Here is a 72089-nt window from a genome sequence, read left to right on the forward strand (position 1 = left end):
CTGAAAACAGAGTGCAGTTAAGAAAATTCTGAATTAACCTTTTTCTTTACCATTCAGATTATGAAACACAGGTGATATAATAAACATGAAAACTGTAAAACACAAGATATAGGGGACTTATTGATCCGGAGTTTGATTCAAGAATTTTGTTACTAGTCCTCTGCTTCAATTCTTCATCCAGTAGGCCAGACAATAATTGGTTCCAACAACTTTGCATTCAAAATACTCAGTATTACAGCAGAGTCTAGAAAATCTACACATACCCAACCTCCCAAAACTCTAATCAAGGGGGAATATATACAACAAAATATGTACAACCTAAATCTCATAACAGCTGTGATATAATATCTATTTTTAACCTAAAACAGTGTACGAGTAACATAGAAGCGGCTCGAGAAAGATAACTGATGTTGTGCTGGAGGCAGGCTTTTAGGGTTCGACTTGCAGCCGTCTTCTAAAGTAGCTCTGCACCGACTGCCTGTCTTAAATGGGATTTTTAATTCTGATCTGCTACTCCTCAACTCTTATCTGTTGCTTTTAAGTCTGCTCTGACACTCTTCAATGCTCGTCTGATACACTTTAATGCTCTAACTGATACTCTTTGACCTGTTTTGATGCTCTTTAATGCTGAGATGACCCCTGCACGCCGTTGTCTAGCAAAATAGAACTACTAACATGTTTTCTCACCACCTTTCTCTGGCAATTCATGTTTCTGAGGGTCTACTGGCCAAGGTAACAAATATCCCTATTCATTCCTTTATTTCTTTTTCCGCGAGCCTGAATGTCCCTCGGTGTTGGCTCGAACTATATAAAAAGGAAGAAAACTGTAAAATGGAGGGTCGACAGTCGGCAGGGTTTGTGAGCTTGTTGATGGAGCTATTTCGGTTCTGAAAGCGGTCGAAAACTGGAACTATGAACATCAGTCGATCTTATGCTTGGAGTGTGCGTGGCGCTATATGCAGAAAAACATAACAAAATGACCCTTTTTTTCCTTTTTATTGAACAAAAATGAATTTTGGCGGGAATTTATGACTTGAAGGACGGATGACGTCAGCGGTGGTACGGGATAAATGACGTGGCGGTGACATGGAGGGTGATGTGGTGGTGACATCAGCAGAGGGGCAGATGATGTTGGTGAAGGGTGACGTCAGATGATGACATCAGCAGAAGGATGGTGGTAAGCGGTTTGGCCCGCACCGCTTTTGGGGTTGGGCGGTATCGGGCGGAGGGCAAGCAATCAAGCGGGAGCGCGACGCGTGGCAGTGGTACGAGGGCAATACCGGCGGTTCATCGGGCATTAACATGTGGCAATGAAGGGTGGTGCGAAATGATCGTAGGCCGTCAGATGAACAGGGGCAGATCGGACGACGGGCGCTCATTGGATATGGAGGAGGGTTAATGTGCGGGCCCGACACAATAAACAATGTTTTTTAATGGTATCAGGGCTATTTCTATTGGTCTGTGGGGTTAGGTTATTAAATAACCCAGGCAGTTAATTAAATCCTTATGAGCACGCGGGGAGGTTATTAATAAATTCCAAATGAATCTATTAATCCCTTACTTTATACAGTGCTATTGTTATAATTAACCGGGGGCAGGAATATTAAAATATAGGGGTTTTTATTATATATAAGTAATACAGGGTAGGGTAAATGAATTTTATATGGGAGTTATATAATAACATGTTAATTTGTTAATATGAAAAAATAAATATAAAACGACAGCTCTAAGTCATATGGTTAAACAACTTAGGCTAAAAGGGAAAAGTGCTTTTATATGAGAAATATGACTATTCTCTAAGTAAAAACAGATTTCTACTTAGGCAATCACTTTGACACGGAATGAGTGGTTCAAGGACATTAAGCAGATCTTAATACCTTTGGGGGGAGTTAGTGAATGTTTTGGGGAAAAAACCTGAAGGGAAGTTAGTTATGAATCTACCTCTCTTGAGCTGCTCCAAGTGTAATGTCTGCCATAGCACTTTGTGATAGAAGAGTAAGTTAACACATTTTTTAAGAGACAAAACCTATCACAAGTCTCATTCTGCAACAACAATCTACCTACCCTGCCTACTTGGCCTAGCATTTTTTCTTCTTTCAGCTTGGGTGCACTTGGACTAGCAAACCCTCATCAACTTTTCTTTTCTTTTCATGGTAAGCCTAGCTAAGTCTGCACTTATTACTTCCAAGGGCTCAGATTAAACTGTTGAGCTCCTTTGCTTCTCTACCTATCTACTTATCTATCAAGATTAAACAGTTTGGCCAGATTTTATTCTCTATCTCTAAAACAGGAAATTCAAACATGAACTAGCCAAGATTAAGCTGTTTTGCCATTCATCAATTGTGACATGAAATTCAACAAGCTGCACACAATGCTTTATTTGCAAAAATGAAATAGTAGTGGCATTTGGACTTGCACACTTTCTTGGTATTTCTTTATTTGGGGTTCATTTCTTTTCATTTTTTCTTTTTTGACCATTTTATTCTTTTGACCCTTTGATTTTTCTTTTAGGGTATACCCTCTTTACATTTTTTAAATTTTTTTTTATTTTTTGATAATAAGGAAACCTTGCAACAAGGAAAAGGATGAACATATTACAGAGCTCAACCAGTCAACCATGAAATATGACACCTATTACTATAGGAGTATAACAAAAGTGACAATGAAACCCCCGCAGATCGGTGATCGATGGTTGCATAGGTTAAAGCGCCCCTCCACCTCAATCTCCCCGGCTTGTAATTGCGATATGCAGGGGTTATCCTCTCGATGCGATATATTAAGAGGTCTAGCCTATAAGGCTTCTGCATCCAGACAGTCGGCCAAGCGCTGAGAAATAAGGTAACATATCCTCCTCCTCCGGCATTGCAATTTCGTATCTTTGGTGGGCTTGATCCTACTGATCGACGATCACAAGTTAGAAAGGGAGACGCCAAGTAGTAAATCATATCAAGTGTCAGGATGTGGTATTATATGTAACAAAGGGGAAAGGCCCCTCGGACAGGAGCCTAAACGCCTTAGCACCCAAGGACTAAGCACCTAGTTATAGCCCTCGATCATATGAAGGAAATAGCGGAAAGGGCTTAAAACAAAAGGGGGACTAAGGGGCATCTACGCTCATTATTCTGTAATGATTTTAAAAAGAAAAGTCTGGCTACCATAAAGCCTCAGAGTATGATACAGGGCATCCAAGGCGTATGGGTTGGCAGTTGAAGCCATGAATGAAGTATAGCACAACAGAAGATCAATCGGGGGGACTTAGGAAGACTTAAAGGCACGGCATGGTGCTCCACTCTGATACGTAGCAAAGGACTACCAAGACACACTCCATTCTCACTCCACGATAGTCATTCATAGTCAACCCACTCGCTCCTCTAGTGAATGAGCTACTCAAGAAGTTAAGGAAGAATTGACAAAAATCGGCTGAGCAGCAAGGGAAGCACATTACGGCAGGGATGTGGCTTGAGCAGGGGCCTCCACCGGAATAGCAGGGTGACACCTCCTCTTTCATCTTTCATTTTTCCTCCCTCCATTAGTTCTGCAGTTAGCATTTATTTCCAAGAAAGGGAGCAGATCCCCTTTGAAATAGTTTTAGGCAGCAGGATCTATCACAAGCCGAGGCAGCTAGTACATCAGACAGTTGGACTTTGGCTGTGATATTTTGTAATAGTTATTCCAGGCCACCCTCTTCTTATAAATAGGGGGAAGCAATATTATACATAGGTTCTAGAATTTCTCACCCCTACAGTCTGAGGTAAGTGATGCCATTTGGTTCTAATATGTTTATTTATGGGGGTTTCATTGATATCATGCTGAATGCATGGACTGGTTATTTGGACCCTTTGAGATAAATAGTGTTTCCCTATTTATTCCAAGCATGATTAATGTGCAACATGTTCCTCTGGGTAATGTCATTTCATTTGTGCTTTTCTTCCTTTGAAATAGTATAATGGATGTAGTTGGTTCCTCTTCAATCTATGGATTTATCTTTGGTGTTCAGAGAAGGCAGTACCTATGCTTATCCCAGACCTATATGTGTTATTCACTAGCATTGCAGTACCTGCAAAATTACATATTTACTTATGCACTTGATTAACCTATAGGACCTTTATTAGCCCATATCTGCGTTATCTTTGGCAGAGAATGATACCCATGTCGTGTTTGATATGAAACCTTCTTACCCACACCTCTATTTCTATCATTCCACTGGAAATCGGTGGTTTGGGATTCTGTGTTGTTTACAACCCTATCCATTGAATTCCACTTTCTACTGGAACATTGCTACCCAGGATTCTATTTTTTATAGCCCTAAGAATCTTTTTCCCTCCTTCCTTTTCTCCTCTCCATCACTACTAGGACTTCAGTTTTAAGCTGTCTCATTTCTATGTGTTGACCACCATAGGAAGAACCCATTTCTCTTTGAGATTACCCCAATATACCCCCAACATTCCAATCCATGAGTTGGCTTGAATCTACCTCAGTGAATGCTTATTGAACCAAGCCCCTCATATTACCTTTTTACGTGACAATGGGAGTGTTGATAACCCCTCATAGATAATCTCTTAAGCACTCCTCTATTTAAGATGTCCTAGGCATTGGTCTACAATCAACCCAGAGGCTATCTATAGGAGGCTTTCTATCTCCCTTGCAACACTTGTGCTGTTTTTGTGATTTGAAGCAAAAAAATATTTCGAGTGCCACTGTCGGGGAATGTGTTATAGACATTTTTGTGCCTTACAGCATAGGGCATGAAATGTCAATAATCTAAGGGATCCAAAGTCCCTAAACATGTTGTTCTTACCCTTAGAGGAACAAGGTCAGCAAACCACAGCACTGCAAACCAGTTCTCCACTGAAAAACACTCAAAAACAGGTCAATTTTGGATCAAAGCAGCTGCTCCACTAGGCATCTGCGCTGCATAGCAGGTACAACAAAGGCTACCTGCTATGCATAGCAGGTAGAACAAAGGCTACCTACGTTGGGCGTACTTGGACATGTGGAGGAATCTTTTTCTCAAAGTGCCAGTGCCCAGGAAGCTTCTAAAAAGACACTTGATCATAAGATTCGCCTAATGATGAGTTAAGAGCTTCTAAAACTCCAAGTGGAAGGCAGAAACTCTGAGTGAAGGACTGAAGAACAACTGGAGTTGAAGAGGACAACAAGTCACACATCAAGATGACTTACCTTCACTCCAAAACTCTATATAAGGATCTCATCCCATGGGATCAGGGGGGCGGAATTCAGTGCAAAGAATCGTTGTTGGTTTGCAGTTGAGATTATTGGGTGATTTCTTGAGGGAGGTGGAGAAGAGATTTCTCTCCGTCGGGAAGGTGATGCTGGATTGGACCTCGCATGGTTGTATCACCGCCTGAACCTTACTTCCATATATTAATAAAGCATTTGAGGTTCTTCTATTCGCATGTGTTTCAATGATGAATTGTCTTACTTGCGTCTTTGATTTATGCTAATCCTTAGATCGATTATGAATGCATGCTTCTTGTAGTTTCCTTTTCTTGTCTTGTTTGCAGGTTCTCGTGTAGCTGGGCCCGTAAAAAGACTTGGAGCTGGGAGCAAGAGGCAAACAAAGGAGATTGGATCGACCATTTGCGCAAGACATCGGTAAGTGGATCTCTTCCTTTTATCTCTTGCATGTCATAAAGAAGAAACTTTAAATAGATTTGCTTTCAGCTGTTGCTAAGGAACTGTCACCCTTAGAGTGGGTTAGGGTCATTCCGAGTTGGATACTTTCCCCCACAACAGACTGGCGACTCCGCTGGGGATCGTGTCTTGTTTGCAGGATCTCGTGTAACTGGGCCCGTGAAAAGACTTGGAGCTGGGAGCAAGAGGCAAACAAAAGAGATTGGATCGACCATTTGCGCAAGACATCGGTAAGTGGATCCCTCCCTTTTATCTCTTGCATGTCATAAAGAAGAAACTTTAGATAGCTTTGCTTTCAGCTGTTGCTAAGGAACTGTCACCCTTAGAGTGGGTTAGGGTCATTCCAAGTTGGATACTTTCCCCCACAACAGACTGGCGACTCCGCTGGGGAATCGTGTCTTGTTGGTAGCTTGTGTTTCTTGCTATTCATTTCTTAAACAAAAGAGTACCGAATCGAACTGCATTCGAGTCCTTCGAATGCAAAGTAGAGGGGCAGCTACTCTAGCCCAGTGCTGGGCATGTTTATGATTTGAAGAGCTGATCCACAAGGACTCTTTTTTGCTCTTTGTGATAGTGTTCATCTTCCTTTAATCATCCTCTAGAGTATACTTGACTGATAGCCTCTGATTTGGCCAAAAACCGTTCATTTTTTAGCAAACTGTGAGCCGGAATCTGAGAGAGACGAGAGTTGTCTCATCAGTGCAGCTGCAACAAAGGCTACCTGCACTGACAACGCAGGTCCCGAAGGGGCTACTTGCGCTGCATCTCATATTGACAGTGCAGCACCTGCGCTGATCCAGTTTTTCCTTGTGCAGCTGGGATTACCCACTGTCTGTTGCCCAGTTTTCAGTATTGTTTTTGCAGCCTGCTGTCAACCTGTATACCCAGCTGAAACCACTTCTCTTTGCCTTCATTCCCCCTCAGTTGTATGAAGAAACCGTGATTGTTCTTATTGTATTTCTTGCTGTCATTCACTGTTTCCCATAGCGAAAGCGAACTAGTCTTGCTATGACCTCTTGGATCTAGACCTGTGAGAAAGTGTCGTTGTGATTCTAAGAGCTAGTTTATTGTTGTTCATAGCTGCTTGAGCATTTGCTTTCGTTATATGGTTCGAATTTCATTATTTCTTGTGTTGAAACGAGTGAATCTTAAGGTGTTCTTTTGATTATTGGACAAAACTTGTTTGCTTACGCTTGAAATCGAATTCGAAATTATACAACAACTTTCTTTTTGTATACATCAACATTAAGGAAGAAGAAAAGAAATACTTGCATTGTGCATGTGCATTTTGACAGTTTGCATGTCGGTTTAGGAAAAGTGCATCAGTGTGTGCTCTATGATCTGTTTGAAAAGATGATGTCTTTCTTTTCCTTCAGTAGTTAAGGTTTTCATAAGTTGAAAGAATTGAAAAAGCTTGCTTATCATTCTTAGACTGCATTTAGGAGTTGTCTCATACATCACGTGGTGATCCATAAAGGCAAACTGCTAAGCAAGATCAACCTAAAAAGAACTGAATTTATCTAACAACGCTTTGAAACGTAATGAAACATAATAGAGGTCTAGGTAGAGACGTGAACTGGCATCGTTAAACATAGTGACTGTCGATCTCTACGAAGGTGGGTGATTCCTCCTGAGGGACGATAGCACTAATACGGACTTGAGCCCCCGCGTACCGTCGCGTATATTGGGGGACCCCTATAGGAACAAAGCCTTTATCCATAGGAAGCCGTGTCAGCCGCCCTACCGATCGCGATGCAATGAACACAGCATTCACGAAGATCGACCACTCGTACCGTAAAACGTATTCTGTGGTTTCGCGAAAGGTTTGGCACACCCTTGCCTAGAACTCCAGAGTAGTTTCTTTTGGCCTTTTTCAAACTCTATAACTGAAAAAGTCCATCCGAGCATTTGTCACTTCGGGCTCGTTAATACATTGAAGGAGACTAGAGTCATCTTTAGCTTTTTCTCGACTCTTAAAAAGTGAAAAAGCAAGTTGTGTCTAAAGCGTCGTCATATAAAATTCATCTTAAACGGAACATAATTACCCCTGATTCCTACGTTGATCTTAAAGTTGAGAACATGGAGCACACCAACAAAGGGATTCCGCATGATGGGACCCCTAGCCCTTTCTCCTCTTGGGGAGAAGTTGGTGCGCCCCACATGGCCACATTGTCACTTCCAGGGCTGACAATTGGCCTGCCAGTTTGGCTATTCTCAACTGCTGTAGTTCAGACCACCACGGTTCCTGAACAGTCGAGTCAACAATTAGACCAGTCTAGAGCTACCCTCCAGCCTTCCACTTCTTATGAGCCTTCCTCCGATCCTTCTTCTTCGAAAGGTCAAGCCGCCAAAAGCGCGGCTCCCATAGAAAAGAAGAAGGAAAAGAAGAAGAAAGAAAAGAAGCAGAAAGAGCCAAAGGCGCCTGGGGGCAAGCAGAAGGTATCTAACGGAAACCCACACACAGCACGGACCGGGCCCAAAACGCCATGTGTCATATGTAGAGGAGACCGCCTCCACCGTGATTGTCCCAGTATTCCCCGGATACTAAGGGACTGGTCCCCTCGTTTGCACGATTCGGAAGCATCAACCTCTGACAACCAGGTTGAATGCTTACCGTCGACCAACGAAAGTGAAGGTCACAGACGACGAAAGGGGATGAGATTCCCCTGCGAACTGTGTGAAGGCGATCACACCCTTCGCCGTTGTCCCTTTTTAGACGAGGCAAAGAGAGTTTTGGAAGATCAACCGATGGCACCAGTGCTACTTCCTCCTGGATATCAAAAACTCGCGCCAGGTCCTTCGTTGGTCGAAAATACAACTGTCTTGCTCAGAGGGCCAGCTGAAGTGTCAGTCACTGAAAGTGAACCTACTGAATCCGGACTGGACGAAAGTCCAAAGGTCGAAACGGCAGTTGACCCGGTTCTCCCTTCAGAATTTTCATCTTCAAATACCACAGTCACTGAGGATTCATCGTCAGTTGACACCCCTACCGAAGAGAATAAGGATGACACCATCCATATTCTTTTCGTCAACACTGATTCTGATGAGCATCTGGGCAATGCGCCCACTCCTTTATCGCAGGAAGGAGCATCGTCAGGATCATATCCGGCCGTATATTCGGTCCCACCACCAAGCAACCTAGTTGCGTCCTTTGATTGGAACCAACTAGGCAGACCTCGGTTACCAGCCAGTATACCATTTAGAATTATAGTCCAAATATACAAAATGGTGATGGCTGGAACTATCATTGATGAAGGGGCATCTGTGAGTATTCTGTCCTCTATTTCTTGGAAAGCACTGGGTTGCCCGGTGCTTTTGCCTGAGACAAGAAATCTCTCGGGTTTTGACAGAGGAACCAGTCGACCATTAGGGATTCTACCTAATGTGCCTATTACCTTGAAAGGGAAGGCCGTCAAGATGGGCTTGATGGTCGTCCAAGGACCCTTGGATTATAACCTACTCCTTGGACGAGACTACATATATTGCATAGAAGCAATAGTCTCCTCTCTCTTTCGAATAATGTGTTTTCCATATGAAGCAAGAATGGTCAAGCTCGTAGACCAACTTTTATTTCCGGGATCACGCATCGCAAATAGTCACATACCTATCCTGAATGGTCTATTTGATCAAGAAAGGTCTCTACCTCCGGTTCTTCTTCCTGATGAAGGCGAGTGATTCGGGAAAGGAAGGCCGGAACCCAGGGGGCATGCATCCTGGTCTGCTCTGGAGGCAGAAAAAACCTTGGGTGTAAAGTAGAATTTCCGCGGGAGAATATGACTAGTCCGTACCCCATCCCCTCCTTCATCTTTGAGAATCTTCCTCTGAGCCATCTTCGTAGAGAAGAAGGACAAGAAGACAAAGAGAGAGATGGGCTCTCAGAAGGGGTAATTGGGAGTGGGGTTGTTCTAGAATAAGATTCTTTTGTCAAAGTTATGTGTTTGATACAAATGGTCACTCACCTTTGTCTACTTCGGTAGACGCCGCCAAGGAAAGTCCTGTTTAATCTCTAACGGAACAATCCTTGGATAACCAGAAAGAGGTAGGCCTCTCCCGGTAAAACAAATGTTTTACCTGCAAATTGAGGGGTAACCTTGAAATTAGACTTACACCTGGGGGCATGCAAACCTCTTGGAATGCAAGCACGGGCGGCTATTTTGTTTTTTAGTTTTTTAGGTCCTCCCTTTAAACCTGTAGGTCTAACCCGTTAAACTCGTAGGATTAGCCGATACCCAGCTTGCATAAAGAGAGGATATGGAGCATAGCTTCGTGAGATAAAGCTCCATAAAAAATAGCTATCTCACACGAGACCTTCCTACTTTGTGACTGGTAAAAACGAGCAGTTTTGGCAAAGTTCATGCTCGTTAAAAAATAAACGCAAGAACCGAGCAGTTTTAATGTGGAAATTCATGCTCGTTAAAAAAATAAACATAAGCTTGTGAGCAGGCTTCCCCTAGTGTTCAAGCTCATTCAGAAAAAATGAACCGGTAAATAACCATTTGAGACCGTAAATTCATCAGCCATAAAAGCCTTGGTCGTGTTTGTGCACCGTCACCTCCACTTTTCATTTGGCCGATCATTCACATCCACTTGATTGTTTACCTATTTTGAGGAACAGCTACGAAGAGTGATTTCACCTAGCCATCCTTGTGACACTGCCGTGATTGGAAAATTCCAACCTGTACCTGGAATCTGCTGCTATCCCTGTTTATCACTCGTTCCTCAAAAGACGAGTCTTCTTTGAGCTCTTTTCACTGACTCGTAAAAAATGAAAAGTTTGCCGATTTTTGGCCTTCCAGCTTGTTAAAAGGACCGGAAGAGCTATCCCTCCTCTAGATTTTAATCTTTTTGGACCTGAGGGATTATTGTACAAAAAGATCGAGCGCTTGTCTGGTTCGGCTCGATAAAGATATCGAACATTCATCCCTTCTTTATTGTTTTATACTTTTTCGGACTTAAGGGATTAGATGACAAAAAAGGACCCCTGGAGTCCACTTTATGTACCCTTTTCAGACTCTCTAAAAATGAAAAGGACCGAGTTGTCTTTGTCGCTGGGCTCGTTAAAACTATTAGATAGCGACAAACTTGTCTTTAGACGAGAACGAGTTTCCCTATCGCTAAGCTCATTAAAAACATAGCGATGGGCTTGCCCGAAGGGCAGGTTATAGATCAAGCATATGTTATCCTCCTCAAGCTTGACAAAAATAAAGAGGTACTGGTCAGAAATGACTGGGGAAAAATTGGGAAGAACCTCAAAGCTTAATGGTAGCAATTCGCTCTTGAACATGACACTTTTTTCCTCCGTAAATATCGGGTTGGGTTATTATCATTCACCGGTCCCTTCACCATGGTCTCGCCACACCATCCATACATGGGATAATGCTACCGATCCATCACATCAGTGTCGTTATATGTTCAAGAGATGTCATTCAGAAAGTGTCAACCGGGTCCCATCCACTACTGTACATCATCTTTCATCCTTCCATGACCGCCACCCTGAATCATATTTCACAGATCGTTTTCACCATCATCACTAGCTCCGTTCCGTGTCACTGATGTGGGATTCATTAAGGCCCTCCTTTGACGGATCACTTCTTGTCGACATCAGCTCACTATCCAAGAAGTTGATCTAGGAACACCCCCTCAGTACTTTGAAGCTTGCATGCCTCAATGGCAAGTTTCTCACTCCCGGCGATAGGTATACATTAATGACCTTCGACCAGGAGACTTTGCGTGGTGTTCGACGTCAAATCCTATATTCACACCACGTGAATTGTGCTGCAGTACCTTGAGGGTCATCATCATTATCGGTGATTCCTCTCGCGCTTGTTAACAGTTCACATTATTGACTGGTAATCAAGCGATGTCTTTCCATGTTCGACTTCAAGAAATTCTCACATGGATCGACTTGTACTAAAGTGAAGTTCGGACAAGGTTGAAGACCCTGGATCTAGTTTCATCCATCCGGGCTGCGATATATATTCAGGAGGTAAAAACATAGACATGTGCAGCAGATGATTATCCTACTAAAAGGATGATAATTAAAAGCAGAGAATTATCCGTCTATTATCAGACGATCGTATGTTTATGTACAGCAAATGTATTTATAAAGCTGAGCATGGGAAATGCCCGCCTCAGCTAGATCATGAAAAGAAAGTATGAAAAGATAATGTATCGTATTGTATTTTGTTACAGGTCACCTCCCGACGATTGAATGAACTTCGGATCCTCCTAATAAAGCATTTCACCCGATAAACGACCTCATACTTTAGGGGGCAACTGTTATAGATATTTTTGTGCCTTACAGCATAGGGCATGAAATGTCAATAATCTAAGGGATCCAAAGTCCCTAAACATGTTGTTCTTACCCTTAGAGGAACAAGGTCAGCAAACCACAGCACTGCAAACCAGTTCTCCACTGAAAAACACTCAAAAACAGGTCAATTTTGGATCAAAGCAGCTGCTCCACTAGGCATCTGCGCTGCATAGCAGGTACAACAAAGGCTACCTGCTATGCATAGCAGGTAGAACAAAGGCTACCTGCGTTGGGCGTACTTGGACATGTGGAGGAATCTTTTTCTCAAAGTGCCAGTGCCCAGGAAGCTTCTAAAAAGACACTTGATCATAAGATTCGCCTAATGATGAGTTAAGAGCTTCTAAAACTCCAAGTGGAAGGCAGAAACTCTGAGTGAAGGACTGAAGAACAACTGGAGTTGAAGAGGACAACAAGTCACACATCAAGATGACTTACCTTCAATCCAAAACTCTATATAAGGATCTCATCCCATGGGATCAGGGGGGTGGAATTCAGTGCAAAGAATCGCTGTTGGTTTGTAGTTGAGATTATTGGGTGATTGCTTGAGGGAGGTGAAGAAGAGATTTCTCTCCGTCGGGAAGGTGATGCTGGATTGGACCTCGCATGGTTGTATCACCGCCTGAACCTTACTTCCATATATTAATAAAGCATTTGAGGTTCTTCTATTCGCATGTGTTTCAATGATGAATTGTCTTACTTGCATCTTTGATTTATGCTAATCCGTAGATCGATTATGAATGCATGCTTCTTGTAGTTTCCTTTTCTTGTCTTGTTTGCAGGTTCTCATGTAGCTGGGCCCGTAAAAAGACTTGGAGCTGGGAGCAAGAGGCAAACAAAGGAGATTGGATCGACCATTTGCGCAAGACATCGGTAAGTGGATCTCTTCCTTTTATCTCTTGCATGTCATAAAGAAGAAACTTTAAATAGCTTTGCTTTCAGCTGTTGCTAAGGAACTTTCACCCTTAGAGTGGGTTAGGGTCATTCCGAGTTGGATACTTTCCCCCACAACAGAATGTATTCGAATATTTTTCCCTAGGTATGACAAAATATTACATTTCCTCTGTTAGGTGAGAAAGGGAAGTGTGGGTTAAATATCTATCACCTTGGCAACTCCACTATCAATTTTATGGTAAAAATCCTTGCAACTCCATTGTCCATACATCTATTTTATCATCTAGGCTTTCAAACAATCTCATACTGACTTTGATGCTACTGAAACTAATAAATTTCCCTATTTTTGAAGCTGAAATCAATCATATAGGGAGGTTTCCAAGATGGCCATCCCTACATTTCTGGCCAACAAATTTTCCTCACTGGATTTTTCTCCCATTGGTATCCTAACGATGTTCCTTTGTTTCATGAATGGGATACCTACTTGCCTAAATTCAGTGGGAACACAGAGAGAAGTCCTCACAAACACTTTAAAGATTTTCATGAATGCATGGAGCAACAAGGTATTTCTATTGAAGATGTACAAATGAAGTTGTTCATGTATTCTTTAGAGGAAGGTGCTAGAGTCTAGTATAGAACACTACCTCATGGCAACATATCTTCCCTAAGAAGTTTTCATAAAGCTTTCAATCACTATTACAAATAATTATACCCACCGAATGCTTTATTTGAATATTACTCACACCTCTTAATGAGGAAGACATTCTCGAGGTTAATTACTGAAGATGTATGTAAGAGCCCATTCCAAGAAGATATCCACTCACATCAAGACACATCATCCCATGAGAAAGAAAGAAAAGAAGGAAACACCACTGAGCTGCAAATAAACTCTCAAAGGGTTTATTCAGTTGATTCCGATGTTTCCCCTTCTTATGAATATGACTCTGATGGAGATTCAAGTGAGGCAGAGCTACCACATTCTCACTTATGGGAGGTTGAACAAGAAGAAGAGGCCCATTAGGAGGTCAACGGAGAGGCTCGAATCCATGATGTATATCTTTCACATGGAGAGCAGGATCAAGGATCTCCTGCAATTTGTGATTCATATTATTTAGAGGAGGGAGAGATGGTTGTTGGGGTCCAGAAGGAGTTGTTTACCAATAAGGGCGAGCAAGCTCCCAACAACAAGTTTTCCAAGAAGAGCTCAAAGTTGAAGTTGAGGAGCTACAAACATTCCTTATCTATTCCATGACCATGTTACTGAGTACATGAGCATATTCTTAAGTTAGGATGAGAGGTCATTCCAAGAGCATGTATTAGGTTCCTCATTTAAAAAATATTTCATGGTTAATGCTCATTTTAATTTTTTTTTTTTCAGAAATGTAAAGGTATATGGTCCGGTACTTTAATTCTAGCTTGGATCCATTGGAGGGTTGAACACACTTAGCTTAATTAAGTTCTATGCATAAGTAGGAATGTACATAAATAAAATCACTAGCTGATAATTTTCTTTCTAGTTGTTAGAACTTTTATTTCTACATTTTAGATTGAGGAGGAAAGTCCCATGGAGATCTTGTTGATTACAAAGATTCATTTATTACTGACTTCATGCCCAATGGTGAAGGATACTGGTCTATAGGTTCTCAGCACCTTGCCAGCAAGGCACTGTCCCTAGTAGGAGCCATTGTTGTCACTTACTTTCTTATCAGTCTTCAATTGTCTCCAATACACAAAAGGAATGAAGTTTGATGCCAATTTTTCAGGCCACGGAAGTTATCAAGAGCCAAATCAGGCCCTCCCCATTTTGTAGTACTCAGAAAGAGATTTCCAATGCTTATATAGAAGTCCAAAAAAGTACTCCTGGATCATAAGTTATAGCATTTTGAAGATTGCCTTGGAAAAGCCTAGAAAACCAAGAAAAAACACTAAAGGATGAAGGCAAATGACATTTGAGGATCCTGCACACCGCAGTCCTACGTCATCACATTCCACAATATAGGAATATTAGCGAACCAAAGGGATAATAGCCTAAAAGCCTTTCCGGGGGTCGATTATGCGATATAATGTAAATTCATCGGGGAGGCTCATAAAATTTTAATAAAGGAATTCCTTGAAAAACAAAGGTCGGGTTGCCCCCCTTCTCTCTCCTCCACATTGCGGAATATGGTGAATCCCGCGATCCCACAGCGACGCAATCCCACATCTTGCGGGTCTCACATCTCGTATCTCGGTGACCCTACAGTCCCACAGGACCCCGCATCCTACAGGTCCCGCATCCCACATCTCAGCGACCCCGCAATCTCGTAGTCATAGGAAAGTCCAAAACCTTGTGGGGGTTCGATCTTGCGAGATAGTGTGAAATCACCGAGGAGGTCTAAAAATGTTTAACAAAGAAAAGCATAGAAAACCAAGGTCAGATAGCGCCCTTCTCTCTCCTCCATGTGGCAGCATGGTGCGATGGTAAATATTGCATCCCGCAATATCAGTAGATCAACGAGGTTTTCATTCCAAGACAGTGCACGGGCTGCTTTTGCAACATAGTGTAAAAGTTCCAAGAAGGGGCGAAAACCGAATATAAAGGAAACCCATGCAAAAATAGGGTCAGGCAGACCATTTTCTCTCTCTTCTTGGGGGCCACGTGGCACAATATGATTGGTCCTCAGTGTTGAAATGGAAGATGACATCATCAATGACGTGGCAGTACAAGTGACGTGTGGCACATAGATTTGACATTTTTAGGAGTCCTATGGGGGCATTTCCAAGTGACACGTGTCACCAATCACAAGGTGACATGTGGAAATGATGACGTCACCCCCTGCAGATCGGCGGTCGGTGGTCGCACAAGTTAAAATGGTCCTCCACCTCAGTCTACTCAGCTTGCGATTGCGATATGTGGGGGATTTCCTCTCGGAGGTGATATATTATGAGGTATGGCCTATAAGGCTCCCATGTCCAGACATTTGGCCAAGCGCTTAGAAATAAGGTGACAAGTCCTCCTCCTCAAGGGTTGCGGTTGCTATATTTTTGGTGGGCCTGATCCTGCTGATCGGAGCTCGCAAGTTAGAAGGGGATATGCCAAGTGGTAAAGCGGATCAAGTGTCGAGATGTGATATGTTGTGTAACAAAGGAAAAAGGTCCTCAGAACAGGATCTTGAAGGCCTTAGCACCCAAGGACTAAGCCCCTAGTTATAGCCCTCGGTCATATGAAGGAAATAGCGTAAAGCAGCTAAAACCAAAGGGGGGATAAGGGGAATCTACGCTCGTTGTTTTGTAATGTTTTTAAAAAGAAAAGTCCCACTACCATAAAGTCTCGGAGCATGATATAGGGAATTGAAGGCATATGGGTCGGCAACTGAAGCCATGAATGAAGTAGGGTGCGACAGTATATCAGTAAGGGGGGAATTCAGGAAGAATTAATGGCATGACATGGTAGTCCACTTCGTCATGCAACAAAGGACTACTAGGACACACTCCATTCCCACTCCACGATAGGCGTTCACAGTCGAGCCACTCCCTCCTCTAGCGAACGAGCTACTCAGGTAGTTAAGGCAGAATTGGCAGAAACTGATCGAGTACCAGGGGACGCGCATCATAGGAGGGATGTGGCTTGATCAGGGGCCTCCACCAAAATAGCAAGGGACACCTCCTCCTTCATCTTTCCTTTTTCCTCCTTCTTCCATTAGTTCTGCAGTTAGCATTTATTTCCAAGATAGGGAGAAGATCCCCATTGTAATATTTTTCGGTAGCAAGAGTTATCACAGGCCGAGGAAGCTAGTACAGCAGATAGTTGGCCTTTGGTTGAGATATTTTGTAATAGTTATTCCATCTCCCCCTCATCTTATACATAGGGGGAAGCAATATTATACAGAGCTTCTTGAATTTCTCACCTGAAGGGTCTGAGTTTTGTGATGCCATTTGGTTCTAATATGTTTATTCATCAGGCATTCATGGATATCGTACTGAATGTATGGAATGGCTATTTGGACCCTTTGAGATAAATGGTGTTTCCCTATTGATTCCAAGCATGATTAATGTGCACCATGTTCCTCTCAGTAATGTCATTTCATCTATGTTTTTCTTCCTTTGAAATAGTATAATGAATGCAGTTGGTTCCTCTTCAATCTATGGATTTATCTTAGCTTCTCATGGAAGAGAGTACTCTTGCTTATCACAGACCTTTATGTGTTATTCAGTGGCACTGTCGTAAATGTAAAATTACATATTTATTTGTGCATTTAATTAACCTGTAGGACTTGTATTAGCCTAGATCTACGTTTGATTTGGCAAAGAGTGATACCCATGTCACGTTTGATCTGAAACCTTCTTTCACACACCTCTATTTCTATCATTCCACTGGAAAATTGTGGTTTAGGATTTTGTTTTGTTTACAACCCTATCCATCGAATTCCACTTTCTGCTGGAACATTGCTGCCTAGGATTATGTTTTTTACAACTCTATGCATCTTTTTCCCTCCTTCCTTTCTTCATCTTCATCATTACTAGGACTTTAGTTTTAATATGTCTCATTTTCGTGTGTCAGTGACCAGAGGAAGAAGCCATTTCTCTTTGATATTACCCCAATATACCTCGAGCATTTGGATCCATGAGTTGGCTTGAATCTACCTCAGTGAAGGCTTATTGAACCAAGCCCCTACTATTACCTTTTTACATGACAATGGGAGTGGTGATAACCCAAAGGCTCTCTCTAGGAGGCTTTCTATCTTCCTTGCAGCACTTGTGATGCTGGTGTGATTTGAAGCGACAACGCCACACATCAAATTAATGGACTGAAAAGTTACGTAATCCTAGTCAATGAAGTGAATATTTTAAAATGGTCATTTAAATAAGGAAAATACAGGTAAATACTTGCAGCTTATGAGACATCTCATGTTGCTAAAATTAAAGAAATCATAAAAATTAATTAAATGATAAATTTGTTTTAAATTATTATCATTAATTATAAAAATGAATTAATATATGAGTTAAGCATATATACATTTAGAAAAAAATTTAACCAAATTCATGGAGATTTACTCTCATTTATTGTAGATATTCTTAACTTGCAAATATGCTTACATATCACAACTCCCAAAAACTATATTTCACTAATCACATTTTTTAATTAATCACTTTCATTAAAAGGGGAAAAAAGGTATAACTTTTTTTTAGATAAATCTCAACCTTGGACTAAAAATATTTTAAAATGTTCCATGGAGATTAAACCTTTACCATCCACATAATAGTTATGATAATTATGTTAACAATCTCAAAGTCCTCTTCCAAAATAGAAAGATGTTATCATATTCTCATTGCGTCTCTTCCACGTCAATAAATAGAATTTTAAATATTAAATACCTTACATTTTTAAATTTTTAAGTTTATACATTTATTTGATACAATTAATAAATTATCATGCAAAATATCACATAGCAAATGACATCATTTAAATATATGTTTATCTTTTCACATTATTACGTAAATTATCAAATAACCTTGTAAATAAATAATTTTATAAAAACAATAATTTATAAAATAAATGGTTGTATTAGAGATATTAATTTTGAAAAGGATAAAATAAAACCTATCTAATTATGCTAGTTTACCCATAAGGATTATAATATAGGGAGAGAAATCTAGAAGAATGATGTTTTAGGGTTTTGCTCCTGATGTGATATATTAAGAGGTCTGGCCTATAAGGCTTCTGTGTCTAGATAGTTGGCCAAGCATTGAGAAATAAGGTAACATGTCCTCCTCCTCCGGCATTGAAATTCTGATATCTTTGGTGGGCTCAATCTCGCTGGTCAGCAATCGCAAGTTAGAAAGGGAGACACCAAGTGGTAAAGTGTATCAAGCGTCGGGATGTGGTATTCTACATAACAAAGGAAAAACTCCCCCCAGACAGGAGCCTAAAGGCCTTAGCGCCCAAGGACTAAGCCCCTCGTTACAGCCCCCGGTCATATGAAGGAAATAGAGGAAAGGGGTTAAAACAAAAGGGGGGCTAAGGGGCATCTACGCTCGCTATTCAATGATGTTTTTAAAAAGAAAATTCTCGCTATCGAAAAGCCTCAGAGCATGATAAAGGGCATCAAAGGCATATGGATTGGCAGCTGAAGTCGTGAATGAAGTATGGCACAACAGTAGATCAATAAGGGGGGACTCAGGAAGACTTAATGGCACGACATGGTGCTCCACTCTGTTATGCAGCAAAGGACTACCAAGACACACTCCGTTGCCACTCCACGATAGTCGTTCATAGTCGACCCACTCCCTCCTCTAGTGAACGAGCTACTCAGGCAATTAAGGAAGAATTGACAAAAATCAACCGAGCAGCACGGGAAGCGCACCACGGCAGGCACATGGCTTGATCAGATGCCTCCACCGGAATATCAGGGGGACACCTCCTCTTTCATCTTTCCTTTTTCCTCCTTCTTCCATCAGTTCTGCAGTTAGCATTTATTTCCAAGAAAGGGAGCAGATCCCCATTGAAATATTTTTTGGCAGCAGGACCTATCACAAGCCAAGGAAGCTAGTACATCAGACAGCTAGCCTTTGGTTGAGATATTTTGTAACAGTTATTCCAGCTCCCCTTCTCCCTATAAATAGGGGGAAGCAATATTATACAGAGGTTCTAGAATTTCTGACCCGTAGAGTCTGAGTTCTGTGATGCCATTTGGTTCTAATATGTTTATTTATGGGGGCTTCATTGATATCATGCCAAATGTATGGATTGGTTATTTGGACCCTTTGAGATAAACAGTGTTTCCCTATTGATTCCAAGCATGATTAATGTGCAGCATGTTCCTCTCTGTAATGTCATTTAATTTGTGCTTTTCTTCCTTTGAAATAGTATAATGGATGTAGTTTGTTCCTCTTCAATCTATGGATTTATCTTTGCTGCTCATAGAAGTACCTATGCTTATCATAGACCTATATGTGTTATTCAATAGCATTGCAGTACCTACAAAATTATAGATTTACTTGTGCATTTGATTAACCTGTAGGACCTTTATTAGCCCAGATCTACATTAGCTTTGGCAGAGAATGATACCCATGTCATGTTTGATCTGAAACCTTCTTATGCACGCCTCTACTTCTATCATTCCACTAGAAATCCATGGTTTAGGATTCTATGTTGTTTACAACCCTATCCATCGAATTCCACTTTCTGCTGGAACATTGATGCCCAGGATTCTGCCTTTTATAGCCCTATGCATATTTTTCCCTCCTTCCTTTTCTCCTCTCCATCATTACTACAACTTAAGTTTTAAGCTGTCTCACTTCCGTGTGTCGGCCACTAGAGGAAGAAGCCATTTTTCTTTGAGATTACCCCAATATACCCCCACCATTTGTATCCATGAGTTGGCTTGAATCTACCTCAGTGAATGCTTATTGAACCAAGCCCCTCATATTACCTTTTTACGTGACAATGGGAGTGTTGATAACCCCTCATAGATAATCTCTTAAGCACTCCTCTATTTAAGATGTCCTAGGCACTAGTCTACAATCAACCTAGAGGCTGTCTCTAGGAGGCTTTCTATCTCCCTTGCAACACTTGTGCTACTGGTGTGATTTGAAGTGAAAAAATCTTTCTGGTGCCGTTGTCGGGGAACGGATTAGAATATTTCCCTCGGTATGACAAAGTATTACATTTTCTCTGTTAGGTGAGCAAGGGAAGTGTGGGTTGAATATCTGTCACCTTGGCGACTCCACTATCAATTTTATGGTAAACATCCTGGCGACTCCACTGTCCATACGTCTATTTTATCATCTTGGCTTTCAAACAATCTCATACTCACTATGATGCTACTGCAGCTGAAAACTTTCCCTACTTTTGAAGTTGAAATCAGTCATATAGGGAGGTTTCCAAGATGGCCATCCCTACATTTCTAGCCAACAAATTTTCTCCACTGGATTTTTCTTCCATTATTGGTTATCCTAACCATGTTCCTCTGTTTCATGAATGGGATACCTACTTTCCTAAATTCAGTGGGAACACTGAGAGAAGGCCTCACCAACACCTTAAATAATTTCATGAGTGCATGGAGCAACAAGGTATTTCTCTTGAAGATGTACAAATGAAGTTGTTCATGTATTCTTTAGAGGAAGGTGCTAGAGTCTGGTAGAGAACAGTACCTCGTGGCAGCATATCTTCCCTAAGAAATTTTCATAAAGCTTTCAATCACTATTACAAATAATTATACCCACCGGATGCTTTATTTGAAGATTACTGCACACCTCTTAATGACGAAGACATTTCCGAGGTTAATGATCCTGCTGAAGATGTATGTGAGAGCCCATTCCAAGAAGATATCCACTCACATCAAGATGCATCACCTCATGAGCAAGAAAGAAAAGAAGGAAACACCACTGAGCTGCAAATAAACTCTCAAAGGGTTTATTCAGTTGATTTTGATGTTTCCCCTTCTTCTTATGAATATGACTCTGATGGATATTCAAGTGAGGCAAAGCTACCAGATTCTTAGTTATGGGAAGGTAAACAAGAAGAAGAGACCCATCAGGAGGTCAGCAGAGAGGCTGGAATCCATGATGTATATCTTTCACATGGAGAGCAGGATCAAGGATCTCCTGGAATTTGTGATTCATATTATTTAGAGGAGGGAGAGATGGTCATTGGGGTCCAGAAGGAGTTGTTTACCAATAAGGGGGGAGCAAGCTCCCAACAACAAGTTTTTCAAGAAGATCTCAAAGTCGAAGTTGAGGAGTTGAATATTGTTTGTGTTTGCCATGAACAAAAAGACATCGGTCAACAGAGTGTATGTGAAGAAGAGGTTGCTGCAAACATTCCTTGTCTATTCCATGACCCTGTGGCTAAGTACATGAGCATTTTCTTAAGTCAGCACCAGAGGTCATTCCTAGAGCATGTATTAGGTTCCTTATTTGAAAATTTTTCATGGTTAATGCTCATTTTAATTTTTGTTTTTAAGCAGTGTAAAGGTATATGGTCCAGTACTCTAATGCTAGCTTGGATCCATTGGAGGGTTGAACACACTTGGCTTAATTAAGTTCTATGCATAAGTAGGAATGTACATAAATAAGCTCACTAGCTGAGAATTTACTTTCCAGTTGTTAGAATTTTTATTTCTGCATTTTAGATTGAGGAGGAAAGTACCATGGAGAGATTTTGTTGATTACAAAGATTCATTTATTACTGACTCCATGCCCAATGGTGAAGGATACTTGTCTATAGGTTCTCAGCACCTTGCCAGCAAGGCACTGTCCCTAGTAGGAGGCAATGTTGTCATTCACTGCCTTATCAGTCTTCAATTGCCTCCAATACACAAAATAAATGAAGTTTGATGCCAATTTTTCAAGCTGCGGAAGTTATCAAGAGCCAAATCAGGCCCTCTCCATTGCGTAGTACTCATTAAGATATTTCCAATGGTATATAGAAGTCCGAAAAAGGACTCATGGATCATAAGTTAGAGCCTGTTGGAGGTTTCCTTGGGAAAGCCCAGAAAACTAAGAAAAAACACTAAAGGACAAAGGCAAATCACATTTGAGGATCGCGCACCCCGCAGTCCTACGTCATCACATCTCACAATATCAGCATATCGACGGACCAAGGGGATACTAACCTAAAAGCCTTGGGGGGTCCAAGTGTGCGATATAATGTAAAGTCATCGGGGAGGGTCGAAAAAGTTTAATGAAGGAATTCCTTGAAAAACAAAGGTCGGGTTGCCCCCTTCTCTCTACTCCATGTTGCGAAATATGGTGAATCCCACGATCCCGCAGCGACGCAATCCCTCATCCCAGAGGTCTCGCATCTCGCATCTCGATGACCCCGCAGTCCCGCAAGATCCCACATCCCGCAGGTCCCGCATCCCGCATCTCGGCGACCCCGCAGTCTCGCAGTCACAACAAACTCCAAAACCTTGTGGGGGTTCAATCTTGCGAGATAGTGTGAAATCGCCGAGGAGTGATGAAAACGTTTAACAAAGAAAAGCATAGATAAACCAAGGTCAGGTCGCGCCCTTCTCTCTCCTCCATGTGGCGGCACAATGGTACGGTAAATATCGCATCCCGCAATATCAACGGATTAGCGAGGTTTTCATTCCAAGACCGTGCGAGGGCCGCTTCTACGACACAGTGTAAAAGTTCTGGGAAGGGATGAAAACCGAATACAAGGGAAACCCATGCAAAAACAAGGTCACACAAACCATTTTCTCTCTCTTCTTTGGGGCCATGTGACACAATATGATTGGTCCTCAGCATTGAAATGGCAGATGACGTCATCAATGACATGGCAGTACGGGTGACACATGGCACTTAGATTTGACATTTTCAGGGGTCCTATGGGGGCATTTCTAGGTGACACATGTCACCAATCACAAGGTGACACGTGGAAATGATGGCGTCGACCCCCGCAGATCGGAGATTGGTAGTCGCATAGGTTAAAGTGGTCCTCCACCTCAATCTACCCAGCTTGCGATTACGATATGTAGGGGATTTCCTCTCAGAAGTGATATATTATGAGGTCTGGCCTATAAGGCTCCCATGTTGGGACAATCGGCCAAGCTCTTAGAAATAAGGTAACAAGTCGTCCTCCTCAGGGGTTGCGATCGCAATATTTTTGGTGGGCCTGATCCCGCCGATCGGAGATCGCAAGTTAGAAGGGGAGATGCCAAGTGGTAAAGCATATCAAGTGTTCGGATGCGATATGCTATGTAACAAAGGAAAAAGGTCCCCAGGACAGGAGCCTGAAGGGCTTAGCGCCCAAGGACTAAGCTCCTAGTTATAGCCCTTGGTCATATGAAGGAAATAGAAGTAATGAGCTAAAACCAAAGTGGGGATAAGGGGCATCTACGCTCGTTGTTTCATAATGTTTTGAAAAATCTCGCTACCATAAAGCCTTGCTTGAAGGCATATGGGTTGGTAGCTAGAGCCGTGAATGAAGTATGGCACGACAGTAGATCAGTAAGGGGGGGAATTCAGGAAGACTTAATGGCATGACATGGTGCTCCACTCCTTCACGCAACAAAGGACTACCACGACACACTCCAATTCCCACTCCATGACAGACGTTCATAGTCGACCCACTCCCTCCTCTAGTGAACGAGTTACTAAGGTAGTTAAGGCAGAATTGACAAAAACCGATCGAGCAGCAAGGGACGTGCATCACAGTAGGGACGTGGCTTGATCAGGGGCCTCCACCAGAACAACAGGGGGACACCTCCTCCTTCATCTTTCTTTTTTCCTCCTTCTTCCATTAGTTCTGCAGTTAGCATTTATTTCCAAGAAAGGGAGAAGATCCCCATTGTAATATTTTTAGGCAGCAAGAGTTATCACAGGTCGAGGAAGCTAGTACATCAGATAGTTGGCCTTTGGCTAAGATATTTTGTAACAGTTATTCCATCTCCCCCTCTTCTTATAAATAGGGGGAAGCAATATTATACAGAGGTTCTAGAATTTCTCACCTGCAGGGTCTGAGTTCTGTAATGCCATTTGGTTCTAATATGTTTATTCATGGGGTCTTCACTGATATCATGCAGAAATATGGACTGGTTATTTAGACCCTTTGAGATAAATGGTGTTTCCCTATTGATTCCAAGCATGATTAATGTGTAGCATGTTCCTCTCGATAATGTCATTTCATTTGTTTTTTTCTTCCTTTGAAATAGTATAATGAATGCAATTGGTTCCTCTTCAATCTATGGATTTATCTTAGCTTCTCATGGAAGAGAGTACCCATGCTTATCACAGACCTATATGTGTTATTCACTAACATTGTCTTACCTATAAAATTACATATTTACTTGTGCATTTAATTAACCTATAGGACCTATATTAGCCTAGATCTATGTTTGCTTTGGCAAAGAATGATACCCATGTCGCGTTTGATCTGAAACCTTCTTTCACACGCCTCTATTTCTATCATTCCACCAAAAAATCGTGGTTTAGGATTTTGTTTTGTTTACATCCCTATCCATCGAATTCCACTTTCTGTTGGAACATTGTTGCCTAGGATTATGTTTGTTACAACTCTATGCATATTTTTCCCTCCTTCCTTTCTTCCTCTCCATCATTACTACGACTTTAGTTTTAAGTTGTCTCATTTCTGTGTGTAGGCGACCAGAGGAAGAAGCAATTTCTCTTTGAGATTACCCGAATATACCCCGAGCATTTGGATCCATGAGTTGGCTTGAATCTACCTCAGTGAAGGCTTATTCAACCAAGCCCCTGCTATTACCCTTTTATGTGACAATGGGAGTGGTGATAACCCCTCACAGATAATCTCTTAAGCACTCCTCTATTTAAGATGTCCTAGGCACTCGTCTATAATCAACCCAAAGGCTACCGCTAGGAGGCTTTCTATCTCCCTTGCGACACTTGTGATGCTGGTGCGATTTGAAGCGACAACACCACACATCAAATTAATTGACTGAAAAGTTACATAATCCTAGTCAATGAAGTGCAAATTTTAAAATGGTCATTTAAATAAGGAAAATACAGGTAAATACGTGCAGCTTATGAGACATCTCATGTTGCTAAAATTAAAGAAATCATAAAAATTAATTAAATGATAAATTTGTTTTAAATTATTATTAATAATTATAAAAATGAATTAATATATGAGTTAAGCATATATACATTTAGAAAAAAATTTAACTAGATTCATGGAGATTTACTCTCATTTATTGCAGATATTCTTAACTTGCAAATATGCTTACATATCACAACTCCCAAAAACTATAGTTCACTAATCACATTTTTTAATTAATCACTTTCATTAAAAGGGAAAAAGGGGTAGTAACTTTTTTTGAGATAAATCTCAACCTTGGAACTCTAACTACTACTAAAAATATTTTAAAATATTCCATGGAGATTAAATCTTTACCATCCACATAATAATTATGATAATTAAGTTAACAATCTCAAAGCCATCTTCCAAAATAGATATGTTTGTAGACATAATTAATTTATCTTGATGTCATAAATGAAAGATGTTATCATATTTTCATTGTGTCTTCCACATCAATAATGGAATTTTAAATATAAAGTACCTTACATTTTTAAATTTATATATTTATACATTTATGTGATACAATTAAAAAATTATCATCCAAAGTATCACATAGCAAATGACATCATTTAAATATATATTTATTTTTTAACATTATTAAGCAAATTATCAAATAACATCTTGTAAATAAATAGTTTTATAAAAACAATCATTTATAAACGAAATGATTGTATTAGAGATATTAATTTTGAAAAGGAAAAAATAACACCTATCTAATTATGTTAGTTTACCGATAAGGATTATAATATAGGGAGATAAATCTAGAAGAATGATGTTTTAGGTCTTCCCCTGCCGAATAATTAATTTTAAAACCGCAAGTTTTCTTAAGTGGGTAAATTTGTACAAATAAGATAATAGCATAGGGAGAGGAATCTAGACAGATGGTGTTTTTCGGCCATCCCGGAGGTTGGATAAGATTATAGATAGTGAGAGGAATCGAGAAGAATGATGATTTTCTGTATGCCAACTATCCCTGAGGTTGAAATTCTTGGCGCATATGTAGGGGAGTGAAATGAATGGTGGTAGAGACTAAGGGCGGTGAATATGTATTCCCATCTCTATTTTTCCGGAGAAAATAAATACTGGATTTTATTATTTAAAATACCTGTACATATAGCGTGGACATGTATCCGAAATAAATAGTGGATTTTATTATTTAAAATACCAGTACATATAGAGTGGACATGTATCCGAAAGTATGTTAAAAAAGAACTGCATGCTATGTAGCGGCCTCCAACCTTATGTTTCATATGATTACAAATTATTGACCACCAATACATTATGTACTCATAAAATACATCCAACGGCAACGGCAACTGCAACTGCACGGGAGCAAATGAAATCAAATTGAAAATCCAACGGTATCGAATAAAATGAAATACATCTCGACTACTTTCAAGTTCGGTAAGTGCGCGTACTCCTGTTTCCATGAATTCAGTTTTGTTTATTGTTTACGGCTGTAACATGAGATTAGGTTTGTGTGGAATAATCCAAATCCAGTGACGTAAAATCTAAGTACCATGACTATGTGTGTTTTTTTTAAATAAAAGATATTAGGTCAAAATTGAGGGGAGGGTAATTACAATTTTAATAGTCAAATCTCTCACTGGACAAGAAAAGTCAAATCGCTTATCTCCTTTGGACTATCAAATCTCAATTTAATGGTGATTTTAATAGTCAAATCTCTCATCATGAATATTGAAATCGCTCATTTCCTTTGAACTATCAAATCCCGATTTTATTACATTTAAAAAGATAAATCAGCCACAAACTTATTGCTCAGACAAACTGGAAACGAATTGTGATTGACGTGTCAGAATAAGGTGAATGTACGTACCACCTAATGCACATTCCACCTGCTACATCTGCGCGCGGCTGTGAAGAATTCAATTTCGAAAGTCGACTACCAAGTTGGAAAGTGCCGTATGGGCGGGTGTGAAGAATTCAATTTCCGTTTTTCTTTGAATTTTTAATTGAATTGTAAATTTTAGAAATATTCTAATTGGAAATAATTTAGTTTAATCGGTTCTACGAAAATTTTAATTTGGTCCATCCGTACGTTCTATTGCAATGTATTGCAAATTGTCCAGTAATGAGAAAAAATGACCCACATAGACTTGCTCACATACTTGACTTTGAGTTTGACAATTCATTTGTGGCTGACTGGATCTGTAACGTTAGTGAATACAATATATGAATCGTTCTTTCCTGCACGAGGTCACTGACCACGAAAAGAGACTCCGCCACCGTATTTAGTCCCACATTCCCTGAGGTCCAGAGGACGCAGCAGGCCTTTTCTCCTCTTTCTGGGATCGAATTTTTTTGGATGCATCTCTTTTCTCCTCTTTCTGCGATCGAAATTTTTTCGATGCATCTCTTCGAACAGAATTAAGTCACTCAGATACTGCAGGGAATTAGGGGCGGTAAAGAGAAACTCACTCGGCACACGCCTGCTATATTCAACATTCTCCACATGGATCCTCCCTAACTGCTTTCCCATGTTTCAAGACTTGGTGCTATTCTCCTTCACGCGATGTCACAGATTCCGACAGAGTATGTGTTTCAGGGCTTCTGTCTCCAGTTCCACTGTTGACCACCACAGTGAAAGGCAAACTGTTCATCAAACCCTTTAATGGGTTTAAAGGTTAAACCCTTTACAATGGAATTTTGTTAATTGTTTTATATTTTAAAAATATATTATTAATTGTCTGTTCTTTTTATTCTTGCTTCTTCAATGTAAATTTATGAATGATCTATAAAAAGGAAGAAAAATGCATAGAGTTCAGTTACAGAGAAATGAAGTAAAGAAGGATTTCTTATGTCTGTTCTCTGGAACATCCCACTTACTGCCACGTTTCTTAGATTCCTTTTCAGTTGTTTTGATTTTATCGTAACATTGTATTGCAATAGAATCATAAAAGTGAGAGGTGTTTAATTGATTTTAATGGTTTATCCTTTCACTTGTAAAATGGATTCTTATCGAGTATTTTTCTTCCAGTTGGATAATACATTTTTTCTACACAAAAACGTATAATCAACATCCTCAAAAAAAGTCAGTAAAGACGGATTTCGAATTCCAGGCCTGATGGGGGTATCGTCAGCATACCTATGTACTGCACGGGAGGCTTTCCACCGCCCAATGGTCATTGAAGTCCTAAAAAATAACAAATTCCAAGGAAGTCATTCAGCACGCCCTGTGGTGATCTGCCAAAACATTATGCTATTTTACATAGTTGTTGTTATTCCATCTTTCATAGCTCTTCAGGGAAAGACTTGCAACGCGCAGGCAACCATTTGCAACCGCGACTTTAACTATACAAATGGCAGTGTGTTTGGGAGTAATCTGAATACAGTCTTTAACAGTCTTGTTCAACACACCTCCCAAACTGGGTTTAACACTTCTGTGTTTGGCCAAAGTCCTAATCAAATATATGGTCTCCTAAATTGCAGGGGAGACATAACAGCAGATGAATGCCACAATTGCTCGCAAAGAGCAATTGCTACCATACGACGAAGTGAAGGTTGTGGCAATGGGGTTGGGGGTACAATTTGGATGGATGTCTGCTTCTTGCGTTATGAAAACTATACATTCTTCGGACAACTATACTCATATGGATTATATACCTTTATTACGACCAATGTTTCAGAACCTCAAGTCTTTGGTGAGGCTCTTGACAACCTCTTATCCAATTTGTCGAGTGAAGCAGAATCTGGATCTAAGTTATATGCTTCTGGAAATACTACAGACTCCTTGTCTCGAAAGATTTACGGTCTGGTCCAGTGTTGGAGAGATATATCCAGCGATGACTGCACAGCATGTCTCTCAAATACAATCAATTCTATTTTCGCAACTTTTCCTGGAAATCCAGGAGTTCAGGGTTTGAAGGCAAACTGCATAATTCGATATGAAATATATTCCTTCTTTAAATCCACTAAACCTCCTGAGCCAGCTAATAATACACAAACACAACCGAGTAATAGGACTGTGATCTATCCAGTAGCAGACTGCAACAACAACTTTAACTATACAAGGGGCAGTCAGTTTGAGAATAATCTAGTTGCAGTCATGGATAGTTTGGTTCACTCCAAGGAAAATACCGGGTATAGGACTTCTGAGAAGGGGCAAAGTCCGGACAAAATCTATGGCCTCCTCCAATGCATGGGAGACACAACACCTGAGGAATGTAGCAGTTGTTCAACAAACGTATTGTGGATCACTGCACAACGCTGCGGGAATGCCATCGGCGCGAGTATTTGGCTTGAGAGCTGCTTCGTCCGTTATGAAAACTATAGTTTCGTCGGACATCCAAACACTTCTCAGATTGATATTTCCAGTCAACAGAATCAACAGAATGTCACCAACAGTGAACCCTTTAAAATAGCTCTTGCTAGGCTATTCGACAAATTGACAGACGAAGCAGTGAATGGATCTGCAAACTGGAATAGATATGCATCCGGAAATACTACAGATTCTTTATTTCGACATATTTATGCTCTAGTCCAGTGCTGGAGAGATATCTCTATTCACGATTGCAGGGCATGTCTCTCAAATACAATAAAGTATATTTTCGCTGATTATGCCGGAAAGCAAGGAGCTCAGGGTCTGACGAGAAGCTGCATAGTTCGTTATGAACTATATCCTTTCTTTAATTTGACTGCACGTGCACCTCCACCATCCCCAACGGAACCACCAGCTAATGCTTCGCAAATCAGGAAGTCTTCAAACAAAACACCCATAATTTTAAGTGTTGTGGGCGGCGTTCTCCTAGCACTATTTCTATGCCTGTTTGCGACCGGGAGAAGATTGAAGGCTGCCATAAAACGAAGGGGATACGAAGGTATTTCATTTGATGATATAAGCTGGTGAGACGGTAAAGTAGTCTATTTTTGAATTGCATCCTTGCTAGCATATACCCATATAAACCCCGTAGTCTGGCTCTCAAATTATGGAAATTCTGATAAGATTTTGATAAAATTTAGTAGGAAATTTTGTAAATCTAAGTTATAGTTCTAAAATTTTAAGATTTGAAAATTATGAAGATCTTGGTAAAATTTTGATAAAATTTGGTAGGAAATTTTGTAAATCTAAATTATAATTATAAAATTTCAAAATTTTAAATACCTTAGAAATTTTGATGGTAATAAATCTATTTTAACGATTAAAAATTAGATTTAAACATCAATTTTCACCCCTAAAAACTCAATTCAAACATTCCTGAAATAACATTTTTGAAATGTTTTACCTAATTGCAACACATTTTCACTGTCCTGAAAAATTTGAAAGCTGGTAGACAACGCCCACGATCATATTCCCATTAAGCCCAAAGATCCTGGTACGTCTGATCAGACACCGGTTTAAAGGTGTATGTGCTATGCCATCTTGTAGATTTAGTAGTGTTCGATAGATCGGCGTGCACATAGAGTTTTTGGATCTCGGTATCTGGGATAAAAGTACATGCTACAACAAACTGAGAGCACAATTTTCATGCAAGCTAGAAAACGTTTAATTTTTAACCCATTATTTTCTGATGTAACTGTATGTTTTGATGGTTTAGTTCATTCTGAACGTCGTGGGCAAGTCGAGGAAGACACAGTATTTAGTGAGGACGAACAATTAATAGTGTTCAAGATGGAAACATTACTAACAGCTACTCAAAATTTTCATGATGACAAGAAGCTCGGTGAGGGAGGATTTGGCCCTGTATACAAGGTAACATAGGCCGATAGAACTTCTATTTGTTTTTAAAATCTTTTTAATTATAGTAATCAGTGGGCTGTTCTGACAACACCTTTGACCATTGGATATTGATTTCCAGTTTGAAAATAATAAACCCTACAAAAAAATTGCGCTGAAATATTTAACAAAATCTTCATACGGATCTTTTGTCTGAAATGTCTCAGGGAACTACCGATGATGGAACAGAAATAGCAGTGAAGAAGATGTCTTTACATTCTGCGCAAGGAAGGAAAGAATTTCTGAACGAGGTTAAGCTTGTAGCTAAAATTCAACATCGAAATCTCGTGAGGCTACTTGGCTATTGCGCAGAGAGATCAGAAATGGTGCTTGTTTACGAGTACTTAGCCAATAAGAGCCTTGATAAAATCCTATTCTGTGAGTCACTCTCGTTTTATTAACAGTTTCACAGTACTTGGTTTTGTCGTGTTAATGTTAATGAGTTACTACTGTCATGTTTCGACATATAGATCCAAACAATCGCGAACGGCTCGATTGGCAGAAGCGTTACAACATCATTCTAGGAATAGCTCGTGGACTTCTTTATCTTCACCAGGATTCTCTACTGCGAATCATCCATCGAGATATTAAAGCTAGCAATATTTTATTGGACGAGAAACTGAATCCTAAGATTGCAGATTTCGGGCTAGCAAAGCATTTTCCTGACGATCAGAGTCACATCAGCACGAGACTTGCTGGAACTTTGTAAGATTTTAATGCAATCATCACTCTCTCATGCTATGAAGATCTTTTAACAAGTGGGGATACATATGGTTTACTCTATGCTTATTTCATTTCAAGAAGATTGACGGTCTTCTAATAGCACTTATGACATCTTTTTTCCGTCTTTGTTTCGTGGAATTCGCATTATCTATTAACCTATGATCTAGGCCTGCAGTTTCCTTTGCTAGTAACTGATCATTAGGATAAATTTTCCATCACCATATAATGTTTGACATTGTAATTTGGATATGTAGCGGGTATATGGCACCAGAGTACGCTATGCAGGGACAGTTATCTGTAAAAGCTGATGTATATAGCTTCGGTGTGCTTCTCCTGGAACTTATCACAGGAAGAAAGAACACGGATTATAGTTTGTCACCAGACATGCAGATTCTCCTAGGATGGGTAAGATACTGTTTCCGTTGCATTTCGGTGAAAAGAGATCTATTTAAGCTCGACCATGTTATTTAGTTATTCAGTGCTAGTTTATGATTAAATAAATTAAAGCCTATGTTAAGTACCTTTCAATCATGTACATAACGTAACAAAATGACGAGCCGTCGTGATTTTGCAGGCATGGAGATCATACGAACGAGGAGATACTGTGCAGATGGTTGATCCGGCGATAATCGAAACATGCGACAAGGAGCAAGCGTTGAGATGCATTCACGTTGGTCTTCTGTGTACTCAAGCCAACCCCTCACTTCGTCCACTGATGTCTGAAGCGACTCAAATGCTTTCATCTGATTCTGGGACATTACCTAATCCCACAAAGCCTGTATTTGTGAGTTCTATTACCAGTTCTGCTTCTGGATCGTCACACGCGTCTGACCCCGCAACATCGGCCTTAGCTCTCACACCTCTAGCTCCTGCATCTAACACCTATGCCTCTATTACTGTATTGGTACCGAGGTAATGCTAAATCGACAGAATTTCAGTGGTGTACATATAAATGTTAGTTGCCACGCTGCATTGCACATCTGGGATCTCCATTTGTCCACAGGAAAGATACAAATATTTGAACCTTTTAATTATTATTTATAATACTTAAGAATTCGAAAATTCCCACTTAAAGTTGTCATCATTATAAATTGCATTGTGGAGGTTGAGATTGTTTTATTGGAATATTTTTATTTATTTTTTAAATAGGAAGGAAAAAAACCTTACTCTACATTTTCTTTTTTACTGACTATTGGTATTACATATCAATATTATTGATATGGAAGTTATTTAATTATATAAAAAAAAACAGAATCCATTTATATTTTTTCCGATTATCAATTACACGAAATAACGTACTACCCATCGCTTTTCTTTTAAAATCGAATCCCGCCTCACCCTTCCATTATTCTGCGTTGGGTACAAACAACAATCGTACCAAGAACAGATTGTTTGCCTTCCATTTGAGTTGCCAATTTGGTGTTTACCTTGTGCCCTACATAAATTAGACTAAAATTTTAAACTCAAACAATATATATATATATTAAATTTTTTACTCTTCGGATATATTAATTTGAAATTAAAATGAAGTTTTTAATATGCAATATATTAACTTTATTTTAAATATATAAAAATGTACAAGATGTTTTTATATGGAGTAAAATGTTTTAATCACCATAAATTAAGATGGATCAAATTTTTTAAAATGTAAAAGTTTCTTCAAATTTTCATCTTTCCCAAGCCATAGTTGATTAGATATTTAAGACAAATTAAATGTCACGTATCAATAATTTATTTTATTCTTTTTCAAGTTAGTTATATATAGGGGGATAAAATCAAGAATTTTATATTAGAATTAAAAAAACATAAATAGATAGTTATCACTAGTCGTTAGTCTGCCTCTTGGGAAACTAGACTCGTAACATAAGTTTAAAATTTTTCTTCCACGTCAGAGATTACTATGAAGGCTATTTCAAGGATAATTGCTTTGTATTAGGTCAGAGCAATGCAAGCTGCTAACTGTGCTTGAATCTCACCAATAGATGGGGAACCAAGGTTAGGGGAAAATGAGGGGCATGCTTGTTCGCTTTTACCTCCATGGTGAGCATAGGAGAGAAAACATATTTCCATGATGCAGGGACATCATGGAGGGGATGAACAAAGTCTAGGATCTTGGGGAGGGAACGGTAAATCGAAGGAAAAGTTCAGACAAAGAGGAGGGGTGAAAGAGAGATGGTATAAACTTCAAGAGGGGGCAGTGACAGTGAGGAGGAGGTCAGAGAAAGATAACCTAACTTAAAAATGAATAGGGCACTTCTAGCAGAGATAAACATGAGGTGGGCAGGAAAATAGAGCTCGATTAAGTTCAAATCGAAGTCATTAAAAGCACACCTCTAGAATTAGAAGTCCTAGAGATGGGATAAATAGTCATAATGTTATTAGTCCACAACTCCTACAATGCATTGATAACAAAATGTCTACACTTGAAGGGCTGTGTAGAAAAGAAATTACAATTACAGCACAACTAATACTCGTTCACCAATTACACAATGAACTAAAGGTAGTGCGCCCAAGTATTTTCCAACTACAAACTATCATCAGGCCTGCATGTAGTAGTAGGCTCTCCATTCCAGGATTGACATTGGTTTTCCTTCCTTCAAAATTAGTAATTTCTAAAAATAATAGGACTGTAAAATGCTAGGAGTAGAGAAAATTTTAAGAACCACCCTAAATTTATATGTATAACAAATGGGTGAATCCCCATGATACATAGGAAAAATGGGAGGTGATTTTATCAATAATATAATATGTATATATAATTTTTTTGGCGAATCTCTCACCAGATTATATTATCTTGTCAAGTCATGGCGAATCTTTCACTGAATTATAAAATCTTGTAAGATATTGGCAAATTTTTCACTCAATAATAAAACATTGTGAAGTCTTGGCGAATGTTTTGTTAAAGTATGAAACCATATATGATAATAGGAAAACATATTCATTAAATTGTAATATACTAACATACATGTTTAGAGAAAAGAAACATAATTTTCTCTTCCTACAAACAAGGTTGCAAGTTTCAGTGGCCATGTTTGTCAAGGTTCTTACTATACACTCTTTCATATCCTTCTATTAGTTTTGATAATATTCCACAACAAAGTTCTTGTAGGTGTTGATCTTGACCACCATTTCTGTCAAGGTAGGAGAGATTAATATTTTCTCTACCACTTTTGTCAAGCTATCAAATTTGTTTCTTACTCCATAGACTCCAACTGCGAGATCAAAAAAACACATCAAGTTTGTTTAGCCCAACATGCCAACAAGTAGCAAGCCCCAACTAAATTCTCACCTATTTTCATTCATATTTCCTCCATATAGTCTCCATTGGATATAACAACTCAACAAAGTACTTTTCCGATGGACCCTACTGTTTAATGACCTACAACACAACACCTACCCTCTCCCTATCATAATTCAGTTTCCTAAGTTACCCATTGATTGTAGATATGTTAAGTGGCGACAAAAATATGACCCAATAGTCCCCTCCCTTCTATGACAAAGGGGGACCTAGGTTACCAAAAAATGTGTCAAGTGGACGGTTGAGGAGCCTTTCCTTGTTTTGGGAATGGATATAAAACTCTATGACATAACAAATATGGAGCTTTTGACGCTAGATGGTGGATTCATAAGTAAGAGGTGCTCAATAATGACGCTTACGAATTGGAAAAACCAACATTTCCTCCCTATTTTGGGCTACTCTCAGAGGTGCATGATTCTAGCGAAAGGATTACTAGGGTGGATTACTTCCTCAAGTGTAAATGGAGAGAAGATATTGAACACCCATTAGAGTTGGGGAAAATGGGATTTATCTCTCAAAACATGGATAATGGATTTTGATGCTATATCAAATAAACTCTTAGTCATTCCCATATGGGTTTTCCTTTCGAGCCTCCCACCACTACTCTGGTCAAAAAAGGTATTTAAAGAGATAGGGAACATGTTGGAGTTCTATAATGGAGAAAATATGTCTTTTCAACACATTGGCCATATGGTTATGGCAAGGGTACTTGTGGGACTAAATCTTGTGTTCGGTATTCCTGATGTAATGACAATAAAGCTTGGGAATACTTCTCATAGGCATGTTTTGGACTATGAAGGAATCCTCTTCAAATGTGACCAATGTTACGACTATGGACATTTAAGGGAAGAATAAAAACTGACTAAATATAGGCAGTTCTAGACGAAAAAATCCCCTTAGGTCTCTAATAAGCATGACTTATTGTTTCACCCTCTCACGATATTGACTCAAGGCTTCTTCCTCTTCCTTGAAAAACAACCCCACTATAATTTGCTCTAGAGCCACTCCTATTTCAAGAACCTGGTCCTCATGGATCTTATTTTCCTCAGAATCTTACAACAACAATGGGTGCACTTGGATATCCAAAAAAATGTCAGTTCCAAACTTTGGATCGAACACTTCAATAGTTCAAGAGATTCAATGTCTCCCCCCTAATTTAGAGGATCCCCCCTCCTTAGGGACAAGAAATAAAGGGATGATGACCTCTCAAAGAGTGGATTGGAAATGGGCAAAGGCACAATAAAGTTCATTGAGAAAATGGATGGTGATTCTACTAAACATATTCTCAACCGTTGGAAATAAATATAAATGAATGATCACATTTTTTTTCCTTTCTTGTGATTCTACGCTCGTTGTTCCGTAATGTTTTTAAAAAGAAAAATAATGCTACCGTAAAGCCTTAGAGAATGATATAGGTAATTGAATGTGTATGGGTCAGCGGCTGAAGATGGGAATGAAGTATGGTGTGGCAATAGATCAGTAGGGGGGGACTCAGGAAGACTTAATGGAACAGCATGGTGCTCCACTCCATCATGCATAAAATGACTACCAGGACACACTCCATTCCCACTCCACGAAAGGGCGTTCACAATCGACCCACTCCCTCCTCCAGTGAATGATCTACTTAGGCAGTTAAAGCAGAATTAATAGAAACCTGTTGAGTAGCAGGGCAAGCACATCATGGCAGGGAAGTGGCTTGATGAGGGGCCTCCACTGGAATAGTAGGGGGACACCTCCTCCTTCATATTTCCTTTATCCTTCTTCTTTCATTAGTTCTGTAGTTAGCATTTATTTCCAAGAAATGCAGAAGATCCCCATTGTAATATTTTTAGGCAGAAGGAGCTATCACAAGCTGAGGCAGCTAGTACATGAGACAGTTAGCCGTTGGCTGAGATATTTTGTAACAATTATTCCATCTCCCTCTCTTCTTATAAATAGGGGGAAGCAATATTATAAATAGGTTCCAGAATTTCTCACCCGGAGGGTCTAAGTTCTCTGATGCCATTTGGTTCTAATATGTTTATTCATGGGGGCTTCACTAATATCGTGCTGAATGTATGGATTGGTTATCTGGACCCTTTGAGATAAATGGTGTTTCCCTATTGATTCCAAGCATGATTAATGTGCACCATGTTCCTCTTGGTAATGTCATTTCATCTGTGTTTTTCTTCCTTTGAAATAGTATAATGAATGCAGTTGGTTCCTCTTCAATCTATGGATTTATCTTAGCTTCTCATGGAAGAGAGTACTCTTGCTTATCACAAACCTTTATGTGTTATTCACCGGCATTGTCGTACCTGTAAAATTACAGATTTACTTGTGCATTTGATTAACCTGTAGGACCTGTATTAGCCCATATCTACGTTAGCTTTGGTAGAGAATGATACCCATGTCATGTTTGATCTGAAACCTTATTTCACACGCCTTTATTTCTATCATACCACCAGAAAATTGTGGTTTATGATTCTGTGTTGTTTACAACCCTATCCATTGAATTCCACTTTCTATTGGAACATTTTTGCCTAAGATTCTATTTGTTACATCCCTATGCATATTTTTCCCTCCTTCCTTTCCTCCTCTCCATCATTACTATGACTTCAGTTTTTAGCTGTCTCATTTCCATGTGTCGGCCACCAGAGGAAGAATCCATTTCTCTTTGAGATTACCCCAATATAACCCTAGCATTTAGATCCATGAGTTGGCTTGAATCTACCTCAGTGAATGCTTATTGAAACAAGCCCCTCATATTGCCTTTTTACGTGAAAATGGGAGTGATAATAACTCCTCACAGATAATCTCTTAAGCACTCCTCTATTTAAGATGTCCTAGGCACTAGTCTACAATCAACCGAGAGGCTGTCTCTAGGAGGCTTTTTATCTCCCTTGCAACACTTGTGTTGTTGGTGCGATTTGAAGCGACAACATCTTTCTGGCGTAGTTGCCAGGGAACAAAGTAGAATATTTTTCCCTCGGTACAACAAAGTATTACATTTCCTATGTTAGGTGAGAAAGGGAATTATGGGTTGAAGATATCTCATCTTGGCGACTCCACTGTCAATTTTATGGTAAACATCTTGGTGAATCCATTGTCCATACCTATATTTTATCATCCTGGCTTTCAAACAGTCTCATACTCACTCTGATGCTACCTCAGCTAAAAACTCTCCCTACTTTTGAAGATGAAATCAATCATATAGGGAGGTTTTCAAGATGGCCATCCCTACATTTCTGGCCAAAAAATTAATGGCAGAAGTGTCCTCAGACACGTAATTTTATTAATCAGAAAAAAAAACAATTACATAATTGATTTTACAAGAGTTTACACCCGAACAACCAAACACTCTTGTAATGAGCTATTTATAAGCTCCATGTCCTAACTACCTCTAATTATGGATCACTTATTAAATAACAAGTGTCCATTTACATTAAATGTTATTCAAACCAACTAGCTAACTAATCTCCTAAAATAGAGCCTAAGATACGACACATTTGGAGAGTCATATCTTGTTACAACAATATACTAATTTCTAATTGTCTCCATTAAATAATTAATCATTCTAGAATAATAATTATTAATTTAATTTCTTAAATTAATAATTATTTTATTTCAATTTTATAACCTATGATAATAAATTATTTTTGGATCATCTAACATTCCCCCCTATGATCCAAAGATACATTACAACAGATACCAAGTTCATCCCTGAACTTAGTAAATTTTATTCTGCCAAGCGGTTTCGTGAAAATGTCGGAGATCTGATCTTCGGAAGGACAATAAACTGGCTTGAGGACATCTTTGGCAATGAGAGATCTGATATGATGATACTTGGTGTCCACATGCTTTGTCTTTGAATGAAAAACTGGGTTCTTGGCAAGTTTGATGGCTGACTGGCTGTCAATGAATAATGATGTAGCTTCTACCTGAGAAATGCCCAAGTCCTGCAAAATTCGGCGCAACCAAACAATTTCACATGCTGCTTCCCATGCTGAAATGTACTCTGCTTCTGCTGAAGAAGTGGCCACTGTAGCTTGTTTCTTACAACTCCAAGATACTGCTGCTGACCCCATATTCATTAAATAACCTGATGTTGATGCTCGATCATCAATACTCCCAGCAAAGTCGGCATCAGAATATCCACCAAGTACAAAAATTTTAGTCTTTGTGTAAATAAGACCAAAATATTTTGTTCCTTGGATATATCGAAGAACTCTTTTGGCTGCATTCCAGTGGCTGTCTCGTGGTTCCTGCATAAAACGTGAAAGAATAATGACTGCATAAGATAGATCAGGAGGAGTATTTGTCAAATAAATCAAGCTGCCAATCAACTGTCTGTAAGTTGTACTGTCCACCTTTTCCCCCCCTTCAAATTTTGAAAGTTTCAAGTTTTGCTCCATGGGGGTGAGAACGGGCTTGCAATCTTGCATGCCAAATCGCTGAAGAACCTCTGTTGCATACTTACTCTGGGAAATGAAAATATGATGTGGACGTTGGAAGACTTCAACTCCAAGATAGTAGTGAAGTAATCCCAAATCTGTCATCTTAAAACCTGCATGTAACTCCTTTTTTACCTGTGCAATATGATCATCATGATTGCCAGTGATGATCAAATCATCTACATACATAACAAGAATTACCAGATATTTTCCCTGTTGTCGCACATACAAAGTATCATCAGATTCACTTCGTTGAAAACCGACTTTCTTAAGGTATTCGTCCATCTTTGCATACCAAGCTCGGGGAGCTTGTTTTAATCCATATAAAGCCTTGATCAATTTGCAGACTTTATGTTCTTGTCCTTCAACTTCAAAACCTGGTGGTTGGGTCATATACACTTCCTCCTGTAAATCCCCGTTGAGAAAAGCACTTTTCACATCCATTTGATGAACTTTCCATCCTTTTTGAGCGGCCAATGCAAGTGTTAATCGGATGGTGTTCCATTTAGCTGTAGGAGAAAAAGTTTCTTCATAATCAATGCCTTCCTGCTGCGCAAAACCCTTTGCGACAAGTCGTGCTTTATACTTTTCAAGTTCACCCTTCTGATTATACTTAATTTTGTAAACCCATTTACATCCTATGGGTTTAACATTTGCTGGACAATCAACAAGTTTCCAAGTGTTGTTATCAATTACTGCTTGATATTCTTCAACCATAGCCTGTTGCCATTCTTTATATTTTACTGCCTCTTTGTATGTGGAAGGTTCAGTAAAATCATTTGCTATCAAGGCAAAATTGCCTTCACTTCTATGTGCCCTTCTGGTGCCAGTTTTATTCTGTTCATCAGGCTTGACATCTTTCAAAAGTTGAACTGCCCATTTCGGAAGTTGGTGCTCACTTGTTTGCGCTTCTGTAAAGTCCCCATCATTGTAAAGAGGATTAATATAAACTGATGTTCGTCGTTCAGGTGAAGAATGTGGAGAATCACTGTCAGAAGAACTGCTGCTGCTTGGAGATGTGGATGAACTGCTAGAAGATCCAGATGATGTTGTTGATGTAGATGGACTGGATGACTCATCTTCAGAGGAAGGAAAATCAAGTTCATACCAATTTGGTGAAGTTGGTTGACTTTACATTTTTCCATTTCTTTTACTTCCATTAGTTTCTAATTTGTGAAGAAGATTTTCAATTTCTTCAGCACTCTTACTCTCTGTTTCATCAAAAATGACATCCCTGCCCACAATGAATTTTCCATTGGTCAAAAGACGATACCCTTTCTTCTCATCAGAATAGCCAATCATTGTGCATTTTAAACTTCTTGAGTCAAGCTTAGTTCGTTTTTCTTTCGGAACTAAGGCATAACACACTGACCCAAAAACTCTAAGATGTTTAACTCGAGGTTTGAAACCAAACCAAGCTTCATAAGGGGTGATTCCGTCTAAAGAAGCAGTTGGAGATCTGTTTCTTAAGTAGACAGCTGTATGGATTGCTTCTGCCCAATATGTTGGACTTAACCTTTTGAAAGTTAACATGGATCTTGCCATTCCTAACAAAGTGCGATTCATTCTTTCGACTACTCCATTTTGCTGTGGAGTGTAAACATTAGTAAGATGTCGTCTTATGCCATTTTCACTGCAATAAGTTTTGAATTCATTCGAAGTGAATTCTCCCCCATTATCTGTCTTGAGAGTACCTATCTTTTCTCTGACTTCATTTTCAACAAGTTGGCGAAAAATTTTAAACTTATCAAATGCTTCTGACTTGTTCTTCAAGAAGTAAACCCAAGTCATTCTGTTGAAATCATCAATGAATAGTAAGAAATATTTGCAACCACCAAATGAAGTTTGTAGTGGACCACAAACATCACTGTGAACTAGTTGTAGCCGCCTGTTTGCACGCCATGAACTTGTTGGAAAACTTTCTCGATTTTGTTTGCCATAAATGCAAGCTTCACATTTTGCATTTTCCCTTTTGAATGTGGGAAGTCCTTTAACCATTCCTTGTTTCTGCAATTGAGAAAGACTGTCAAAATTCAAATGTCCATATCTTACATGCCATAGTCTCATAGGTGAAATACCTGTAGTCACTGCCCCTGCAAAATCAGAATGCCTTGGAATAACTGTCCCTTTCATCTGTAACAGTTTTCCATCTTCATAACCTGTCATGACTGTTTTCAAGTTCTGTTTCACTGAATTAATCTTCACTAAACCATCTTCCATAATCACCTGATGTCCTGCTTGTCGAATCGTGACTAAAGAGAGCAAATTTTTCTTGAAACTGGGTACATACCATACATTGAAATTCATTTTTTCTCCAATGTCAGGGAGAAAAACTTTTACTACTCCTTTTCCATAAGGAGTATGTTTTGTATCATCAGCAAGAAAAATGGAATTAAGTTGGCATTCTTGAAAATTCCAGAAAAAATCACGTCGACAAGTCATGTGCTGAGTTGCCCCGGAATCCAAGATCCAGGCATCTTCATAGTCACTTCTAAGATGGGATGAAATTTGTGATGCTGGTGAGGAAGTAAAAACATATTCTGAGTTATCTTCATCTTGATCATTTGCAAATTGTGTTGAATGCTGCTGAAATTTGGGAATTTTATTAAGTGATGTTCGACAATCTTTAGCATAATGGCCAACTTTGTTACATCTTCGACACACAATTTGACTTAAGTCACTTCCTCTTCCTGAAGATTGTCCTCTGCCTCTGCTTTGACCTCTATTTTGAGATTATCCTCTACCTTGATTATTATATCCTTGTCCTTGAAAATTGCCTCTTCCTTGGTTGTTTCCTCTACCTTGAAAATTATTTCTTCTTCCTCTGTTAAAATTGTTTCCTCTGCTTTGGCTTCGACCTCGATTATATGCTGTTTGATTCTGATTCCATCTGCCTCTTCCTCGAGAACTATCTGCTGATGACTTACTAGTGCTGGCCTCTGTGAGAAAAACATCTTCACCAACTTTCTTCTTCTTCCCAAAAGTTTGATCATGTTGACTCAACATTTCACAAAGCTCATCAAACTTTAGTTTCTCTAATTTCCCAGTTACTTGTAGAGTCTCTAAAAAATGCGTATAGGAAGAAGGAAGCCCAGCAATTACAATTGTGACCATAAAGCTATCATCAATTGCGGGAAAACCAGCATTAATAATTTCTTGCCTGATATTCTTAAGTCTTGAGAGATATTCAAGAACATCACCGCCTTCAGTTAATTTTTGTTGCAACAATTTTAATTGTAGATCGACTTTCTTTGTTTCAGGCTGAGTATCAAAGAGGTCTTTAAAAGTTTTCAAAGCAGTCCATGCATCTATAGCATGGACATACATTTCATCATTCACAGAAGATTTAATAAGAGCTAAGGCTTTAGCATTCTTGATTTCCCATTTTGCTAGTGCAGCTGCATCTCTGGGTTTATTTGGCTTAACATCTCCATCACATACTCCCTGCCATAATTCATTGTAAATGAGTGTGCTTTCGATGATTCGATGCCATGTTTTATAAGATTTGGTGCCTTCTAGTTTGTCGGAATCAGAAAACAAATTAATCAACTTAGACATTTGAGCGTTGTAGCGTCGCACCAAGAATCAGAACAGAAATGACAAGATAGTCAACACAACACGCAAAAAACACGATCTATCGGGGCTTGGCCTTGACCCTCGAATAGTCGTCAAAACAGGAGACAATTGATTGAGCTTTGCACTTGGCTCTAGTCAATTTCTCAAATTTTACAAGGCAACTTTCAAAATTTGACTTTTTGCAATGATGCTTTTGCGCAGTCTAGTAAAAAAAAAAAAAATTACCCCCCCCCCCCTCAAAGTAAAATTACTTTGAGTTACAATGTGATGATCCCAATTGAAAAAAAATAAAAAATAACTTCGTGAAAGAAATTACCCAACAAACCTTATCTCTCCAATTTACAAATTACAAATAAAAATCTCCTTATTACTCCAAATACAAAATAATACACTTATATCTCCACAAAATAGTCTTCAAATTTACAAAAATGTAATGCACCTTATCGCTCCAAATACAAATCAAAACACTTCTTATTTCTTTTTTAATTTCTTTTAAACTCATTCATTTAAAAGAACTTTGTGAAAGTCTTAAACCTGAATTAAAATCTTAAACACATTCATTCACTTTTTTTCAATCGATTTTCAGGCTGGCAACTTTCACGTGGGTTGCTGACTAACTCTCGTTGGTTTTCACGCCGGCTTCCGCTAGTTTTACTGGCTTTGACTGGCTTGGCTGGCTTCCGCTGGCAGGTTGGCTTAGCTGGCTTCGGCTTCGGCTGTGGACTGCCCTGCGTGAAAGCTCACAAAGATCGCGCTAGACATGGCCTTCGACTCATCAACAACTTCAACACACAAGAAACGTAGGGCCAATCACTGTTGGCGCTTTACTCCAGCGCATTGGTGATCCAGATCAGCGTGAGCAACTTTAATCCGGAAACAAGCATCTCTGATCTGGAAACAAACATCAGCACTGCTACTACCAAGATTCTTCAGCTTCGGCACCAAGGATCAACAACGAATTTATTGGATGCAAACACATAAGAATTTATCATATTCTACACTCTCATATTTGAAAAATAAATACTCACACACATTATGTATCTATGTACGAAGAATAGAACATCATATCTTTCTCATCTTTCTGGAAAGAAATGGCGAAGACTCGGCCCCAACCTTTATTTCTTTATTTACTGTCTATTTCACTTGCAAAAAGAATCTACTGCCAGAAATCCTTTGATCATTTCGCTTCGAATTGAATTGATACTCAGAACTTTGGTAATCTGGATCGGATTGGCAATTCAGGGGTTTTTAAGGGGTTTTGAGAGCTAAATTCAGAGGCAGTTTTACTAGTATTACACAAATACTTTAGCGATCAAATTGGAAACGCAGTCTTAGGACGCTTGGGCATGTAAGAGATGATAAAGATCGTCAAGCAAGGGATCTGATTGACAAATGTAGAGTTTAGACGCAGAACTATGGGCAGTGGAGCCCTTGAGGGCCGACGTTATGCGATTGCGTGCTGGTACTCAAAATCTAAATGGCTCTCATCAAGAATTTTCAGTGCAAGTAATCGCCAGGCCAGAAGTAGCAGTACAAAACTTTTATTTCTTCTGAAGGGGACGTCCAAGAACGAAACCAATAGGTCTTATTACAATAAATTTGATCATTTCCTCATTTGTGACAATCACAAATCGAATGTTCTTTTCTTATCTTTGGCCAATTCAATCATTAATAAAAATTTTGTTCCTTTTAAACAAAAAACTTGACAAATACCATACCAATCATTTGTTGATCAATTCAAGGGAGTCTTCCACAAACTTGTAGAGCTGGAATCTCCTCTTCACATCCACTGCAGCATTACTGGAGCTTTGATACCACAATAATGGCAGAAGTGTCCTCAGACACGTAATTTTATTAATCAGAAAAAAACAATTACATAATTGATTTTGCAAGAGTTACACCCGAACAACCAAACACTCTTGCAATGAGCTATTTATAAGCTCCATGTCCTAACTACCTCTAATTATGGATCACTTATTAAATAACAAGTGTCCATTTACATTAAATGTTATTCAAACCAACTAGCTAACTAATCTCCTAAAATAGAGCCTAAGATACGACACATTTGGAGAGTCATATCTTGTTACAACAATATACTAATTTCTAATTGTCTCCATTAAATAATTAATCATTCTAGAATAATAATTATTAATTTAATTTCTTAAATTAATAATTATTTTATTTCAATTTTATAACCTATGATAATAAATTATTTTTGGATCATCTAACAAAAATTTTCCCCACTGGATTTTCTTCCATTGATGGTTATCCTAACCATGTTCCTTTGTTTCATGAATGGGATACCTACTTGCCTAAATTTAGTGGGAACACATAGAGAAGGCCTGACCAACACCTTAAATATTGTCATGAATGCATGGAGCAACAAGGTATTTCTCTTGAAGATGTACAAATGAAGTTGTTCATGTATTCTTTAGAGGAAGGTGCTAGAGCCTCGAACAGAACACTACCTCATGGCAGCATATCTTCCCTAAGAAGTTTTCATAAATCTTTCAATCAATATTACAAATAATTATACCCACTGAATGCTTTATTTGAATATTACTGCACACCTCTTAATGACAAAGACTTTCTCGAGGTTAATGATCCTACTAAAGATATATGTGAGAGCCCATTCCAAGAATATATCCACTCACATTAAGATGCATCACCCCATGAGCAAGAAAGAAAAGAAGGAAACACCACTGAGTTGCAAATAAACTCTCAAAGGGTTTATTCAGTTGATTCTGATGTTTCCCCTTCTTCTTATAAATATGACTCTGATGGAGATTCAAGTGAGGCAGAGCTACCACACTCTCAGTTATGGGAAGCTGAACAAGAAGAAGAGGCCCATCAAGAGGTCGGTAGAGAGGCTCCAGTCCATGATGTATATATTTCACATGGAGAGAAGGATCAAGGATCTCCTCTAATTTGTGATTCATATTATTCAGAGGAGGGAGAGATGGTCACTGGGGTCTAGAAGGATTTGTTTGCCAGCAAGAGGGGAGCAAGCTCCCAACAACAAGTTTTTCAAGAAGAGCTCAAAGCCGAAGTTGAGGAGATGAATATTGTTTGTGGTTGCCATGAACAAAAATACATCAGTTAGCAGACTGTATGTGAAGAAGAGGTTGTTGCAAACATTCCTTGTCTATTCCATGACCCTGTGGCTAAGTACATGAGCCTATTCTTAAGTCAGCACCACACGTCATTCCAAGAGCATGTATCAGGTTCCTTGTTTGAAAAATTTTCATGGTGCATGCTCATTTAATTTTTGTTTTTTCAGTAGTATAAAGGCATATGGTCTGGTACTCTAATGTTGGTGTGGCTCCATTGGAGGGTTGAACACACTTAGCCAAATCAAGTTATTTACATAAGTAGGAATGTACATAAATAAGCTCCTTAGCTGAGAATTTAATTTCCAGTTGTTAGAATTTTTATTTCTTCATTTTATATTGAGGAGGAAAGTCCCATGGAGATTTTGATGATTACAAATATTCATTTATTACTGACTCCATGCCCAATGGTGAATGATACTGATCTGTAGGTTCTCAACACCTTGCTAGCAAGGCACTATCTCTAGTAGGAGCCAATGTTGTCACTCATTGCCTTATCAGTCTTCAATTGCCTCCATTACAAAAAAGCAGTGAAGCTTGATGCTAATGTTTCAGGACACATAAGCTATCAAGAGCCAAATCAGGCCCTCCCCATTGTGTATTACTCGAAAAGAGATTATACAAGTCCAAAAAAGGACTCCTGGATCAGAAGTTAGAGCCTGTTGAAGATTGCCTTGGGAAAGCCTAGAAAATTAAGAAAAAACACTAAAGGACAAAGGAAAATCACATTGGAGGATCCCGCACCTTGCATTCCTGCATCATCACATCCCACAATATTATCATATCAGCGAAGCAAAGGACTACCACACTAAAAGCCTTGCGAGTGACCGATTGTGCGATATAATGCAAAGTTGCAAGGGAGGGTTGAAAAAGTTTAACGAAGGAATTACTTGAAAAACAAGGGTCGGGCCGCCCCCCTTCTCTCTCCTCCACGTGGAGGAATACGGTGAATCCCATGAAACCACAACGTTGCAATCCCGCATCCCGCATCTCAGTGAACCCGGAGTCCCATAAGTCTCACAATCCCATAGGACCCTGCATCTCGCAGGTCCCGCATCCCGCATCTCAGTGACCCTACAGTCTCATAGTCACAACAAACTCCAAAACCTTTTGGGGGGCCGATCTTGTGAGATAGTGTTAAATCATCGGGGAGGGCCGAAAAATTTTAACAAAGAAAAGCATAAGAAAACCAAGGACGGGCCCCCCCTTCTCTCTCCTCCACATGGTGGTATGGTAAATCCTGCATCCCGTAATCCCGCAATATCGGCTGGCCATCAAGGTTTTCATTTCAAGACCATGCGGGGCCGATTCTGCGACACAATGTAAAAGTTTCAGGAAGGGCCAAAAACCGAAACAAATGAAACCCATGCAAAAAAAGGACTGAGCATGCCATTTTCCCTCTATTCCTGAGGGCCACGTGGTGGAATATGATTAGTCCTTAGAGCTGACATGACAGCTGATGTCATCAATGATGTGGCAGTATGGGTAACACGTGGCACTCAAATTTGACATTTTCAGGGGTCCTATGGGGGAATTTCGGGTGACACATGTCACCAATCACAAGGTGACACGTGGTAATGATGACATCATCCCCCACATATCAACTATCGATGGTTGCACAGGGTAAAGCGCTCCTCAACCTCAGTCTCCCTGGCTTGTAATTGCGATATGCGAGGGTTTTCCTCCCATACAATTGGCCACGCGTTAAGAAATAAGGTAACATGTCCTCCTCCTCTCGGGTTGCGATTGCAATATCTTTGGTGCGCCCGATCCCCTTGATCGACGATCGCAAGTTAGAAAGGGAGACGCTAAGTGGTAAAGCGTATCAAGCGTCGGGATGTGGTATTATGTGTGACAAAGGAAAAATGCCCCATGGACAGGAACCTGAAGGAATTAGTGCCCAAGGACTAAGCCCCTGGTTATAACCACCAGCCATATGAAGGAAATAGCAGAAAGGGGCTAAAACCAAAGGGGGACTAAGGGGCATCTACGCTCATTGTTCCGTAATGTTTTTAAAAAGAAAATTCCCGCTACCGTAAAGCCTCAGAGCATGATACAGGGCATTCAAGGCATATGGGTTGGCAGTTGAAGCCGTGAAATAAGTATGGCACGACAGTAGATCAGTAGGGGGGGGACTTAGGAAGACTTAATGGCATTACATGGTGCTCCACTTCGTCACACAGCAAAGGACCACCAGGACACACTTCATTCCCACTCGAAGACACGAATTCACATTCGACCCACTGCCTCCTCTAGTGAACGAGCTACTCCAGAAGTTGAGGAAAATTTGACGAAAACTAACTGAGCAGTAGGGGAAGCACATCACAACAGGGATGTGGGTTGATCAGTGGCCTCCACCGGAACAACAAGGGGACACCTCCTCCTTCATCTTTCCTTTTTCCTAGTTCTTCCATTAGTTCTGTAGTTAGCATTTATTTCCAAGAAAGGGAGCAGATCCCCATTGTAATCTTTTTAGGAAGCAGGATCTATCATAGGCTAAAGCAGCTAGTACATCGGACAACTAGAATTTCGTTGAGATATTTTGTAACAATTATTCCAGCTCCCCCTCTTCTTATAAATAGGGGAAAGAAATATTATACAAAGGTTCTAGAATTTCTCACCTGCAGGGTCTAAGTTCTGTGATGCCATTTGGTTCTAATATGTTTATTCATGGGGGCTTCACTGATATCATGTTGAATATATGGACTAGTTATTTTGACCCTTTGAGATAAATGATGTTTCCCTATTGATTCCGAGCATGATTAATGTGCAGCATGTTCCTCTCGGTAATGTCATTTCATCTATGTTTTCTTCCTTTGAAATAGTATAATGAATGCAGTTGGTTCCTCTTCAATCTATGGATTTATCTTAGCTGCTCATAGAAAGCAGTACATGTGCTTATCACATATCTATATCTATTATTCATTAGCATTGCAGTACCTATAAAATTACATATTTACTTGTCCATTTTATTAATTTGTAGGACCTGTATTAGCCCAAATCTACATTAGCTTTGGTAGAGAATGATACACATGTCGTGTTTGATATCAAAACCTTCTTTCGCACACCTCTATTTCTCTCATTCCACTGGAAAACCATGGTTTAGGATTTTGTGTTGTTTACAGCCCTATCCATTGAATTCCACTTTTTGCTCGAACATTTATGCCTAGGCTTTTGTTTGTTACAGACCTATGCATATTTTTCCCTCCTTCCTTTACTCCTCTCCATCACTACTACGACTTCAATTTTAAGCTGTCTCATTTCCATGTGTCGACCACCAGAGGAAGAATCCATTCCTCTTTGACATTACCCCAATATACCCCCAACATTTGGATCCATGAGTTGGCTTGAATCTACCTCATTGAATTCTTATTGAACCAAGCCCCTCCTATTACCTTTTTACGTGACAATGGGAGTGTTGATAACCCCTCTCAGATAATATCTTAAGAACTCCTCTATTTAAGATGTCCTAGGCACTAGTCTACAATCAACCCAGAGGCTTTCTCTCGGAGGATTTCTATCTCCCTTGTAGCACTTGTGTTGCTGGTGCAATTTGAAGTGACAACATCTTTCTGTCACCATTGCCGGGAATGGATTATAATATTTTTGCCTGGGTATGATAAAGTATTACATTTCCTCTGTTAGGTGAGCAAGGGAAGTGTGGGTTGAAGATATCTCACCTTGGCGACTCCACTATCAATTTTATGGTAAACATCCTGGCGACTCCACTGTCCATACCTATATTTGATCATCCTAGCTTTCAAACAGTCTCATACTCACTCTAATGCTACCGCACCTGAAAACTCTCCCTACTTTTGAAGCTGAAATCAATCATATAGGGAGGTTTCAATATGGATGTCACTACATTTCTGGCCAACAAATATGCCCCACTGGATTTTTCTTCCATTGATGGTTATCTTAACCATGTTCCTTTGTTTCATGAATGGGATACCTACTTGCCTAAATTCAGTGGGAACACAGAGAGAAGGCTTGACGAGGAGCTTAAAGAATTTCATGAATGCATGGAGAAATAAGGTATTTCTCTTGAAGCTGTACAAATGAAGTTGTTCATGTATTCTTTAGAGGAAGGTGCTAGAGTCCGGTACAGAACACTACCTCATGGCACCATATATTCCCTAAGAAGTTTTCATAAAGATTTAAATCACTATTGCAAAGAATTATACCCACCGAATTATTTATATGAAGATTGTTGCACACCTCTTAATGATGAATACATTCCCGAGCTTAATGACCTTGTTGAAGATGTATGTGAGAGCCCATTCCAAGAAGATATCCACTCACATCAAGGTGCATTACCCCATGAGCAAGAAAGAGAAGAAGGAAACACCACTGAGATGCAAATAAACTCTCCAAGGGTATATTTAGTTGATTCTAATGTTTCTACTTCTTCTGATGAATATGAATTTGAAGGAGAGTCAAGTGAGGTAGACCTACCACACTCTTAGTTATGGGAAGCAGAACAAGAAGAAGAGGCCCATCAGGAGGTCAACAAAGAGGCTCCAGTCCATGATGTATATCTTTCACATGGAGAGTAGGATCAAGGATCTCCTCCAATTTGTGATTCGTATTATTTAGAGGACAGAGAGATGGTCACTGGGGTCTAGAAGGAGTTGTTTACTAGCAAGGGGGTAGAAAGCTCCCAACAACAAGTTTTTCAAGAAGAGCTCAAAGTCGAAGTTGAGGAGCTGAATATTGTTTGTGGCTGCCATGAACAAAAAGACATCGGTCAGCAGACTATATGTGAAGAAAAGGTTGCTGCAAACATTCCTTGTTTATTCCATGACACTATGCCTGAGTACATAAGCCTATTCTTAAGTCAGCACTGGACATCATTCCAAGAGCATGTATTGGGTTCCTTGTTTGAAATTTTTTCATGGTGCATGCTCATTTTAATTTTTGTTTTTCAGTAGTGTAAAGGCATATGGTCCAGTACTCTAATGTTGGCCTGCCTCCATTGGAGGTTTGAACACACTTAATTGAATTAAGCTATGTACATAAGTAGGAATGTACATAAATAAGCTCACTAGCTGAGCATTTACTTTCCAGTTGTTAGAATTTTTATTTCTACATTTTAGATTGAGGAGGAAAGTCCCATGGAGATTTTTTTTGATTACAAAGATTCATTTATTATTGACTCCATGTAGAATGGTGAAGGATATTGATCTCCAGGTCCTCAGCACCTTACCAGCAAGGCACTGTCCCCAATAGGAGCCAATGTTGTCACTCACTGCCTTAGCAGTCTTCAATTGCCTCCTGTTTGGTCAATTTAGTGTTGTCTAAATTGCTATCATAAATTGTCAACCCGGGGCTCGTAAGCTGATGAAGTGAAGTGTACAATATATACTTAAGCAGCCTTTCCTAGTTCTTTTTGTCATTTTTAGTTCATGTCTGACTTATCTTCCTAATGTGATGTGATGAAGTTATAAACAAGTGAGTGAATGTGTGTGTATGTGGCGATTTCTAAATGCTTCTTGAAATTTAAAGAGAAAACTTGAACAATAACTTGGAATGAAATTAAAGCTTCAAATGAAAGTAAAGCATCAAACAAAAAAGACCAATGGCACTAGTCCAATACCTTTACTGCTGATAAGAATGAAAATGACATCTACATTAACTCAATTGAAAGCAAGAACACTACTCTAACCCCTCTATTGAATCTAAAGCAATGTAACGATTAAGTGGCAAATCACACTACTTAATTCTCCCTTAACATTCTGCCTTTAGCTAAATTGATCATGTGAAAAAGAGTTAGGAGTGAATTAGCAATATGAGTCTAAAACTAAATAAACCAAGCTGCAATTAAATGATGTTTTGGTCCCATAAAAGTTAGTGAATTATGATAAAAAGAACCATCAAGAGATTAGCAACTTGACAAAACCTGATAAAGTAAACTAGGCAAGGAAACTAACTAAGCAAGGAAACTAATGAAAATCAAAGCAAAAGTCGGCAGTTTAGATAAGACAACTTCAAATGCCACTAGTGATAAAAAGAAGGAAAAGCACACTGTCCCGGGCTCCTAACAAAGCTGCAAAAACACACACTGATCAGTCATGAAAAGTACAGAAACGTAAAGCAGCATAATTCAAACTGTACATTAATATACATGTCAAAAGAAATCAAAATTGCAGAAATCAAACTGTACATTAATATACATGGTAAATTAAAAAAAAGAATGCGGGAAAATAAATTTAAAAGCTACTGTACAATGGTTGTAGCAGACAGGGGCCCTCCATCCACTTCAACCAATTAAAAAGATCAGCTACGCAGGTAAGAACAGAACTGTCTTCTTGGTATTAAATCAGCACATAATAAAATACATTGGGGAGCGTAAACGCTATGTAAAATAGTCTTGAAACAGAGTTTAACAACAGCAAAAGACTAACTTCCAAAAGCTAACTAATCAGCGTGTAGAAACGCTTTATTTATAGCAGGAACACAAACTGTTCTGTGCGTAAACTAAGCTAACTAAAAGCTTGTGCAAAAGACACGTTCAGCAGCACCGTGCACGGATTTAGGAAACGGTCATCATGGTTGATAAATCCGTTGTTGGATTCTTGTCCCCTGCAGTCTTCGTGGCTAAAGAAGAGGCCAGCTATGCGTTCCGTGCTCCACCTGAACACGTAGAGCCGTGCCACCGTTTGCAACCTTGTCGTTTGACCAGAGTTGCCTCTGCATTGACCAGGGGTATAGACGGCCAGTTTGGCTGAGCTGACAGCACACGCACCATGTACACAGTCATACAAACTTGCCCATGTGGCTCTTTCCCCTGGAGGACACCTGGAGCATAGCAAATAAGAAAATGGCTGCGGAATCTGGGATCGGCTGCGGAAACCCTGTATAAGCTGCGAAATTGCAGCACTTGAACCAAAAATCTAAACCAACAGTCAATCATTAGCACAATTAGCAAATCATGTTAAAAGGCCCTATAATGTAATGAATTGAACAAGTTGATGAAGGAAATGATGACAAAAGAAGGAAATGAGTAGGAAAAGGCTATTGGGAGGATGGGTAAATGAGTGCAGGTTTGAGGCTCAACATACCCCCACTGTGAAGGTGTTGCATGTCCTCATGCAACCAAAACTTTGTCATGATTTTTCAGTCCATATGCTCAGATGCCTCTGCCAAAACATCCAACCTTCTCCTTTTTCTTCTTGCTGCCAAATTTGTTCTTGGTTTTCTAACCAAACACCTAAATTTCAAGTTAATCAAGGCTCTACTCAATTTCTTGCATTTCCTCTTCAATTTCTTATTCTTTTTCTGCCAAAGACCCAAGTGAAGCATTGTGTTGTCGTGGACAATTTTGTCCACCTTGCTTTGTTCTTTCAATGCTTCATTCTCCTGTTTAATATGTCGGTTCAAGACTTCCAGCTCAAATACCTCTTGTTTTAGAGAGTGGACTTGTTCCTCAAGAGGTAATATAGTGCTTGGACCGGCAACAGATTGCTCTAAGGTCTCCAAATAATCATATGCCTCCTGCTGGTCAGGATCAATGTCAGGTGTTTGTCTTGGCCTAAATTCAAATCCTTGAAAACTGCTTTCTCTTTCTTGCTGGAAGGGACTTTCCTCTCGTGGAGGACTTAGCTCAATATCTAGCTGAATTGGAGTCTTTTCAGGTGTGCCCAAATCAATGAAATGGGACTGTTTCTCTTTAGTCACACTCTTCTTCTCTATAAGTCTACTGCTTCTTCTCACTTGTATACTAGTACTCTTTGGCTAACTGTTTTGTTTTTCTTTTTGTTTCTTTTTGGAGAGGGCAGTAGCATGGAGTTTAGCAAGTCTATCAGCTAGTGTTTGGGATTCTTCTTCAATTGAGGGCTCAGGTGAAGGAAATGACTCTTGCACAATGGCTTTCCCTTTATCCCTCTTTTTTCTTTTAGTTCTGCCTCCCTTTTTCCTTTCTTCTTGAGCAATTTCTTGGGCAGTTTCTTGAACAGTTTCTTCAGCAGTCTCTTGGGCAGTTTCTTCAATTTCTACAGCAGTTTCTTGGGCAGTGTGTTATAGACATTTTTGTGCCTTGCATCAGTGAGCATGAAATGTCCGTAAAATAAGGGATCCAAAAGTCCCTAAACATGTTGTTCCTACCCCTAAAGGAACAAAAGCTAGAAACTATAGCAATTCTCAAAAGTTCTCCACTGAAAAACACTCAAAACAGGCCAATTCTGGGATCATGTCAACTGCTCCACTGAGCATCTACGCTGAATGTCAAGTGCTCCACTGTGTACCTGCGTTGAAATGCAAAAGAAACAAAGGCCACCTGCGCTGAGCGTACTTGGACAAGTGGCAGGCTCGTTTTTCAATGAGTCATTGCTCAGGAAGCTTCCAAAATGACACTTGCATCAAGGAATTCGACTGGTGATGAGTAAGAGGCTCTATTTCTCCAAGTGGAAGCAAGATCCTCCAAGTGGACTCAAGAACTGAAGTGGGAGAGGACACAAGGCAGCTTCACACCAGTTACAAGCTGACTCATCCTTTCTCCAAATCTCCTATATATAGAGCTCTCTCATGAGGTCTAGGGAGGCTGGAATGTTGTAATAGTAAAGAATTGCTGCTAGTTTGTGATCAGAATCATTGGATGTTTATGCTTTGAAAGGGGGTGAAGATAGGAACTTCATTTGCTGGGAGGAGGCGCTGGATTGGAACCCTCTGGGTTGTAACTCTTCTCAAACCCTTACTACTTATCAATAAAGTTATCTGATTTGCTCCTATATGCTGGTGTTTATATGATGTATGTTTACATTGGTGTATTTGATTTATCTAATCCTGAATCATTTGTGAATATGAACATGTATCTTTGAGCTGTGTTCTTGTAGTTGTTCTCTTGTGATCTCGCAGGTATCAAGTAGTTGTTCTCTTGAAGCTGGGCAAGCGAGGAGATAAGGAGCTGCAAACACTCAAAGAGGAAGAGAACTTCTGATCGAGGGACAATCGCAAGACATCGGTAGGCCCTTTGATCTCCCTCTTTTTCATTTCACAAAGGAAGCGAAATCTAGATAACTGTCTTTGTTTGTTGCTAAAGTACTATCACACTTTAGGTGGATAGGATCGTCCTAAATAGGCATTTTTCCCCACAACAAAATGGCGACTCCACTGGGGAAGAACTTATTTTAGTTATCTTCATTTGTGTCTCGATTATTTGTTTATTTTATAGACTCAATAGCTACTTTTCGAACTGCATCTGTTTCACGGATTGCAAAGTAGATAGTGCTGCCTTGATCCAGTTTATGGATGAGTCTATAATCTGAACAATAGATTCACAAATAGGTTGATGATCCTTGTGATAGGTCTTAGTACACCCTTTCAAAGTATTCCTTTGATGTTACCCTGCTTGTGTTTTTAATTTGGCCTGAAACAGTGCATTTTTGAGCAAACTGTGACCCAGAACTTGAGGGAAACGAGAGTTTCTCCTCTCAGCGCAGGCACTGTGAAGCCAGTCTGCATTTCAACGCAGGTCCCGAAGGGAGTACCTGCGCTGAATGTCAAACTGACAGTGCTGCACCTGCGTTGATCCAGTTTGGCCTAGTCCTACTGGGGTTCTCTGCCTTCTGTTGCCTTGTTTTGCTCTCTGTTTTTTGCAGCCATTAACCAGCATTGGTACTGATCTGAAAACTCCTGTTCTTGCTTTGCATTCCACCTCATTTTTGTACAAAAAATCTTTGAATGTTTTTAAGTGTTTGTTACATCATTCGAAGTTTTCCTTTGCAAAAGTAAAGTAATCATCCTGTAGCCTTCGGTTCAGATCTGTTTGTGATCTTAGGAGAGAGTCCATTGGCTGATTGCAGTTTGATTATCCATATTTGCTTTTGTTTATGGTCTGAATTTGTCTCTTTTGAATATCAAAACAAGTATTTGTTTCAAAGAAATCGTTAAGTGATTGTAATCTCTTCTACCCTTGCTGATTTCAAGAAAAAGTAATCTTGTTTGTGTTGATTATTTAAAAGCAAATTCAGAATTGTGCAAAAAGCTTTCTTTTGTAGGCATCAATACTAAAGAAAGTTGAAAAGAAACACTTGCATTGTGCATTTTGCATTTGATAAAGTTTGCATGACTGATTTAGGAAAAGTGCATTAGAGTGTGCTGATTGCTCATTGTGAAAAGATGATGTCTTTCTTTTCCCTTGTAGTTAGGATTTTCATCTGTTGAAAAGATCATAAAGCTTGCTTATCATCTTTAGACTGCATTTAGGAATTTGTTTCATACATCTCGTGGTGATCCATAAAGGCAAACTGCTAAACAAGATCAACCTTAAAATAAACTGAATTTACTTAACAACGCTTTGAAACATAACGCAAACATAGAAGGTCTAGGCTAGAGACGTGTTCCGGCGTCGTAAAACTTGGTATCTTGTCATCGAGTGGTTGGGTGATTCCTCCACGGTGAAGTGATAAGTATCAATACGGACTTGTGCTCCCACGTACCGTCGCGTATATATTGGGAGACCCCTATAGGAATAAAGCCTTTATCCATAGGAAGCCGTGTCGGCCGCCCTACGATTCGCAATGCAGTGAACACAGCATTCACGAAGATCGACCACCCGTACCGTAAAAAGTATTCTGTGGTTTTGCGAAGAGTTTGGCACACCCTCTACCTAGAACTCCAGAGCAGTTCCTTTTGGCCTTTTTCAGACTCTATAACAGAAAAAGTCCATCTGAGCATTTGTCACTTCGGGCTCGTTAAAACATCAAAGGAGACTAGAGTCATCTTTAGCTTTTTCTCGACTTTTTAAAACTGAAAAAGCAAGTTGTGTCTAAAAGCGTCGTTAATAAAATTTATTTTAAACGGAACATAATCACCTCCTATTCCAGCGTTGATCTTTCAGTTGAAAAATGGAGCCCACCAACCAAGGAGTTCCCCTTGGTGGAAATCCTAGTCCCTTCTCCTCTTGGGGAGATGTTGGTGCGCCCCATATGGCCACATTGTCGCTTCCAGGACTGACAATTGGCCTACCTGTATGGATTTTTTCAACTAATGTAGTTCAGACCACCACAAATCCTGAACAGTCGAATCGACAGCTAGATGAGTCTAGAGTTAACCTCCAGCCTTCCACTTCTTCTAACTCTTCCTCTCCCCCTTCCTCTTCGCTTGAAGGAACTGGCAAAGATAAAAACCAGATTCCTAAGGAGAAGAAGGAGAAGAAGAAGAAAGAGAAGAAGCAGAAGGAGCCAAAGGCGACTGGGGGCAAACATGACCGTTCTAGAAAAAATCCACACACTGCACAGACCGGGCCTAAATCGCCATGTGTCATATGCAAAGGAGATCACTTCCATCGAGATTGTCCCTGTATTCCCCGGATACTAAGGGACTGGTCCCCAAGATTGCACAATCTGGTAGCATCAACCTCTGATAGCCATGTTGAATGCATCCCATCAACTAGCGAGAGTGAAGGACAGAGAGGGAGAGCAAGATCTCCCTACAGACTGTGTGATGGCGATCACGCCATCCACCGTTGTCCATTCTTAGACGAGGCGAAGAGAGTTTTGGAAGATCGTCCGGTGTCACCGTTACGACTTCCTCCTGGATATAAAAAACTCATGCCATGTCCCTCATTAGTTGAGAATCCAGCTGGCCCGCTCAAGTGGTCAGCTGAAGCGCCGGTCATTGAAAATGAACCTACTGAACCTGTACCTGACGAAAGTCAAAAGGTTGAAACGGCAGTTGACCCGGTATCACCTTCAGAAGATTCATCTTCGAATGACTCCATCACAGAAGAGAAAAAGGATGACACCATCCAGATTCTTTTCATCAACACAGACTCAGATGACCAAGGGGGCAATGCTCCCATTCCTTTATCGCAGGAAGGAAGCTCATCAGAGTCATATCCGGCCGTGTATTCGGTCCCACCACCAAGCAACCTGGTTGTGTCCTTTGATTGGAACCAACTAGGCAGACCCCGGTTGCCAGCAAGCATTCCATTTCGAATTATAGTTCAAATCTATAGAATGGTAATGGCTGGCACTATCATTGATGAGGGGGCATCTGTGAGTATCCTTTCCTCTATTGCTTGGAAAGCGCTTGGTTCGCCTGCGCTTTTACCTGAGATGAGAAATCTATCAGGTTTTGATAAAGGAACCAGTCGACCTTTAGGGATTCTCCCCAATGTCCCAATAACATTGAGGAAGAAGACAGTTCAAATGAACGTCATGGTCGTTCAAGGACCCTTGGATTATAACCTACTCCTTGGACGAGACTATATATATTGCATGGGAGCAATAGTCTCCTCACTCTTTAGAGTAATGTGTTTTCCACACGAAGGAAGAATGGTCAAGCTCGTAGACCAACTTTCATTTCCGGGATCTCGCATCGCAAATAGTCAAATACCAACCCTAAATGGTCTATTCACTCAAGAAATGCCTCCACCTCCGGTCCTTCTTCCAGATGAGTGCGAGTGATTCGGAAGCAAGTGACTGGGACCCAGGGGGCATGCACCCTGGCCTGCCTTGGGCAGAGAAAACCTTGGGTATAGGGTAAATTTCCGCGGAAGAATATGACTAGTCCGTACCCCGTCCGTCCAGGAAGAGAGGGTTGTTCTAGAATAGGATTCTTTTGTCAAAGTTATGTGAGTGGAATAAACTGCTTTTCACCCACCTTTGTCCTATCTGAAAAGATTAGTAGACATCGCCGAAGAAAGAGATTGATTTGCGACAGCAAATAGAACCACTCTTTGGGTAACAAGAAAGAGGCAAGCCTCACCCATTAAAACAAATGTTTTGAAGGATAAGTAGGGGCAGCCTTGAAATTGTACTTTATACCTGGGGGCATGCAAACCTTTTGGAGTGTAAGCAAAGAGCGGTCATTTATCTGTTTTTTGGATTGGTCGTTTCCTAACTTACATAAAGAAAGGATGTGGGGCAAAAGTCAAAATTTGCCAAATGAGGAGCATAGCTTTGGTAAGGCGCAAGCTCCATAAAAAATGGAATCTTAGGGAAGCATTTCTTATCTTATGACTGGTATATCGAGCAGTTTTAGCATATAGTTCATGCTCGTTAAAAAATAAACGCAAGATCCGAGCAGTTTTAGCGCATAGTTCATGCTCGTTAAAAAATAAACATAAGTTTGAGCAGTGTTCAAGCTCGTTAAAAAACGAACTCATCCCGGTAAATAACCTTGGTAAATGTAACCTTATCAGCCATAAAAGAAAAACCTTGGTCGTGTTTGTGCACCGTCACCTCCACCGTTCATTTGGCCGATCGTTCACCTCCATATGATTGTTTACCCATTTTGAGGAACAGCTGCGAAGAGTGATTTCACTAAGCCATCCTTGTGACACTGCCGTGATTGGAATATTCCAAACTGTACCTGGAATCTGTTGCTGCCCTGATCATCACTCGTTCCTCAAAAGACGAGTCTTCTTTAAGCTCTTTTCAACTGACTCGTAAAATATGAAAAGATAGCCGAGTTTTGGCCTACCAGCTCGTTAAACGACCGGAAGAGCTATCCCTCCTCTAGATTTTAATCTTTTTGGACCTGAGGGATTATTGCACAAAAAGATCGAGCGCTTGTTTTGTTCGGCTCGTTAAAACTATCGAAAATTCATCCCTTCTGTATTGTTTTATACTTTTTCGGACTTAAGGGATTAGATGACGAAAAAGGAATTTTGGAGTTAACTTTTTGTACCTTTTCAGACTCTCTAAAATTGAAAAGGACCGAGTTATCCTTGTCGTTAGACTCGTTAAATGCATTAAATAGCGACAAACTTGTCTTTAGACGAGAACGAGTTTCCCTATCGCTAGGCTCGTTAAAACATAGCGATGGGCTTGCCCGAAGGGCAGGTTATAGAACAAGCATATGTTATCCTCCTCAAGCTTGACAAAAATAAAGAGGTACTGGTCAGAAATGACTGGGGAAAAATTGGGAGCAATAAGAAAACTTTGATGGTAGCAAGTCGCTCTTGAACATGACACTTTTCCTCCGTACATCGGGTTGGGTTGTCTCATTCACCGGTCACATCCATGGTCCTCGCCATACCATCCACATTTGGGGTAATGCTACCAATCCATCGCATCAGTGTCGTTATATGTTCAAGAGAAGTCGTTTGAAAAGAGTCAACCGGGTCCCATCCACTACCATACATTATCCTTCATCCATTCATGACCGCCACCCTGAATCATATTTCACAGTTTGTTTTCACCTCATCAAAATCATTAGCTCCGTTCCGTGTCACTGATGTGGGATTCATTAAGGCCCTCCTTTGACGGATCGCTCCTTGTCGACATCAGCTCATTATCCAAGGAGTTGATCTAGGAACAACCCCTTCAGTACTTTGAAGCTTGCATGCCTCAATGGCAAGTTTCTCACTTCCGGCGACAGGTATACATCAATGACCTTCGACCAGAAGATTTTGCGTGGTGGTCGACGCCAAGTCCTTTATTCCCACCACGTGAATTGTACTGCCGTACCTTGAGGGTCATCATCCTTATCGGTGATTCCTCTCGCGCTTGTTAACGGTTTACATTATTGACCGGTAATCAAGCGATGTCTTTCCATGTTCGACTTCAGGAAATTCTCACATGGATCGACTTGTACATCGAGTGAAGATCGGAAGAGATTGAAGACCCCGGATCTAGTTTCATCCATCCGGGCTGCGATATATATTCAGGAAATAAAGACATTGACATGTACAGCATTGCAGCAGATAATCCTCCTTCAGAAAGGATGATGATTTCAGCAAATCATCAGTCTACCATCAGACGATTGTCTGTTCTATGTACAGAAAAATGAATTTATAAAGTTGAGCATGGGAATGCCCGACTCGTCTAGATCATGAAAACAGAATGAAAGTTAATGTATTGTATTGTATTGTATTACAGTTCCCCTACCAGCAATGAATGAACTTCGGATCCCCCTTGATAAAGCATTTCGTTCGTAAACAAACTCATACTTTAGGGGGCAACTGTTATAGACATTTTTGTGCCTTGCATCAGTGAGCATGAAATGTCCATAAGGAAAGGGATCCAAAAGTCCCTAAACATGTTGTTCCTACCCCTAAAGGAACAAAAGCAAGAAACTACAGCAATTCACAAAAGTTCTCCACTGAAAAACACTCAAAACAGGCCAATTCTGGAATCATGTCAACTGCTCCACTGAGCATCTGCGCTGAATGTCAAGTGCTCCATGGTGTACCTGCGTTGAAATGCAAAAGCAACAAAGGCCACCTGCGCTGAGCGTACTTGGACAAGTGGCAGGCTCGTTTTTCAATGAGTCATTGCTCAGGAAGCTTCCAAAATGACACTTGCATCAAGGAATTCGACTGGTGATGAGTAAGAGGCTCTATTTCTCCAAGTGGAAGCAAGATCCTCCAAGTGGACTCAAGAACTCAAGTGGGAGAGGACACAAGGCAGCTTCACACCAGTTACAAGCTGACTCATCCTTTCTCCAAATCTCCTATATATAGAGCTCTCTCATGAGGTCTAGGGAGGCTGGAATGTTGTAATAGTAAAGAATTGCTGCTAGTTTGTGATCAGAATCATTGGATGTTTATGCTTTGAAAGGGGGTGAAGATAGGAACTTCATTTGCTGGGAGGAGGCGCTGGATTGGAGCCCTCTGGGTTGTAACTCTTCTCAAACCCTTACTACTTATCAATAAAGTTATATGATTTGCTCCTATATGCTGGTGTTTATATGATGTATGTTTACATTGGTGTATTTGATTTATCTAATCCTGAATCATTTGTGAATATGAACATGTATCTTTGAGCTGTGTTCTTGTAGCTGTTCTCTTGTGATCTCGCAGGTATCAAGTAGTTGTTCTCTTGAAGCTGGGCAAGCGAGGAGATAAGGAGCTGCAAACACTCAAAGAGGAAGGGAATTTCTGATCGAGGGACAATCGCAAGACATCGGTAGGCCCTTTGATCTCCCTCTTTTTCATTTCACAAAGGAAGCGAAATCTAGATAACTGTCTTTGTTTGTTGCTAAAGTACTATCACACTTTAGGTGGATAGGATCGTCCTAAATAGGCATTTTTCCCCACAACACAGTGACTTCTTTCCCTCTTCTCCTACTTCTCTTTGGTATCCTAGGAGAGCTGCTAGAGGCTTCAGCTACCTCTTGAAAATGGTTTCTAACTAGAAACTTCTTCCACGTATCATTTTTAATTTTCAACTGTTCCTCAATTAAAATTCTAATGAGTCCATGATGATACAAGTGGGGTTCAATGTTTCCCACGTGTTTCTCAACAGTGGCACTCATCTTCTTTAGACTAGCTAACAAGAAATAAGGTAGGTTGATAGCATGGTTATCCATAAAGTGCATCATGATTCTTGCATGGTATACATACATGACACCGAAGCGGCCTTCACATGTTAAAAATTTTTGAACAAGCAACAGTAATGAAGTCCACTCTTCCTTAATGACATGTACAGGGATTCCCTTAGTGAAAATGGAGGTATCCATACCTGGATTCTTGAGCATATTTTTCCACTCTTGATCTTCAACTGTACTGTTTTTGAACCAGCGTTCTCCTTTTTGAGGCAAACCGGTTGCTGTGGCCAAGGTGCTCTCTGTTATGGTGAACTGCAGGTCTCCTACTTCCACGGTATTTCCATTAAATGGCCGGGCAAATGCCTTTGTCACCTCTTTATTGTACCCTTTAAATTTCTGGATGAACTTCAACCATTTGGCTTTCTGCAGTGCTTCTTTTGTCTGTGGGTAACCCTCTAAAAATTTCGAACCCTCTGGTTCTGCTCTTAACAATTTCCCCATTTTCGGCTCTCAGTTTTACTTGAAGCTCTGACAGTGATATATGGACGCTTGAGGAGAATGTTCACGGGAAAAACAGGGGAATTACGGTTGTAACAGAGTAGCCGTAATTTAATAAACGGTATGGTGCAGAACTTGTGATCGGGGTTTTGAACAGAGAGATGAGGAAAAAGAAAAGAGAGAGATTTACAGTAAAAAAGAGAGTGGTGTATGAAAACGAGAATGGAAACGGTGGTATGAGAGAGTAGAGAACAACATGGCAATGAGTTTATGCATGCGGGAAATGGAGATATAAGTAGATGAAGCAACGGCCAAATCCATAAGCGTCGGGTGGCTACGTACACTTGGCTGCGGAAATGATCATATGTAGATCCGTAGTACACTGGTATACGTCACTGAGGTACGAGTAGTTAATGGAAGAGCAGCTCGTATTAAGTTCGAATCAATAGTAATTAGGAAACCGTTAGGAGGGTGATGAGGTGGATTAGGTGTGATCGTGGACGAGGAGTGGGATAATCTTGTCAATCATTGCATTAAGTGACTCCTACCACGATTTGAAAACCATGCATAAATGAAATTAAACTGTTGGTTAAAAATTTGGAACATACCTTCATACGTTTGCATTTGATCCCTTTGTTGATTATGGTGGCTAACTTTTGATTGCTTTCTAACCTTGTAGGTGCTATGTATCCTTGCTACTCTTTGATGATGATACCTCTGACTGTAAATTTTTCTTTTTGAAAACAGAATTGCTTTTGATTGCAGAGACAGAGTGTGCTGGCTGCGGAAACTTGGTATGAGCTGCGGAAACTGCAACAACACTTTTCTGCCTGCACAAAGATGATTAGAACAAACTTAACTGAATGGAATAGTCCTGAGAGGGACTTTATTGGTGGAAATGAGATGGAATGAATGAACTGGAAGAAAAATGAAGTGGAATGGAGATGATGAGATGGATGAAATGGCGGATGAGATGGACAAAATGGCGGATGAGATGGAAAGAGAAAGAGAGATTTTTTTTATTTGGAAAATATAAAGTGTCAGGTGATCCTGATTTTCACCTTATATTTTCTGCATAAGACCGCCAATCCAAGATTGGTTTTCGGCTTATACAAGAGATTTTTTTTTCTTTTACTTTTTTTTTTCTTCTTTTTCTTTTTTTTTTTTTTCAACTCAGAAAGAAACAAAGATTAGGCTGATGGAGGAGAAGAATTCTTCTCCACTAGCCTCATTGCAGAATTTTCTTGGAATACTTTGACAAAGTCCTCTTTTGAGAGTGGCTTATGATAGATTTTCAAGCGGTGGCCATTCACAATAAGAGGAGTTTGGAACTCATCAATAGTCTTGATTCGGACTGCTCCATTACTAAAGACTTCATCAATCTCATATGGCCCAAGCCAATGAGTTTGAAATTTCCCTTTGAAGTCTTTAAACTTTGAATCAAATAGTAGCGCCCAATCTCCTTTTTGAAACTTCTTCTCTTTGATAAATCGGTCATGCCATTTAGTCCTTTGGTGCTGAACTAGATCGGTCCTTAGAATTGCATCTTGTCTTATTTCATCTAGCTCATTCAGCTGCTCCATTCTGTGCTTTTGGGCTTCTGATAGGCTCATCCCCAATTGAACTGCCATCTTGAAGGTCTTGACTTGGAACTCAATGGGGAGCAGGACTTCTTTCCCATAAACAAGTTCATAGGGAGAATGTCATGTTGTGTTCCTCCATGTAGTTCTATAGGCCCATAAGGCTTCAGGAAGCCTTTCTGCCCAATCTCTTCTGTGGAGATGAACAGTCTTGGTGATGATGCTCTCAAGAACTTTGTTTGTAGATTCCACTTGGCCATTTGCTTGCGGATGGTATGGAGTAGACTTTCTATGCTTGATTTTGTATTCCTCCATCAGCTTTTCCATCAATTTAGATGTAAATTGACTTCCCTGATCTATCACAATTTCTCTTGGGACACCAAAGCGAGTAAATATATCCTCAAAAAGAAATTGAACAACTGAATTTTCAGTGGCAGAAGGCAATGCCTTGGCTTCTACCCACTTAGTAACATAATCAGTGCAAACCAATATATACTTCTTTTGTTTGGATGGTGGATTAATAGGTCCAATGAAATCTAGAGCCCATTTCTCAAAGGGTTCGATGAGTACCTGTGGCTGTAGAGGCATTTCATTTGAAGGAGTTGGTCTCCCAACTCTTTGGCAGCTGTCACACCTTCTAACATATTTCTTTGCATCTTTGAAGATAGAAGGCCAATAATATCCTAAAGAAAGGATTTTATAGGCCGTCCTCTTGTCAGCAAAGTGTCCGCCGCATGGTTCATCATGACATGCCTTAAGAATGTCAGGCATTTCATCTTCCCGCACACATCTTCTGATCACACAATCTAGCCCTGTTTTGAACAATTCATTAGAAATCCAAGAATACTTTGAGCTCTCCTGAATGATTTTCCTTTTCTCATTAGGAAATAAGTGTGTAGGTAGCTTCCCTATAACTAAATAGTTAGCAATATCTGCATACCAAGGAGTTTTAGTAGTTACTGCAAACAGATATTCATCTGGGAACTTATCCTCTACGGGAGAATCTTCATTAGTATTTTGAATTCTAGACAAGAAATCAGCTACTGTATTTTGTTTTCCTGGTCTATCTAACACAGTAATGTTGAATTCTTGTAGAAGTAAAAGCCATCTTGTAACTCTGCCATTAGTAACAGGTTTGTTCATGAGATATCTAATTGCAGAGTGATCAGTATGGACAAAAGTTTCATAGCCTGTTATGTAGTGTCTAAACTTGTTGATTGCATGAACAACGGCTAAGAACTCTTTCTCAGTCACAGTATAATTTAACTCAGTGGGAGTCAAATTTTTACTGGTGTAATAAATGGCATAAGGAATTAAATCCTTTTGACCCAACACAGATCCTAGAGTTGTATCTGAAGCATCTGTTGAAATGTGAAAAGGGAGTTTCCAATTTGGCCCTCTCAAAATGGGTGCTTCAGATATTCTAGTTTTTAAAGTTTCAAATGCAGACTGACAGTCAGGATCCCACTTGAATTCACAGTCTTTGGTAAGTAATTTGAAGAGTGGGGATGCTATCTTGGTGAAGTTTTCAATAAATCTTCTATAATACCCAGTAAACCCAAGAAAACTTCTAATATATTTCTGACAATTTGGAATAGGTAACTTGGAGATGACTTCAACTTTTGATCTATCAACTTTAATTCCATCTCTTGAAATATGATGTCCTAAAACAATCCCTTCAGTAAACATCATAAAACATTTTTCATGACTTAATGAAAGATTTGTTTATTTACATCTAACAAGAACTTTTTCCAACTTTTCTAGTGCCTCTTCAAATGAATTACCATAAACTGTAAAGTCATCCATATAGACCTCTACACAATCATGAATTAGATCTGAAAAGATTCCTAATACTGCCCTTTGAAATGTTGCAGGTGCATTACATAATCCAAAAGGAAGTACTCGGTAAGCAAAAGTTCCCCATGGACAGGTAAATGTGGTCTTGTCTTGGTCTTCACGTGCTACCTGAATTTGATTGTAACCACTAAAACCATCCAAGAATGAGAAATACTTTTTGCCTGCTAGAGTATCTAAGACTTGATCAATAAAGGGTAAAGGAAAGTGGTCCTTCAAGGTTGCTTTGTTCAATTCTCTGTAATCAATGCAAACTCTCCATTTACCATTCTTTTTGGGCACTATAACCAAAGGGGAAACCCACCGGCTATCTGAAATAGGGTAAATGAAGTTTACATTAAGTAAATTTTGGAGTTCTTCTTTCACTATCTCCCTAAGATTTGGATTCATCCTTCTTTGAGGTTGTCTGATTGGTCTACTGTTTTCCTCAATATAGATGTGATGAATGCAAGTCTTAGGATCAATGCCTTTCATATCGGTATACTCCCATGCAAATGCAGTAGAATGTCTTTGCAAGAGTTTGGTTAGCTCCTCCTGTTGTGATTTTTCCAAGTTTCTATTGATGTTTAGTGTTTTTCCTGGAAAGATCTCAATGGCAGAACTACCAAATTCTTCCATAGAGAAAAGAGACATTTGTCTAGATGATAGACACTCTATGTCAGAATCCAACTGAAATTGTGTAGAGTCATATTCTGAAGATGGTTCAAAATTTTCTAATGTATTCAGAATTTGACTATCTTCACTAATCTCAGAAATGGTAAAGACAGGTTGTATAGTATCTTCATCATCAATCCACTCATTGTCTCCTATTTCTGTGATTTCTTTTGCTGGAGGATACAGATTGAACTTCTTTGTCGAAGTACCATCAGAAATGTACATATCCCCAGACCTACAACTTATGAAAGCATCAGTTGTGGCTAGCCAAGGTCTTCCTAAAATAAGAGGATGTCCTCCTAGATTACTCTTGGGAGTTAAAATCATGAAGTCCACTGGATATTCCCAAGAGTCTAGGGAGACAGGAATGTCTTCTAATACACCATCTGGTTTAATAATTGATCGATATGCCAGTTGCAACAAAGTAGGTGTAAAAAGAAGGTTAGGAAGTTTTAGCTGTTCCATAGTTTGTCTGCTCACAATGTTAATAGCAGCCCCTAAGTCAATCAAAGTATTTGGTATTTCTACCCCATTGATATGTGTTTTGACAATTGGACTACCAGGGTCTACATATTTCTGCATAGTAATCTTTCCCATCATAATATCTGCAATTTTCCCCACCAAGTGGATCCTTCTGGTATCTCTCGGTTTCCTTCCTGGTCTTTTAAGGCTCAACTCCTTTATTGTTTTCGCTAGGATAGGAATTTCCTTAATGGCTTGTAACAAGGGAATCTTGATACAGACATTTTTCAATTCATCTAGGAAATTATAGTCAGGCAACCAAATTTGTTTTTCCACTCCTTTGTCAATTTGTAATCTTTCAGGAAAAGGAGGTGTGGATAGAGATGTAGGTAGCTCAAATATAGGAGTTGTGGGGAGTAATTCTTTTTCTTTTCCTTTCTGAATGTTTGGGTTTTGAAGAGATGCTTCAGTACCCTTATTGGTTTCAAGAGATTCTTCCTCAACAATGCTTTGTTCTGGAGATTTTATAGAAGGTTTTTCCAAGACCCTACCTGATTTGAGTTGTACTTCATTGAGAGGAACAATCATATAGGTAGGAAAAGGTTGTCCTTCCATCATGTAAGCATTTTGAGGATTCTTATTGTTGGGGTTTGGCAATGGCTGAGAAGGAAGTTGATTTGACTTCTGTTGGAATGGAAGCAAGAGTTGAGAATTGGGATTCTGTTGAGAAGGTTGTTGTTGTTGTGGAAATGGTAATGATAGTTGTGGAGCTTGGTTTGGAAGTTGTGGAACTTGTTGGTTTTGGAAAGATGGAGGATATTGGTAGAATTGAGCAAATCTACCATAAGGATTCTGCATACCTTGTAGCCATGCTTGAAAAGGATTTTGTGGTTGTGGCCAAGGTTGTTGCCAAGGATTCCAATTTGGTGGAGGTTGGAAATTCATAGAGTTGTTAAACCCTTGATTTTGTTGCCCCTGCCAAGGTCTCCTTGCAACAAAACAGAGAGATTCAAGTGTACTTGGATCTTCTTGAAAGACAGTTTTGAGTCCAGGGATTGAAGGACAATCCTTGGTCTCATGATTCTCTGAGCAAATTACACATGTCTCTACAACTTTTGCTTCCAAGGGACATTCCCTTAAAGCATGTTTCTTTCTACACTTTGGGCAAAATATGGCCAAAGCCTCAGCTTCTGCTTTCTGTTTATTGTGAATCTTAAGAGTGTCTAGTTGTTCACTAAGACTCCCTAAGATGTCAGTTTTAAATTCATCAAGCATACTGCCAATTTCAGCCCTACTTACCGACCCAGTTGCAGATTTGTTTGCTCTTAAAAGAGAAGGATCTCTAGGCCCTTTTTGAGTTTTAGATTTTCCCCTTGAGAGATGGACACATAGTTCTGCTATATCATTGAGTGAAAGTTGAGATATATCTCCCTTCCCCATCATGTTCAAGATGTCTATCCATTCATCTCTAATGGCTTTTAACAAAAGGGCTTTCAAGGTCTCCTCATCTAAGTTGTTCATCTTTGCTCTTTTCAAATTATATTGAAATCTTTCAAGCAAATCCTCTAAATTTTCATCTTCCTTTTGAACCATTTTGAATACCTCATCCTTATGATTGGTGGGCATACAATAATCCAAGTACCTATCCAAAAATGTTTGTTTCATATCATTCCAAGACCTAATGGATTGAGTGAGTAATCCCATGAACCACTTCAGAGCTGCTCCTTTCAGTGTTGAAGGAAACAGTTTGAGTTTTTGAGAATCTTCTAGATAATCATAAGTTCGACAAATGACCTCAAACTCAAATAGGAATGTTTCAGGGTCCTCATTCCTCAGCCCATGGAAATTTGGGAGGACAGATGGTGAGATGTTTTTCATGGTGGCTCGGGAGTCCTCATCAACTATAGGAAACCCAAATGAATTATCTCCATCCCTATTTCCCCCAATGTTACCTCGACCTCCTCCATTGTTTCCTCCTCCTCCTCCTCTATCTCTTCCCCTACCAAATCCAGTTGATCCTTCCTCTGTCATGATGGTTCCCTTGGAGGCTTCAGAGTTTTCTGGTTCCTCTACTAAGGGTGAACTAGAAGGAATTTCTCCCTCTTCTTCAGATGTTTCTACTTCTTCAATTACAATTTGTCCTCCTAGAAAAGGGTCTCTTTCTTGTTCAGACTCAATTGATGGTGTGGGAGAGTCAACTATCGCCTCTTGAATTCCAGGAATCCTAGGACTAGGAGTATGGGTTGGAGATGATGGAGGTGTCTCTTGTCTCTTCCTTAGAGTAGATGGACTTGTAAAAATTGAACTCTTAGCTCTAGCTAAAAACCTTCCCCTAGAATCTCTTGCTCTATGCATGTCATTTTTTTATTTTCCTTCAAGTCAGGGTAATAATTCTCTTTCTGATCTTCCAGGTCACTCTAGGTGCAAGAAGAGAGCATACTCAAGGAACTATTAAACCAATAACTTTCTCTTTTCTGATCCTCCAGATCACTCTAGGTGCAAGAGGAGAGCATACTTTGAGAGGTTATTAATTTTCCTTTCTTGAAATTTTCTTGTTTTTTTTTTTTTAAATTGGCTACCTAATTTTCACTTCCCCGGCAACGGCGCCAAAATGTTTGGTCAATTTAGTGTTGTCTAAATTGCTATCATAAATTGTCAACCCAGGGCTCGTAATCTGATGAAGTGAAGTGTACAATATATACTTAAGCAGCCTTTCCTAGTTCTTTTTGTCGTTTTTAGTTCATGTCTGACTTATCTTCCTAATGTGATGTGATGAAGTTATAAACAAGTGAGTGAATGTGTGTGTATGTGGCAATTTCTAAATGCTTCTTGAAATTTAAAGAGAAAACTTGAACAATAACTTGGAATGAAATTAAAGCTTCAAATGAAAGTAAAGCATCAAACAAAAAAGACCAATGGCACTAGTCCAATACCTTTACTGCTGATAAGAATGAAAATGACATCTACATTAACTCAATTGAAAGCAAGAACACTACTCTAACCCCTCTATTGAATCTAAAGCAATGTAACGATTAAGTGACAAATCACACTACTTAATTCTCCCTTAACATTCTTCCTTTAGCTAAATTGATCATGTGAAAAAGAGTTAGGAGTGAATTAGCAATATGAGTCTAAAACTAAATAAACCAAGTTGCAATTAAATGATGTTTTGGTCCCATAAAAGTTAGTGAATTATGATAAAAAGAACCATCAAGAGATTAGCAACTTGACAAAACCTGATAAAGTAAACTAGGCAAGGAAACTAATGAAAATCAAAGCAAAAGTCAGCAGTTTAGATAAGACAACTTCAAATGCCACTAGTGACAAAAAGAAGGAAAAGCACACTGTCTCGGGCTCCTAACAAAGCTGCAAAAACACACACTGATCAGTCATGAAAAGTACAAAAACGTAAAGCAGCATAATTCAAACTGTACATTAATATACATGTCAAAAGAAATCAAAATTGCAGAAATCAAACTGTACATTAATATACATGGTAAATTAAAAAAAAGAATGCGGGAAAATGAATTTAAAAGCTACTGTACAATGGTTGTAGCAGACAGGGGCCCTCCATCCACTTCAACCAATTAAAAAGATCAGCTACGCAGGTAAGAACAGAACTGTCTTCTTGGTATTAAATCAGCACATAATAAAATACAGTGGGGAGCGTAAACGCTATGTAAAATAGTCTTGAAACAAAGTTTAACAACAGCAAAAGACTAACTAATCAGCGTGTAGAAACGCTTTTTTTATAGCAGGAACACAAATTGTTCTGTGCGTAAACTAATCTAACTAAAAGCTTGTGCAAAAGACACGTTCAGCAGCACCGTGCACGGATTTAGGAAACGGTCATCATGGTTGATAAATCCGTTGTTGGATTCTTGTCCCCTGCAGTCTTCATGGCTAAAGAAGAGGCCATCTATGCGTTCCGTGCTCCACCTGAACATGTAGAGCCGTGCCACCGTTTGCAACCTTGCCGTTTGACCAGAGTTGCCTCCGCGTTGACCGGGGGTATAGACGGCCAGTTTGGCTGAGCTGACAGCACACGCACCATGTACACAGTCATACAAACTTGCCCATGTGGCTCTTTCCCCTGGAGGACACCTGGAGCATAGCAAATAAGAAAATGGCTGCGGAATCTGGGATCGGCTGCGGAAACCCTGTATAAGCTGCGGAATTGCAGCACTTGAACCAAAAATCTAAACCAACAGTCAATCATTAGCACAATTAGCAAATCATGTTAAAAAGTCCTATAATGCAATGAATTGAACAAGTTGATGAAGGAAATGATGACAAAAGAAGGAAATGAGTAGGAAAAGGCTATTGGGAGGATGGGTAAATGAGTGCAGGTTTGAGGCTCAACACCTCCAGTACACAAAAGCAGTGAAGTTTGATGCCAATTTTTCAGGCCACAGAATCTACCAAGAGCCAAATCAAGCCCTCCCCATTGCGTAGTACTCGGAAAGAGATTTCTAATGGTATATAGAAGTCCAAAAAAGGACTCCTGGATCAGAATTTAGAGCTTGTTGAATATTGCTTTGGGAAAGCCCAG

At 39.7% G+C, this 72089-nt stretch overlaps 1 protein-coding gene across 1 annotated transcript; it reads left to right on the top strand.

The window, feature by feature from the left end:
* The first annotated feature begins 27569 nt into the window (after positions 1-27569).
* On the top strand, positions 27570-32919 carry LOC149205004 (cysteine-rich receptor-like protein kinase 15). The gene is made up of 7 exons (XM_089393399.1): positions 27570-28044; positions 28399-30238; positions 30956-31110; positions 31302-31512; positions 31605-31839; positions 32112-32262; positions 32432-32919. The coding sequence occupies exons 2-7, from the start codon at positions 28486-28488 to the stop codon at positions 32771-32773; spliced, it is 2847 nt and encodes a 948-aa protein (XP_089249525.1). The 5' UTR covers positions 27570-28044; positions 28399-28485; the 3' UTR covers positions 32774-32919.
* The last annotated feature ends 39170 nt before the right edge of the window (positions 32920-72089 follow it).

Source organism: Pinus tabuliformis, chromosome 1_2, assembly GCF_031772625.1.
Source record: "Pinus tabuliformis cultivar Carrire ecotype Pingquan chromosome 1_2, CPIR1, whole genome shotgun sequence".
Classification (NCBI taxonomy): domain Eukaryota; kingdom Viridiplantae; phylum Streptophyta; class Pinopsida; order Pinales; family Pinaceae; genus Pinus; species Pinus tabuliformis.

Excerpts from the sequence above, each read along its gene's own strand:
- LOC149205004 (XM_089393399.1), top strand. The coding sequence starts at position 28,486 with ATGGGGGTATCGTCAGCATACCTATGTACTGCACGGGAGGCTTTCCAC. Across the intron at positions 31,840-32,111 it reads ACGAGACTTGCTGGAACTTT|CGGGTATATGGCACCAGAGT; the intron begins GTAAGATTTTAA and ends TTGGATATGTAG. Across the intron at positions 32,263-32,431 it reads TGCAGATTCTCCTAGGATGG|GCATGGAGATCATACGAACG; the intron begins GTAAGATACTGT and ends GTGATTTTGCAG.